Source organism: Protopterus annectens, chromosome 7.part1 (assembly GCF_019279795.1).
Source record: "Protopterus annectens isolate FY-2018-M chromosome 7.part1, PAN1.0, whole genome shotgun sequence".
Classification (NCBI taxonomy): Eukaryota; Metazoa; Chordata; order Ceratodontiformes; family Protopteridae; genus Protopterus; species Protopterus annectens.
The window spans coordinates 97,752,092-97,824,180 of NC_056740.1; positions in this window are offsets into that span (position 1 = coordinate 97,752,092).

The following is a 72,089-nucleotide window of genomic DNA, read 5'->3' on the forward strand; positions in this document are numbered from 1 at the left end:
TCCCTTCCTTCAGAATGCTATCCCTCCAAACCCTACCTCCACTACTGCCACCCAGAGTGGTCATGGCCACTCTGGACCTGAAGGAGGTCTACCTCCATATCCCCATACATCTCACTGACAGAAAAAATGTTTTACTGGGCCCTGTTCTTACTTTCAATTTACTGCCTTGCCCTTTGGTTTATCCACTGCACCCAGGGTCTTCACCAAATGCCTAGCTTCAACCATAGCCTACTGCAAGACCAAGGGCATTAAAATCTACCCCTACCTGGATGATATTCTTATTCTTGCAGAAAAGGAAAACACCCTTCTGAGATCTGTGCATGCAGGCATCACATTTAAGATCCCTGGTTTATGGCCCTAGATGTGACATCCCATGCACCAACAGCAACCAGGCTTCAGCTTTATTTATTTATTTATTTATTTATTTATTGCAGTTGGTTTACCAGGATAGTCCATTGGGCCTTAAATAACCCGTTTTCAATGGAGTCCTGGGGAGAAAAGCTCCAGAAAAAAAACAAAAATACATATAATATTCGACAGAGACAGTCTAGGGACAGAATGTTATTATTACAATGTAGTCAGAATAATGTGAAACTATTCAGATATATAATAGCAGTCATAACAATTAATACATTGAGAGAAAAAATATGTTAGCAATAGAACAATGCAAAAAAAAATTAATACAAATTAGAGAACAAGTATAGTAGCTAAAAGAAGGATGTGATATTAAAGTACATTTTTATAGGAGCCAAAGTTCAGGTTGTCACTAAGAATACTGCGACTTGGAAGAGAAGGACATCTATGGTTATGGTAAGATTTTACAAAAATATTCTGTCTGAAATGATGAGCTGTTTAACTTTGTGTCTGAGTTCATAGTACATTAGATTGTTTAGTTTTATTTTTAACCACTCTTTCCATGCTTTATTTATTAAGGGCATTTGTTGCTTGGTGGCGCCTGACATCCACGGGGAAAAATTAATTTTGATTCAGTTTGTCCTAGTGGGAGCTAGACTATTTAGAATGTTTAAAAATGTAGTATTAAAATAATTTATGGCTTCATCAAGAGGAAACATTTTTAGGATAGTCCAGTTAGTAGATTTTAGCACGTGTAGAAAGGACTCTGGATTAAATGTTGTTAGGTTTGTGATTGTTTAATAAAAATGCTTTTAACTCATTCCCTCCAGTACAAGTCTTTTGAGTGTGTACCTTTAACTCCTAGTAGGTGTGCCCTGAGCCTTTAAAAATTAAGTCATCACCTTGCAATTCTAATAGATACTCATTGACAGAGGTCAAATATCAGTACAATTGTGTTTGCCATCATGTATGCTTCAAGATAAAATATCCTGATACCTTATATGTAGCATGGTTTGAAATTATTAATGCAAGTATGAACAAGTAATATTTGATGCCTAGAGGAGCAGTAGGAGGTAAGTGCAGAAACACCTGGAGACGTCACTCGGATGTAATGAGTTAAGGAGAATGTTTAGATATTCTGATGGCGAACGAGAATAGGTGGTCAGTTAATATGTTGGGGAGGGTGCCCGTTTTTGTGAACTTATTAGGGTTAGAAACTAGGATGCAATCCAGTATGGAACTTTGTTATAGTTATCATACCTTGTAGGAGATAAATTGAAGAGGTTTATAGAGGCAGAGGGGAGAGACTGATGTATGAGTTAGCCAATTTATATTACCATCATCAAGAATAATGGTTTCATAAGAAATGTTATCTGTGATCAAGCATAGGGATGTTCTGTTATGGGGGAATGTAAATGACAACTTGTACGTAAGATTTTAATGTTCATTTTTACGAAGGTAATGAGTAGTTCAGCATAATCAAATTCAGGGATGGGACCTGAGTAGTTTGTAACTGTGAAGTAGCTGTTGTAAAATAATGCAATTCCACCAATTCTTTTGTGTGGTCCATCTAGTCATTATATCCTGCAGGGATTACTTTGATATCTTTTATGTTAGGTTTTAGCTATGTTTCTGTGGCAGCTATGAAATCTAGAGAATGCATTGCCACCCAGGCATGAAAGTTTGAGATTTAGTTACAGATGCTGTGAAAGTTGAGGGTAATAAATTTCAGAGTTTTACTTTGGAATGAGTTCTCTGGTGTGTGGGAAGGACTAGAGGTAGACAATGGATGTGGATTAGGGTGAACATCACCAGAGACGGAAATAAGTAAAAAATAGATGACAAGATGTTTGAGTGAAGGACAATTTTTTCACATAGTATTGAGACTTAGGGAGTTTGGAGCTTTCTTTTAAATGTTTGAGGTTAGGAGAGGCAAATATATGTATCTGAAAGAGAGCTGGTGATATATATTAGAGAATCTGTTTTGTCAGGGATGTCTATATTTGATGTTACAGAAGTGATTTGGGCATTGATATTAGATGTATGGTAGGATGTATGTTGAAGAAGGAGAAGGAAAAGTAGAGAAAGGGAGGTAATGAGTGTTGGTGCTAGAGGGGTCATAGTGTTTGCATATATGTTATATAGTCACAAATTGAGTCAGATATGATATAGAGTTTAATGTAATTATCAAGAAAATGTAATTTGATATAAGATGTGGTGGATATGTGAGGAAGGTAGGTGATGATATGCATTTGTAGAATAGGTGTGATAGGTTAACATGCAAGTAGGAGGAGTATGGGAGGTATAAAGCTAGGAGCAGTGGTGGTGGGTGGGAATTAGGGATAGGGTAGTGGAGCATAGTGAGGGTGAATATAGCAGGAAGAACCCAGCTGGAATCCTGAAATAAGAAACATTGGATTTATATCTATGTCACAATGAGGGTGAATGTAGCAGGAAGAACCCAGCTAGAATCCTGAAATAAGAAGCATTGGACTATATGTCCCAGGGTACCAAGAATACAGTTTTTACTATGTGCCTGAAACTATGTGAAGTTAGCCTTAGTTTTACAGACCTGAAATCCTCTGTGGGATAATTTTAATTGCAGTAGGTGAGCAATTCCTACAGAAAGAAAGAGTAAAATATGATTTACATAGTAACATTAGAAATAAGAAAGTAAGTAATGCTTTAGATAAACAGTTCAGTGTTTTTTCCTGATCAGGTGTTTAAATTTGTAGTTATAGAGAGGGTGCCGATTGATTTGCTCTGTGGCCCTTGGCAGATACCTTTGGAGCAACATGAGTTGCACTGACAATTGCAATTAAATGCTGGTAGCTGGCCAAGGCTTAATGGTTTTATTTCTATTTCATGTTATTAAAACTGAAGGCTTTGGAGATGTAGTTTGTTTCAATTTGACATTTTTACCTTTATTTTTTAATCTTTTAAAAAAAGTGGTTTTATCACTTTAAATTTGTTGCCTCGGAGCTCAGCAATTATGTGATCATGTGATCTAGTACTTTCTGTTATTTAAATGGAGTTTAAACACTGTGTTTTATCTGATGAAGTTTATACTTAATAAATAAAAGCACTAATCCATTATTTTTTGAATCATTTGGTGTATATTGCTTGTTTACTGGTCGTACTATCTTTCGGAGTCTCTGCAGCCTGTGGATTATCTGTGTTGAAAAACAGAAACTCAAAAAAAAAAATACAAATATATATTATCTGCCTGTAGATAAGCACCAATTTGCAACCTTGACTGTCCACTTTCCTACTTACTGGTTAATGTGAAAATCCAATTAAACAGTGGATTATTTATTTTCCCTACTCTATAACAGTTGTCTCCTGGTTAATGCATGCATGAATGCATGCATAGTGGAATTCTATTACTGTTTTTAATTGAAGTACTTCAGGACATCTCTTAATTCATCCTCCACCCTTTCTGCAAAATAATAATTTTTTTGATGCTACAACTGAGCTTTCCACCATTTTTTTAACAAGATAGCAGCTGCTGTTGGACTCAAGACATTTTTACTGTTTAAATGTTTCTATCATGTCTCTTTTGGCATTTCTTTAGGATATTTATGTTAAGCTACTGTGTATAGTGACATTATCTGTTTATGTCGGTTCTGATATACCAAGCATAACAGCTTTAACCTCCTGTAAGCTGTATTTTTTTTAATGAAGAACCATGTTAGAAAAACAAAATGTTCTGCATGGGGTCTTAAAAACTTCTTTATACAAGGGAACAATCATTTGTATTTCCCTGTTAGTCATTTTTTTGTTGTGTGCACCTGGAGTTTTCATTGTCATCCATTAATATTCTATACACTTACACTGCTTGCTTACTTTTATGATTTGTGAAATGATTATTATTCCCAGCTACCTTCCTATACTCCTTTATTATAATTATTTTCTTCATCTGTTTGGCTTCTTCTTGTGCATGCCCTTCCCAGATGCTTTCATAGGATAGATTCATTTATTTATTTTGACATTTCTTTACTGGGAAACTCCAGCTGAGCAGTGCCATTTTTTAGCAGAGGCTCAGGGAGAAAAACAGGCATCATTTGCATTGTTTCGTCATTTATGGTCACTTTCATTCATGAGCAACCGTTCTATAATTCAGACATCCTTGAAATCAGTGACATCGTTTATAAACAGTTTTGATTAAAATAAAAGTAATGTGGGCTGTATATGAATATTTTTTTTTTTAATACAGGGAGATATATGCAGTACAGTGTCATCAGCATGCATCGATTGTCAGGTTTTGAGTAACCTTTTTTCAAAATCTAGTATATAGGAAGAAAGAAATAGTGTTAGAGGATCCCAGAGAAAGAAAAGATGGGTGGAGGCACAAGGGAGATAAAGGAGATGAGATGATAGAAGAAGGTCTAGTTGTAGTAATAGTGCATTAAGTTTTGTGTAGCAGACAGTTACGGCATAAGCTCATAAAGCTTAATTACTACCAGTTTAACCAGGCATGGTGCAGGTGCAGAGCCATTTGTCTATCACGTGTTGTTTCAGTTGGTATTTAAAATCTTACAGGTTGCAGAGTGTCTTAAGTGGAGTGGGATGGTATTCCAGCTGTTAGCAATGTAGTGTCAATAAATGGGGTATCCTGCATTGTTGGGTTTACTTATGGGGATTAATGATTTGTCACTGCAGCACAAAGGTCTCTTAGTGGTGTAAGGTTGAATGATGGAGTGAAGTGATCGGACATTTTCAGGGTTGTGCCATAGTCTGAAGATTGTAATCAGTTGTGAGCACAAAAGAAAATTATTTAGTTAGATCCAATATTCATGCAGTTTTTTTTCTTCTTATCCATTCTATGTCTTCTTATGTATCAGTCTTGTTCCGTAACTTTTTATCATCAGCAGGAAGGTAAACTTATTCTATTTCTTCTGCAGTGTTGCAAATGCCATTTCACCCGTGTCCTTGTTTTTTGGCTAAAAAATTCTAAAAGTGTTAGTTCAGTTACCCATTTAAGCTGAAAAGTGTCTAAAATGTCAACTCTATCACCTAGTGGGAAAATAAAAAGATGATCCTTTAATATATTCTTAGTATCTTTTATAGTTTTAAGTTTAAACATGGTTATAAAGAATGGAAACGGGTGCCATATTTCAATTAATCAAAAAATATTTGAAGTCATTATGTTGTCTGGATTATAAGGAGCTAACAGATCATCTCAAGTATTCACATTTTTTTCTTGTATAGGAATGAAAAGTCATCTATAGAGAAATATAAAAGTAAGATTAACCCAAGGCATAATCCCTTGCTTCAGTAAAATATCATGTCTCCGTCTGTGATCTGCTTACAGTAGTAATCTCATACTCTCATATCTTAATTATGCATGTTCTGGAAAAAGTTTTAAAAAGTAATGTCAATAGTTATCAAGTATATCATTCATTATGTGAGGAGAAGTGCAAGTAGGTTCAGTCTACATTGCCATCTTTCAGATCAGGAAGGACAACACTTGTTATGATGCAATAGAGTTAAATTATACAAAAAATTTAAAACATGCTACATTATACTGTCTGTTTAGAAAATATGGATGCATAGTCACTCAAAAAATAAATAAGCAAATAAAACAACTAGAAGTCAACAGCAACAGTTTTACTTTGGCTTTTAAAAACAAAACAAAAAACTAATTAGTGGTAGGTGATTTCCATGATGCTGAGGGATAATGTCTTGACTTTCAACCAGAAGACCTGTGGGTTAGCAGATGGGAGAGCAGAAGGAGCCAATGAAAGTAGGTAACAGTGAGCATTTTTTGATGGAAGAGGTGGTCAAATCCATGCTATGATGGCATTTACTCAAAAAAAAAAAGTGTACAGCATACACTATATAGACTGGGACATGGACTTTATATGGCTTTATATGGCTTGGACATGGGCTTGGCTCTGCAACCCTCTACACACATCTGCTGGAAAAAATGTGTACAGCATGCAATATATGGACTGAGGCATGGAATTTATATGGCTTGGGACATAGGTTCATCGGTAGGTACTAGGCTATTTGCCTGAAGGCATTTATAAGCTTAGCCAGAAAGTGTTGGCTTTCACCCCCCCCCCCTTAGATTAGTTCCCTGTGCCTCTGTCCAGAAGAGCCAGTGAAGTGATCCCCAGGGTAAACTTTGTTTCCCATCCATTCATCAGGGTTTTTCTTGAAGAGTGTTAGTGAGGAGCTCTGCCTAATGTAGATTGGAATCTTGTCCCAAAGCATGGGAAGTCTCTGGGACAGGAATCTATCCCTCCAGCACATCCTATTTATTGTTGTGGTGAGGTTTAGATGCCTAGAGCATGTGGCTTGAGGGGATATGGTTTTCTTTAGGTGGAGCATGTCCATCAATTCTGGGTTGAACATGGCCTTGTATGTCAGGCAGAGGTCACCTCTGAGTAGGCGGTATGCAACCGAGTACAACTGGAGTTTCTTCAGTCAAGCTGCAATGGGCATCTGTTTGAGGCCAGTGATCCTCTTGGTGAGGTACTTCTGTGGTCTTTCCAGCTGTTGCTGGTGTCTTGTAAGGTACATCCCAAATGGGGCGTTGTACTCTATGATGGGTCTGATGAGTGATGAGTAGAGGGGCACAATGACCTTTTTTGATCTGGATGCGAACCCTTTTGTAATTAGGTGGGCCACATAGAAGGATTTTCTAACCACTTTAGCAGTGTGATTATCAAAGGAGAGATTACGATCTACTTGGGTCCCCAGATCCCTTATTACATCTTCCATATTTAGGGGACTACCACCTATGTGGTAGTTTGTGGGTACTTTGTTTTTTCCAAAGGGGATGACTATGCACTTTTTGGCATTTAGCTTGAGGCCATGATTTTGACACCAGGTATCCATCTCAGTGAGATCCTTTTGGAGGATGTCTGTGTCAGCTGGAGAGTCAATTATAGCCCCTAGTTATCAGTCTTCTGTAAACTTTTCAGCCATAGTCCTCCTGTGCTTGCCTGTACCTCTGAGAAGTATATGCCGAACAGGAGGGGTCCTAGGACTGAGCCCTGGGGGATGACACTTGTAACCAGTTTAGAGTTGGACCTAGCTCCTGCAACTCTCACCATGTGGGTTCTGTCCATGAGCCAGTTGGCAACCCATCTTGTGACATAGGGGTTTATGTTCAGGCTGGTGAGCTTGTCTATAATACCAGAATGGGGAATGGTGTTAAAGGCCTTTGCGAGGTCTAGTTAGGCTGTGTGTACCACCTTTCCCTCGTCTATAGTCTTGGTAACTGTCTCAAAGAAGTCCACCAGGTTTAGAAGGCATGATCTGCCTTTAACAAAGCCGAACTGGGTAGGGTCCAGTGTTTGGAGGTTCCCAATATCTCTGTTAACATGTTCCATGTTGATGTGCGCCATAGCCTTGCAGACCAAGCTAGTCAGGCTTATAGGGCAATAGTTCCTGGGGTCTGTTGTGGCTCCACCTTTGTGGAGCAGAATAACCATTGCTGTGTGCCACTCTATGGGTATGTAGCCTGTGTTTGAACAGTGTGTTTAGGTGAGGGGTTAGTTTGACTTTGAGCTGCTGTAGGATGCAGCCTGGGACACCGTCTGGTCCCATTGATGCTGTGTTTTTGGCTTTGGAGTCGGCTGTTTTAACCTGAGTGTCTGTGCTTTCAGGGGCTCTACAGTCTTCTGGTATGGTTATGGGCCCTTTTGGGGGTGAGAGGGGGGTGAAGTTTGCACTGAACCCATCGGCCAGGATGTTGACGATATCTGTCGGTTCAGTGTATTTTGTGCCATTCTGCACTAACTCTGAGCAGATCTGAGCATTGCCACTTACATTCTTGACATAGCTAAAGAATGCCTTGTGGTTATCTTTGGAGTCCTTGGCAATTTTTCTTTGAAAGCTAGCTTTGGATGATTTTGAGCGATCATAGTTTCTTGCTGATTCTGATCCCTTCTTGGGATTTTGCTCTTTTCTGTACTAGTTTCCTCCTTCTGTTGTATAGCTCGTTTATGGCAGGGGTCCACCAGACTGGTTTCCTTTTCTTGGAGGAGTGAGTCTTGGTTTTGCTTGGGATAGCATGATTCATGCATTCTTGTAAGTGCCCGTAGAATGCATTAGTAAAGGATTTTGCAGCTTGGACAGTGTTAATCTTTAGCATGGGGGCTTTGAAACATTCCACTTCAGTCTTAAGTTATGTGAAATTTGCTTTTGAAACGTTTTTCACTGTGGTTTCCTTGACCGGGGGTGGGGGTGGTATGTGGATATCCAGAGTGATTTGTTTATGGTTAGATCTAACCAGCAAGGGGTTGACCTCTGGTGTGGAACACCAGTCGCCCATGTTGGTGATGACCAGGTCCAATATGTTGGACCAGTTGATCCAGGGTGTTTGAGTTTATAAATTCTAGGAAATGTTGGGCAAGGGAGTTAGTACTTGAGTAGTTCTCCCAGTTAATGTTTGGGTAATTGAAATCACCCAATATTAGGGTGTTTGGTAGGACCTTTGTTTCCAGAAATGTGGAATGGGGGTCCTTGGGACATGGTGGGTGATTTGTAGCAAGCTACAATTTGAATTGCAGTTTTGCCCATTGTTAGTTGCATGTGGATGATCTCTGAAGCATTGTGCTGTGCCACTAACCTGGAGGTCTGGGTATCCTTGATGAATATGGATACGCCCCTGCCTTTTGTATTTCGGTCTGGGTTCTGTGGCAGAAATGTATAGTATGAGTTGTAGCCTGGTAGTGCTGGGGTGCTCTTTAGAGCCATAAACCAGGTTTCTGTTACTGCACATATATCAATTTTCTCCATACTGAGGAGTGCCTCGAGTGTGTTTTGAGGTTTGGACTTCTGGCGTTGAGTAGCATTACCCTCAGTTTTTTGTTACTTGTGCTATTTACAGCGGTGGGTTTGTCATTTGAGCCTTGCCTAAAAAAGGCACTATGGGGGTGGTGGCAAGAACCTTGGTCAGTATTCGAAAGCCTGGGCTTGGCTCTACAACCCCCTACTCACATGGTAGCATTCACAAAGCATATGCTGAAACTTGCTCATTTTCAAAGGAAGGATTAGCAGGCCTCATTTCTGCAAGCATGTACATCAGTTCCTGTGTGAGATAAGGGCTTTGAAAACAGAAAATAATCCTAATGGCTGCTGGAATTAAGGTCTCCCATGATTGATTCCTATTCTTTATGGGCATGAGATGATTTGAGAGTCTAAGGGCATTCAAAGTCATATTGCTATTATGATTATCAGATATGAAATCCTTAGAGAGGTAAATTTTCCCTTTCAATATGAGCACTCAGTTTCTTTTCATTGAACATCAAGGAACATGTATGCCATTCTGAATGTTAAACCATACTTGTTTTTCATATAATGTTTAATGAATACGTGCAGATATATGCTTCCATGGACATTGTCAAAGGAAAAACAACTTCAAAAAGATTAACACACGGCGGGTTCAGGTTAAGGCACTTTAATCTTGCAGCAAGGAGACAAAAACGTGCTAATACAGAGTTTGTCTAACGAGAATCAGGAAGTGAAGCTATTCTTATACATTTCTTACAAGACATTGCCTACTAAGCTAGAAAATAGTATTGTTCTATTCATTATTTTCCTGACCTAGCAGATAATCACCTGCTTCTCAGTAAATTTCCAAAAGGCATAAACGTGCATTTTGCTGTGCTAGCAAATACTAGGTCAGAGAGCATCTTTCAGTTTCAGAAAACATCTGTAGTTTCATATAAAACTAAGCTATGCATAAAATAGAATGAAATGTGTTAACCCTTTTAGCTTCTAATAAGCACTAAACATATACATTAATACATATTTTTCTAACATTTCCCCCCTGTTAATACTTTTTATTCTATTTTCAAAAGCATAAACAGTTTGCTTCTTCTCCTAACCTCTTTCTGTTCAGAATTTGCAGTTGAGAGTCATTCAGTTTAAACTTATGAAAGTGTTTCATTTTTCAACAGTTCTTCAATTTCAGTACTTTGATACAAAGTTTCAGAAAGTGACATGTCTATAAAATCTTTAATCAATCTTTTCATGCAGGGAATACCACAACAAACACACATTCCTAACAGGAGTAATCCCACACAAATGGCAATCAGGATGTTCATTAGGATGCTACCCCACCCCCCAAACAAATTCTGGAAAAAATCCGTCAGTGGGTTTGGGCCTGGTTTGGTCATGGCCGACACTTGCTGAATCACCTCAAGATGGTCGTTTATCTCATGCTGGTTGTCAGGAATATATGAACAGCACTCCTCTTTTATTAAAGCGCACGTACCACCTTTCGCCGCTAGGGTGAAGTCGAGAGCCATGAGGTTTTGAAGTACCACAGTTCTCATAGCGTTCAGTTCATCAGTTACTAATTCAAGAGCAGAAAAAGTTGCATTGCTCATTACTTCAAGAAGTTTGGATAGTTTTCTCAGCTCCCAAATCAGTTTCACAGCACCATATGCAGGGGCTATACCTGCCCACGATATAATAGTGTCACTCAAGTCCATGTGTGTCAGTTTATCTTTGTTTTTTACGGAGTTATGTTTTCTCCAGCCTGCTTCAATTCGTCCCATTGGATTCTCAGGTCTCTTGATTGGATTTCCAGACTTCTTGGTGACCTCTCTGACATTTTGAATTCTTCCCTGAGGCAGAACTGCAGTGTGTCATATGGCCGGAACCAGGTAAGCCAAAAAACAACTGCCGGACCAATTCTCAGGTAACCATTTGTATGCCTTTTTCCCACACACAAAATAACAATTCTCTACTTTAGTATTAATATATACTTGCCCTGCATGAAACATTTTCTTATCAATGATAGATAGTTGTTTAAAAAGAACAGGATTACATTGTACTTCATCAACCGTTTTGTGCATTAATTCAAAATATGAGTCATAGTTTGTATCACAAATATAACCTACATTATTAGCTTTGATATAACATTTGTAAGGAACAGTCCCATTACAATTGCTCCAACCCACCTGAACAGTATCATTTTTGTAAAAACATACAATTCCCCTTTGTGTAACAGGCAGGTACAATGCTATTTTGTCTTGTGATTTCACAGTTGTAATATCAAAAATAAAATTTTCCCAGGTCTCATTGACGCCTAGGGGGACAGCAGTCATTAACAATCCCCCTTATGCTGTTGGTATAGCTGTGCAAATCCAGCAATTCAAAACATTAAAAGTTTCAGCATACACATATTTAATTGCTTGGTAAGTGTTAAAGTTCGGATGCCAGTCTATGAGTAATGCATCTCGTTTATTCAGTTCAGCTAGTGTGGCTGTAAAAAGGAAAGGCCACAGTAAAAAGATTAATGTTATCAGTATAGTTAACAGAATGATCATGCAATACTTTTGAGGTTGTTCTGTATTTCTATTTGCTCCGTATCTGGTAATTTTGTTCATGTGTAACAGTAACAAGTTTTTTTGTCCAGTTCAAAGTTTTTAACCAATTTACAGTGTGTCAGATGAGAATCCAGGATGCTCGCTCTGCGATCTTGACTGCAGTGGGAGTTGACAGTAGCACTTGGTATGGCCCTTCCCACTTCGGTGATGTCCAATTCTTTCTCTTGATGACTTTCACCCAGACCCACGTGCCTGGAACTACTGCTGCTTCCGATGGTCTGGTTTGTTCTTTATCTGAAACAGAATTTAACTGCAAAAGTTGTTTATTACTTAAAAGTCGTCTCATGTATTCTGCAAGTGAACTGTCGGCTTCCTGGTCTGCAGGCATAAGAGGTTTCCATTGAGGTATATAATACGCCCTCCCAAATAATTTTTCAAAAGGAGTTAACCCCTTTGCATTCAGAACAGTTCTCATGCTCAACACTGCCAGAAGCAGGCAGTGCACCCAGTTCTTTTGTGTCTCACTAATTAATTTCCTAAGTTTGTTTTTCAAAACCTCATTATGCCTCTCTACTAGTCCTGCAGATTGTGGATGGTATGCGCAATGGTTCTTTAAGGAAATTCCGAAATATCGGCTCAACTGTTGTATAGTTTGATTTACAAAATGTGTGCCATTGTCACTATAGATCTTTTCCGGTATGCTAAATCTAGGAATAATTTCTTTAACAAGGACTTTTGCAGCAGTAGCTGCATCTGGATTTTTGGTTGGAAAAGCTTCCACCCATTTGGAAAACATATCTATAATGACAAGACAATACTTCTTATTTTCGCATTTGTTCAGTTCTATGAAATCCATACAGATAGTATGGAATGGGTACGGTGGTGTTGGGAAACTCCCTTGCTTAGGCTTCAATGCCCCTTGTGCATGATGCTTGTTACAAACATGGCATGCTGCACAAAATTTTTTTGTGTAGCTTGTAAATCCATATGCTGTGAACACTCGGTTCACTAACTGTACCATCCCCCCTGTTGAGACATGGCACTGCCCATGGTTCAACAAAGCTGCATATCTAAACAAATTAGACGGCAAAATCGGTTTTCCTTCTTTGGAGATGTACAGCCCTTTCTCAAGAATTGCTCCTCGTTTTATCCATTTCTGTTTTTCTACTTTTGTAGTAAGTGTCTGCATTGTTTTCAACATTTCTAAATCTAAAATCTCAGAAGGTTGTAACTCCTCACTCAAAAGAAATATTGCTGAAGCTGCCTGCTTTGCAGCTGTATCAGCTCTCACATTACCTTTTGAAATCCTATCCTGTTGCTTGGTATGAGCTACACATTTACAAATAGCTACTTTCTGAGGTAATGGAATAGATTCTAACAAATCTAAAATAAACTGCGCATGATTAATCGGTTTACCAGTAGATGTTATCATTCCTCTATTCTTCCACTGTTGCGCAAAAACATGTACAGTAGAAAAAGCATACTGGCTGTCAGTAAAAATGTTCCCACATTTACCCTTTGCCAAGGTACATGTCCTTGTCAAGGCAATCAATTCTGCTGCTTGTGCAGATAAGTTGTGTGGTATAGACTTTGCTTCTAAAATCTCAGTATGAGAAACTACTGCATACCCCACTAGATTCTGCCCTGTAGGACCCCTTCTGCATGAGCCGTTCACGTAATATGTCACCTTGGCATCATCCAAGGGAACATCCGTTAGATCTTTTCTAGGCAGTGTCTTTTGCTCAATCTCCTGCAGGCAGCTGTGTGGTGTGCCATCCACAGGGTTCGGGAGCAAGGTAGACAGATTCAAAGTTGTACATCATTCTATTGTCATATGAGGTTGGCTCAAGAGTATAGTCATACAGGAGAGATGTCTAGCAGGAGAAAGATATGCTACTTTTTCTTGCAGTAAAATTATCGTGACTGCATGAGGCACTCTGTGTGAGAGGGTGGAACAACATTACTGATGCCGAAGCCTGTACTGCCATTGCAGCTGTGACTACTGCTTGTACACAGTGAGGCAAGGATCGCGCCACTGGGTCCAGCTGTGATGAATAGTAAGCTATGGGGCGTTGCTTATCCCCATGTTGCTGTGTTAACACTGATATCATATAACCTTGCTTGCAATCTACAGTTTGGAAAAAAGCATTTATGATAGTTTGGTAATCCAAAACTAATGAGGATGCTGTCAATTGTTTCAGTTTGCAGAAAGCTGATTCTGCTTCTGGTGTCCATTGTAATAAATCTTGTGCTGCCATAGGCTTCTTGTATATCAAGTTGGTGAGTGGAGCAGACTCCAAGGCATAGTTTGGAATCCAACTCCGACAGAAATTAGTCGTACCCAGGAAGGACATCATTTCCTTCTTGATAGTCGGTTTGGGTGCTTGTAAAATTGTTATTTACCTATCTTCATCTAATGTTCTGCCTTCTTTGGATATTACATATCCCAGGTATTTAACCTGCTTTCTCCATAGCTGTAACTTGTTTTTGTTTACTTTATGTCCTTGAGTGGCTAGAAATTATAGTAATGCTATGGTATCTTCTCTGCATTCTTGCTGGGTGGGGGCTGCCAGCAGGATGCCGTCTACATAAAGTAAAATCTGACTGCCTCTTGGTGGGCTAAATCCCGCCAAGTTGCTTGCCATCTCTTGTGCGAATATTGTTGGGCTTTCACAATACCCCTATGGTAGTCGCGTGTATGTATACCTTTTCCCCTGAAATGTGAATGCAAACCAATGTTGGCTGTCAGGGTGTATCGGTATCGAAAAGAACGCATTGCTAATATCTACCACAGAAAAATACTTCTGTTGAGGCTTCAAATCATTCAATAGGGTGTGTGGATCTGGCACCGTAGGTGCTCTAGGTATTACTGTGTCATTTATAGCTTGTAAATCTTGGACCATACGCCATTCTCCGTTTGCTTTCCTGACAAGAAATAAGGGTGTGTTACATGATGAATCGGGAGATTCTACCAGTACTCCTTCCTTAAGTAAAGTTGCTATTATAGGTTTGATTCCTACTTCTGCATCTTTCCTTAAGGGATACTGTCTCTTTTGTGGTCTAAATGCTGATTTTGGCGTGATAGTAACTGGTCCTGCTGTACGAATTAGTCCTACATCTGATTTCCCTGTTGACCAGAGAGTTTCTGGTATGCTCCGTAAGGCATTTTCTTCCTCTTCTAGTAAGAGTGCTAATCAGCTGTCCTCGCTAGACTGCAAGTGTACAGCTGGGTGTGTCTGTGTTATCCAATTTAACTTCTGCTTCTGTACTCCCTGTTCTGACAATTCTAAGTCCGTTTGTTTTTCCCACTTTGTGACTCTTTCTCCTAGGTCTGCCCATTTCACATTCTTGTCCTTAGTTAAACTAACATGCGGTAATCGATTAGATTTATAGAGTGCAAAGAATTCCTGGGGCAATGAACAGCTAACTACACTGTTCCCTTCTGTGTCCCAGTACAGATTACGTAATACTAATCTGCTTGCATGGTTTTTAAACAGTTCTTGCTCATATTCCTTATCAGGTCCCGATGTGCTACAATAATACAGAGTACAGTGCAACAAATGCTGTTTATCAGTGTCAAGGGAGGGAGACTTACTGATGGCTACATTCATCAGTTCTTTGGTTACTGCCCCTGGACCAGTCGTGACCAAGTCCTGGCTGTACCAATAAAATGTTTTGCCCTCCGGTCGCACCACAAAAGTATCCATTTGTCGCTGTGCTTCCATACCCTGCATAGTCGGAACTACTGCTATGCCAAATATCTGCATAAGATCTCTGCCCAAAAAGTTTACTGGGCATTTTGCAGAAACAACAATTTTGCTTTTCTGGGTCATCCCCAAAACAGGGTCAGTTATTGCTATGTTATGGGAGAGTGGCTCCCGATACAGCTGTCCATTAGCTGCTTTCAATAATATGTAATCAAATGATTCTGAATTTTCTGGTAGTTTGGAAGGATATATCAGGGTTCGTGATGCCCCTGAGTCACACAAGAATTTTACTTCCCTCCCCTCTACCAGAAGTGTAACTTCTGGTTTTGTGTCTGCTAAATAGAGCTCTAGGCTCAATAATGCTAAGTCTAAAATTTCACTTACTTCATCTGTGATTTCTTGCACTTCTTCTATTTCTTCTATCACATCCTCTACTCCCTTCATCACATTTGCATTTGTCTTTTCTCAGTTACTCCCTTCTAGTGATTCTTGACTATCATATAGTCAGTCCTCACCCTCCTTATCTTCCATGGCTACCTTCTTGTTTTGCTTGCAATCCCTTGCTAAATGTCCCTTTTTTCCGCACTTAAAACATTCACCCCTTTTCTTTCTCTCTTCAAACTCCTCTGATTGCTTATCAGATTGTTTGTTTCCCTGGGCATTTTTCTTGCCCTTTTCCCCGGACTGTACTACATAAACTTCTGCTCCATCTTCTACAGAAAATACTTGGGCTTTCTTTTTCTTTTTACTGTTAAAATGCCTTTCGGCATGTCTAGCATATTCAAGTAGTGACTGTAATCTACTTGTACGATAGTCTATCATGTGTTTTGTTATAAAGCTGCTTATAGGCAAAATACTGCCTTTCAAAAATGCATTCTTTAGCTGCTGCTCATACGGGGAATCATGTGTTTGGTCTTCAGGTACCTGCATTCCACAATGGTTATTAAAACACTCTAATAATCTAGCATAATATCTGTCAACAGTTTCACCTTCTTGTTGGATGCATTGATTAATGCAAGTCCAGTCTGCCCTAGGCTTCCATTTCTCAGAGATTTGGTCTGGTAGACCTTTCACTCTGTTATCCAGTTCCGCGTTGCTATGTGGGAGTGGCTTGTGTTCTGCGTCACGGGGATTCCAGTTGCCACTGATCATGTGCCAATCTGGACCTGCGATTTGTCTAACTACTTTTTCTACTTCTTCTCCATTTAAATGATAACGTAACCTCATGCCCTGTAAGTCTTCTAAGAATTTTCTAAAATTAACTTTTGGATGGGGAATTCCCTCTGTGGCTTTCCGGATGTCTTCCGGTGTCCACGGTCTATATACTAGGAGAGTCGGGTCCTGCCCTGCCTGTCCTGCCTGAGGATTTGGTACTTCTATGAGCGGACATATCTCTTCTTCACTCATAGCTCGTGAATTTTTGTTCATTTGATATAACTCAGTATCCCCTCTTAAGTTACATGTTCGAGACCTAGTCTCGATGGGATCTCTGACATATGGTCTTGGCTTTGCGGTGACAGCTGGGTATAGCGGAGGTGGACCAGCTTGTCCACTCGCTTCATATTCTGGTGCGGGAAGCAGAGGATGCAGCAGGGCTGATGCTATTACCAAATGATTGTCTTCTTTATCTAAAAACATAGCTTTTGAATTATTACTTTTTTGTTCTCTACGGTTTGCTTCCTCAATCCACCTGTGTGCCTGAGGAATGCCTAATTGACGTTGCTTTTTTACCTGACCTTTTGCGTCAGTTTTAAGCTGTTTGACAAGTTTAATAAGCGATGATTTTTCTAATTTGCCATCAAATTCATATTTATTAACCCATTTTGTATAGTACCTAACATTATCGGCACGTTGTAATTGCATATATTTTGCATCTTCAGTTAACGGTGGATCTTGGGAACTTTTTGTGCACATATTACCCATATTGTTCTGACTATTAAAAATGTTACGTAACCCTTCTTATTTTCATGTGGTACCACAATTTTTCTTTTTTCACAGTTTATCTAGAATAACTGCCTTACCTATTCTGTTTCCCTGATCTATGACAAGACTGCAATCTTTCTGTCTCTGACTTGTATAAAACAAATCTCCTGATAGATGATACAAATCAAGTCCCTGATCTAAAACAGAAAAAAGGTAAATCTCACCTTCCTGAGCCTTCGTGCTTGATCACCAGGTTCGATGGAAAACCGTTAACTCGTCCTCCAGTCACAGATCAGAAAAGTGGCTGGCCTCTTTCGAACGACAATTCAGTCGGAGGTCTTTCAGAGCAGAATAACCGATGTGGTCTCTTCTCCGTATGGTTTCATGCCACCTGGCCCATCTGACCTGTGAGAGTTTCCGGTCCGAAGGACCAATCTGTCAAAGGAAAAACAACTTCAAAAAGATCAACACACGGTAGGTTCAGGTTAAGGCACTTTAATCTTGCAGCAAGGAGACAAAAATGTGCTAATACAGAGTTTGTCTAACTAGAATCAGGAAGTGAAGCTATTCATATACATTTCTTACAAGACATTGCCTACTAAGCTGACGTAATAAATCACAAGTTCTTTCAATATTATTTCATAGCAGCTGTTTGTCCATGATTTTCTGCTGGCATATCAAGTTTACAAAAAAAACTTCCTAAGAAAAACAGCATGGCCTTGATGACCACCGGTCAGATACAACTTCTCACTATGCAATGTTACCATTCAAGGTACTATGGCTAATTCGAGCACAAAGCAAGTACAGATTATAGTTCATTTCTTCAAGCAGTCTTTGTATCTATCTTTTCTGCAGCTGTGCATGTTCTCATAACACGAACAGAGCTGATTGTTCAAGTTCAGTAACATTATAGAAAACAGTATTGTTCTATTCATTATTTTCCTGACCTAGCAGATAATCACCTGCTTCTCAGTAAATTTCCAAAAGGCATAAACATGAATTTTGCTGTGCTAGCAAATACTAGGTCAGAGAGCATCTTGCAGTTTCAGAAAGCATCTGTAGTTTCATGCAAAACTAAGCTATGCATAAAATAGAATGAAATGTGTTAACCCTTTTAGCTTCTAATAAGCACTAAACATATACATTAATACATATTTTTCTAACAGACATAATAAATGAACTGTTCATTCTTCTCTTTGAAAAACTTGAGTAACTGATGCACAGTAGAGCACATACCTTTCAATGTAGCAAATCAGTGCAAAAGGATAAACCTTATGTTATGCTGGAAAATCTCAAACATTGATCTTCAAAACACTAAACATCATTTGTGAAATGCAGAACTATTCAACAATAAGAAATGCTGACACACAAAATAATAAAACCTGCATATAATTCAGTATTACCATCAACATAACCAAATCCCATTATATAAACAAAAGTGAGCATTTTTTGCAGGAGCTAAAACTAGCTGCATCTTACATGTTGTATTATTTTTCTTATTACTGCATAAAAAAATGGTTTATTGATGGAGCTTACTTCCCAGCCCTCTGTTGTTAAGGGAATTTGCACTGTCAGATTCACCTGCTGTGTATCTCTAACAAATATATAAATACATTCCAACACACCATCATATTTATCTTATAAAACAAACGTGGTACTGAGAATATTCTCCTTACTACAGGAACAATGTGGTTATGAAGATTAACATATTACACATGAAATGTTTGATGCGTACAAACTTTCCGTGATGTACCTTATTAAATACATTTTGATACATGTCTAGGTATCATATTCTGAATCTTCTATCAGCTTCAGATAGCATATTGTCAAAAAATGTATTTTGTAAGAAGATACAACAATCTTTGAATAAATGTCAAAGGGCCACACAGATCTCATTCAATTGACAGGGCATGTATATGACAGAAGATAAGGCTGAGTAGAAAACAGCAGAATTACAGAACAAATATTCCTCTGCATTGGGGATACTGTCTCAAACTAATCATTGAATAGTATAGCTTGATCATTTAATTTCTTTCTTCTCATCAGCAGTCTCTCTTCTCATTTTCCTACTTCTTCAACAAAATTAAGATGAACTTTTCTAATGATTCAAGACAATTGTCGTTTTAGCCTAATTTTACTTATTACAATATTGCATCCAAGGCTAAATTGGAAATCTCTCCATTATCAAATTAAAGTATAATGTAGCCTTATCTTTTCATTTCTGTTTCAAGCTTTCATTTTGTCATGATTCACATTATATTAACCAGAATGATTCTCTCATTTTCTGTTCTCATTATATCCTAACAGTATTTTTTACAACTGAAAGAACTCGTGCTGTTCTCAGCAAAAGAGTTCATTGGACTCCTTTCTTGAAGGACACAGAACTTTTGCTTGCTCATATATTTATACAGTTGCAGCTATCTATATTATTCATTCAGATCTATACATGCAGTGTTAAGTTTCTACAGATAAAATAGTATAATATGCAGTAATATCATTATTTGAGATATTCGTGTGTACATTTAGAGATGCTAAATGCAATGCAGTAAATTCAGTGCGGATGTTATATTATTTATCATGCGATACGGTGAACTGTACTTCATCAGCAGTTTTGTAGGAAGTAGCTGAATGGTCTGTTTCCTGGAAGACAGACTTTTCTCATCAACTACCATAATTTCTACAATTTTTCCTTTTCTACAATGTGTAATTACCTGAAATATGACTTATTTTGTTATATTGCACACTCACCCCCCCCCGACAACAATCTGTTTATCAATTATCATTCCCTTTGAGAAAATGTTGCAATTGGTGAATAAGTATCACTGAACCATGATTAGATGAATCACAATTCACCAATGTTTAGTAAAATCAGTGTAAATTGTGTTAGAAATTAAATGCCTTTAACTGTACCTAAAATGTTATTCAAATTATCATATTCACTGTGCTACATGTCTGTTTAGTGATGTTTAGTTCCTGTGTTCCAGAATCCTCTAGGATGTACTCTTCTTTTCAAAAACTGTTGCTGTTGTCGTTGTGTCTTTCAGCTTTTCCCGGTTAGGGGTTGCCACAGCGGAACTCCGGTCTGCTAATGGTTGGCAGTAGATTTTTACGTGCCGAGTTGCCAGCTCTGACGCACAACCTTCAATGAAGGTACGCCCATTCATGCATGTCTCCACACAGAAGACGCTCTAGCTGAGAATCGAACAGGACAACGTCGTACTGTGAGGTGACAACGCTACCACAGCACCACCACTGCAAATTCCTGAGACATAAAAAAAATATATATATTTGTTTTTAGTGAATGTTTAAATACCATCTGATAAACAACACATTGCACATCAATGCAAGACAACTTATGCAACAAGGAGCAAAACTGAATCTATGTTCTTAAGCAGTAAATCAGCAAATATATAGGTATTAGCTATTCTAATAAAGTTTTAAATTTCCAGTTTTACAGTGTGGGAAACTTACTCACAAGTGAGGAGAGTGTGTTGAGTAGATGGAAAGAGTACTTTGAAGGGCTGATGAATGAAGAGAATGAGAGAGAGAGAAGGTTGGATGATGTGGGGATAGTGAATCAGGAAGTGAAGCAGATTAGCAAGGAGGAAGTAAGGACAGCTATGAAGAGGATGAAGAATGGAAAGGCTGTTGGCCCAGATGACATACCAGTGGAAGCATGGAGGTGCTTAGGAGAAATGGCAGTGGAATTTTTAACCAGATTGTTTAATGAAATTTTGGAAAGTCAGAGGATGTCTGAGGAGTGGAGAAAAACTGTTTTGGTACCTATCTTTAAGAATAAGGGTGATATGCAGAGCTGCAGTAACTACAGAGGGATAAAACTGATCAGTCACAGCTTGAAGTTATGGGAAAGAGTAGTGGAAGCTAGGTTAAGAAGGGAGGTGATGATTAGTGATCAGCAGTATGGTTTCATGCCAGGAAAGAGCACTACAGATGCAATATTTACTCTGAGAGTGTTGTTGGAGAAATACAGAGAAGGTCAGAAGGAGTTGCATTGTGTCTTTGTGGACTTAGAGAAAGCATATGACAGGGTGCCTAGAGAGGAGTTGTGGTATTGTATGAGGAAGTCGGGAGTGGCAGAGAAGTATGTAAGAGTGGTACAGGATATGTACAAGGGTAGTGTGACATTGGTGAGGATTGCGGTGGGAGTGACAGATACGTTTAAGGTGGAGATAGGTTTACATCAAGGATCAGCTCTGAGCCCTTTCTTATTTGCAGTGGCGATGGACAGGTTGACAGATGAGATTATACAGGAGGCCCCGTGGACTATGATGTTTGCAGATGACATTGTGATATGTAGTGAGAGTAGGGAACAGGTTGAGGAGACCCTGGAGAGGTGGAGATATGCTTTAGAGAAGAGAGGAATGAAGGTCAGCAGGGCTAAAACAGAATATATGTGTGTAAATGAGAGGGAGGGTAGAGGAATGGTGAGGATGTAGGGAGTAGAGTTGGTAAAGGTGGAGGAGTTTAAGTACTTGGGATCAACAGTTCAGAGTAATGGTGAGTGTGGAAGAGAAGTGAAGAAGAGAGTACAGGCAGGGTGGAATGAGTGGAGAAGAGTGTCAGAAGTGATTTGTGACAGACGGGTACCAAAAAGAGTGAAAGGGAAGGTCTACAAGAGGGTAGTGAGACCAGCTATGTTATATGGGCTGAAGACTGTAGCATTGTCGAAAAGGCAGGAGTCAGAGCTGGATGTGGCAGAGATTTGCACCGGGTGTGACTAGGATGACAGGATTAGGAATCAGTATATTAGAGGGTCAGCTCAGGTTGGACAGTTTGGAGACAAAGCAAGAGAGGTGAGATTGCATTGCTTTGGACATGTGCTGAGGAGGGATGCTGGGTATATTGTGAAAAGGATGCTAAGGATGGAGCTGCCAGGTAAGAGGAAAAGAGGAAGGCCTAAGATGAGGTTTATGGATGTGGTGAGAGAGGACAATGCAGGTGGTTGGTGTGAAAGAGCATGATGCAGAGGACAGGAAGAAATGGAAATGGATGATCCGCTGTGGCGACCCCTAATGGGAACAGCCGAAAGAAGATGATGAATGGCATTTTGTGGCTTTATTGTTTTCTGTTGATTTATTTTATAAGGAGCTTCCTTATCTTCAGGGCTGGTGTTAACATTTTGGGGACCCCCAGCTTAACTGTTGTGGTTTCCTGAATAAAAGTTTTTGAGTACAGGGACTGTCAGTGTTTATTTGGATTTCTGTCAAGTTTTCTGTTGGTTCTTGGTTTCATGTTTGGCCCCCAACAGATGTCAAGTTGGGCGCCCCCTGGGTGCTTACATTCTACGCATGACCCTGTCACTGCCACCCTTCCTAAGCAACCATTTAGTTCATGCTGCAAACTTTTAGTAGTAGTAAGCACAGACTGACCTGTAGCTATGGTGATTTTATAGCACAACAGGCCTTTGTACCACACTGTGCTAGCCCATCTCACAAAGGGACTACAGTTACTGTTATTTAGTTGTAACAATGATACATTGCAGCAACTGTATGTACAGGTGAAGTGGCCCCCTACACTACTATTTTAGCCACTCCCAAACACTCACACACACACACACACACTCCAGTCTTCCCGTTTAGCCCCCATCTTGGCTCCCTATTCTCACATTATGTCCTACTTTTCACCTTATTTCTTTTTACACAGACTTTTCATCCAATGATGGCTTAAACAAAAATTATTATTAAGGAAAGAAATTATGTTGCTGCTTTCCTTGCATCCATTCAACACACATTTCCTGACCAAGTAAGCACAATAATAAGCATTTAAGAAATAACTCCAATAAGCCAGGGCCCAAGAAGCCATAGAGTTATAGGTTTTCTGGGATGCATTTTAGAACATTTTCCAGTCTTTTAATCCAGTGGTGACCTAAATAAAAAACATGAGTAAGGAAAAAAAATTCAGTCTTATTTTTTTTCTTTCAAGGAAGACATAAGTTGTACCCAAGGCTTTATGTTCTAAGATGATACAATAGTCTCACAATAAACTAATAAGCCAGTTGTTGTCTGAACAAACAGGTGCTACCTGGGAACTTCCTGCCTTCCTAACCCCGCAAAATTCCTGTCTTTCCTTAAAACTCATTCAAAAGCATTATTCTGCATGTATTGATTCCTACAATTCCCATTTGTTTTCTGTGTAATTTGCTCCTGCCTTTAATAAAGATTCCACTTTCAGTGGTTCTTTTTCTGTTACTATATTTACTACTTCTCGTACAGTTGGTTTAGATTTTGATTTCCATTTTCTAGTAATTGCTTTTTTTGTCAGCCACCAGAATTAAACTCATTAAGGCTGTACTATGTCCAGGCAATTCTGATTCTGTATGATAGCACCAAATAATTTCATTAGTTGCACCTATTTGCTCACCCAGTATTTCGGTTAGAGTAGTCTGCAGGGGAATATTTAAGTCTGCCAAATCACTATACTCCCAACAAATATGTTCCCAGTTGCCTTATTCTTCCTTCTCACACCTACAGCATTTGCAATCTACCTGAGGAAAAATTATTTGGAGTCTGCTTGGGGTATAAAATACCTGTGCAAACACTTCCAAGCAAATATCCCAAATCCTCTACACTCCACCATGCTCTTAGGAGCCAGATACACATATTCCCTGACTTTTTCCTCATGAATTGTTTATCAAATCTCTCCTTCCAATCCCCTACAACCTCCCCTGATCGATTCTCACAAACATCATGCAATATTTCATATATCCTACCAACCATCCCTTTTTCAACAGCAACCTTTGTTGTACATTCCATCAAAAATGCTACCAGTGAAGTATGCAGGGGCATGGCTAAGATAATGACAGGCCAAAAGCTTAGTTTCTCAGCCTTATTTAATTTGTATTTCTGAAAGAATGTTTAAGTTTTTGACATTATAGATATGTATATTCTTATTTGTTTTAATTCTTGTCAACATTCAAATAGAAAGGTTTTACATATTCCTCAGAATGAGTTACTGCAAAATTACCTCACAGGACATGTCATTAAAGAAAGAATTACAATCAGTTCTTACTAGCATACAGGACCTTTCGATAAAACTAGATGAAATGGAGAATAAACTAGATAAATTCAAAGATAAATGCAGAAATCAAATGGAACAGCTGCGTGAAATAATAATGCAACAAAAGACTCAGATCTTCAGTATGGAACAAGCACTAAATGATATAGAAGAAATAATTTCCGAAGAAGAACTTGGTGTTGAATTTTTATTAAAGCAAAATACTTCTTCACTAAATAAAATAGATGATCTTGAAAATAGATCTAGGAGCAACAGTATATACATTTATGAATTACCTGAAAAAATAGAAGGAGAAAATATGATTAATTTTCTCATTTTTTGGCTCCCTATGACTTTAAATTTGCCAGAGTCTCTATCATGTGGCATTGAAAGAGCTCACAGGTCTGTTGTGGTCTGTTTGTCATAAAAAATATAAATAAATACAAATCAATGATTCATAATTGTGAGATTTTTTTTCCTGCCAAGACAAGGAACTAGTTTTAAATACTACTTGCTTGGTCAAATTCACCAATTAAATTAAATGAGAATACAATAAGGTTTGACATTGACTACTCTTCATTAGTGATTTTGAAGAGAAAATAGTATCTTCCTTTGATAAAAGAACTGAAGGAAAGGCTGATTAATGTGCAATTATTATTCCCAGCTAGACTTAAAGATTATATCCTTCTTAGAATCAAACATTTTGGAACAAAAAGATGAAATAAAATGGAGCAACAGTTTGTTGAAAAGATAGGGAGAAAAGAACAGGTGGACAACTACAGACGAAGAAAAAAATTAAAGGACAAATATCTATAATTTTTGTTTTTCTCTTTAGTCTAATTGGCTTATAAACACATATCCTTGGCAACACTTGATATTTTACAACAAAAAGCTGTATCTAATACAGGCAAGAAAAAATACGTATGCTTAAGCACAAAAGTAAGGTAGATAATTTATCGCTTTTTATATTTTTCTATAACATTATAAACAGTAATTAATATTTACTTAGATATTATTTGAAAACATTCTATTATTGATAAGCAAATTTTAAATAACTATTTTTTCTATCCTTCTGAATGGGTTTTATGACTGTTTTTCTTTACTATGTTTTACAAGATGTACTTTTCATTTAGTATTATGTTAGTGGTATAGAGTATTTTTTGGCTGTATAAATTTCTAGCTCTTTGGTTATGTCTGACTGTGTGTTAAATGCTTATGGTATATGTGCGCTGCTTGAGTGGAGGTGCGGGTGACATGAATTTTTTTTGTTTTATTTCTTCAATTTTGCTCTGATTTAAAGTTATGAAGTTTTTATGGAGGTAATGGCTTCCAAGGTGTTTCTTCTCTGTGAGAGTTGTGCCTTGAAAAACCATCTTGTATGGATTTGTTTCCCTTGCCTAGATCCTGTGAGGGAGCTGTTTTTCTCTTTAGAAACTAAAGCTGTGCTTGATATTTATTTGGAGCTGTTTGGATTGTGTACTTATTTAGATTGTCTCTTTGTGGTTGTGAGCTAGAAGGGTTTTTTTTCTTTTCTTCTCCATGCCTTCTTTGGCATGTAGACTCTCTTCTAATTGTGCAGACTGTTGAGAAAGAAACAGGACATCAGAGCAATGATGTCAAGTTCAGGGTAAAAAGTTATACAAGAGCCGATCCTGTTATAATACTATTTACCTTTTTTTAATAACCTATGAAGCAAAAAAATGTCTCGATGAAGCTGCAAATGTTGGAGGAATGGGTGCTCAAAGGTAGAGACATATTTTTTTTTCTATACATCAAATTTAATACACATGTATTTTGAATGTGCACGAGTTAGAAAACTAGGAAAAGCAATGCACACATTGTACATTGAGCGGACATTGCTCAGTTTTCACTCCATTTCCCAGAATATTCAGAAGAAAATGTAAGAATTGGCATTGATGACTAATTTGCTTTGTGTTATAACTACTTTGCTGAAATTGAAAAGAATGAATAAATCCTTAAGTGTGCAAGATTTACAACAAGCAACAGATTAATGGGACAGGTCAGTATCCTCAAGACTTCCAACTCACACTGATAACCTGTGATGTAAGTCAGTAAAATACAAATAGTTGGAATTAGGCTATTAATGCACTCTATAAGGCCTTAACTGATTATTAATGGATCATTTTTTTACAGTTTGTTTAAAAAGAGAACCTGCAGATTAAACTACAATTCCCTCAATAATTCTTCTGTTAATGTTTTTCAAAAAAATAACAGCAGTGTAGAATAATTAGAATTTTGTGCTTAAATGTGAATTTAAGCCTAGGCTATTCTTAAAAGACTTTATCATAGTCATATACTGTCACCCAGTGTGGGATTTCATTTGTACATGACAGATTTGTATTTTTTTATAATGTGCATTACTTTTTTCCTAACCTGTCCATAGCTTATTAAATTCCTACAATGTTAAATTCTTTGTGGAGGTGGGGCATTTATTCACCAGAATTTCTTTAACATAAAGTTTAATTATCAATGGTTAAACCTCTCAGATAAATACTGAAACTGGATTATGACTCAAGTCTGAAATGACACATACTTCCAAATTAAGACATTTTCAATAATTGCTTTAGGTCATGCAGCTGTTTGATCAGTTAATCTGCATTCTGTTTCATAATATATGCAAAAACAATATTTTCAAACTGAAAGATATTAATGGAAATTGTACTGCTTGGTTTCAAGATTCTAGTTTTTTAGGCTTACTTAAGATACCATCTTTTTTACTTTACTGGTTCATTTGCTGGGTTTATATTACGATGTCGAAAGAAAAGTTCACTGAACATGTCTTAATCGACATGTACATATTGACTTTTTCAAATGCTAAATGGCCATGTCAGCAAATTTTTTTCCCAGGGGAAAAAAATTGCTCGGCCATACAGAAACAAACCAAATTTTCATACCCTACATAGTAGGGGGCTTCATCCCCCACACCCCCATTAACTAAGTATACAAACTCTGAGATCGCAGTACAGTGGGGAAAAGGGCAAATCCCGATGACGGCCTAGTCATGTTTTTCCCCTGGGAAAAAATTCACTAAAGTGGCTCATCGGCATTTCAAAAGGTCGATATTTACGTGTCGATAAAGACGTGCTTGGTGAACTCATCTTTCAGCATCACAATATAGACCCCATTTGCCATATATTGCAATGATGTTTAAGGTTGTTAGTAACATGGTTTTGGATTATTAAATGTAATTTATGTTATACACATTTATTACATTATTACACTAGCTTTATTCTTTTTTTGCATTTAACTCATCTTATGCGCATACACACACATGCGCGCGCACGCACACACACAAATACAAACCCATACCATTTCAAATAGTAATATGTAAGATTATAAGCACATATTTTAAGATATTTCTATAGCTGTGTTATATAGGATTTAAACATGGTTACAACACTTTATTTAAGAAGTATTGATTGTCTGAAACTAATTGGAGTAAACACGTCCACATTGTGTATAATTATTTTCAGTAACAAATACTAAATAAGAAAAAATAAGACATATGTATAACTCAATAATTAATACATGTTTAACAAGTAGTTTCCTGCATAGAATTAATTCTCAAATAGTTACAGAGGAGGTTTAGCTTGCGAAGAGACTTTAGAGGGAATGCTTGAATAGAGATGCTATTCAAATGTGGGGTCTTAAACCTCAGAGACTGTATGGTTTACTTTTTATTTATATGATTAATATTTCAATGCTTAACTACTTATAGTTTGGTGTCTACAACTATTAATAACATCATCTTGATGGATAAACATATACGGTCTCATTTTCAGTCATTTGTTTTCTCCATATTGTTAAGAACATATGACTAACTGTACTTCTACTGATACATTATATATGAAGTGTATTTCTATCAATGCAAGTTGTCTGAATAACAGTTGTAAAAGGGGAAGTTTAAGCACATATCTAAAATGTTTAATGCTCAAGTTGTATTTTTACAAGAGACACATTTATTATAAGAAGACATTAATAGACTTAATACTAATAACAATTCAGTACTTGTTAGCTCACATTATAAGAAAAAGTCTGTGTTAATGCCTAAAATCATAAATTTATACAATGACAAATCTGGGATATTTTGTGTAGTATCTTTGAGAATAAAAAGGAAAGTATACATCTTGATTACTCTTTATTGGATTCCTGGGTTAGGAGTTAAAGTGGTCAAGCAACAATTTGAGGAGATTATACAACATTCTAAAGGGAGTATAATTGTACTTGGTGACTTTAATTGTATATTGAATGACTGCTATACTAACACAAAAAATAAGTGCAGGAAACAAGCATCATCTAAGGCATTAATATATTTCATAGATCCTTTTAATATTAAGGACATAAATTAATTTGCAGAGGCAAATTCATTATTTTTTGCACATTATTCACATGTGGTGTGCACAGACTTCCCCTCGTCCATGGCTTTGTTGACTGTCTCAAAGATGTCAACCAAATTTAGCAGGCATGTCCTCCCCTTGACTATACCAAACTGTGTGGGATCAAGTCTTTGGAGGTTGCCAATGTCCTTGTTAATGAGATCAATGATAATCTGCTCCATGGCCTTGCAGATCAGACTAGTTAGACTAATGGTTCTATAATTTCCTGGATCGGTGGATGCTCCACCTTTGTGCAAAGGGATGACGGTGGCTGTCCTCCACTTGGCTAGGATGAAGCTAGTACTCAGGCTTTAGTTAAATAGGGTGTCTAATGGTGCTGCAGGCTGCTGTCTGAGTTCATGTAGGATGCAGCCTGGGATATTATCTGGTCCCACGGAAGCTGCATTTTTTGTCTTTGAGAGGTCAATGATGAATTGCTCCCTAGAGATAAAGGGGGGGGGGCAGCTGCTGGCGATGTTCTGATTTACTGATGGGTGGGAAAGAGGGGTGAAGTTTTCACTGAAACTGGCTGCCAGCAGGTTGGCTATATCTACAGCGTTTGTGTATGTGGGGTCCTTGACCACCACCAGTTCTAAGCAGATCTGGGTGCTTCCCTTGAGTTTGCAGCCATATGCAAAAAAAAGCCTTGTGATTGTCTTTAGTAGAGGTGGCCAATTTGGACTCAGTTTGCTTTGGAGGATTTTACTAGTGCTCTTATTTGCTTGTTCAGGCTAAGGAGAGATTGCTTCCAGTTAGGCACCTGCTCTTTCCTGGTCCTGAACAGCAGTTTTTTTTTCCTTTTATTATAGAGCTTATTCATTGCAGATGTCCACCAGACAGGTTTACTCTTCCTTGAGGAGGAGAATTTTGCCTTGTCTGGTATTCCTGATTCCATGCCACTATATAAGTGCTTGTATAGTACTTTGGTGTAGGCTTGGGCATATGTGCCAGTTCCTCTTGAGGAGGAGGGAGTTGAAAGTGAGGACACTGAATATCATTCAAGGTTAAGAAGCTAAAGGGGTGGGCCTTCACAAATGATCTCATTGTACTCAGTAGAATAAGTTGATGTAATGGGACTGGGGGAGGGTCCAATATGAAATTTATAGTACAGGCAGCAAATCAAAAGCCACCAAGCTTTAATACCAGCAGTTGGGCAGGTGGGTGGCATACAAGATCAGAACACAGGTAAGGATTGAATTCACTAGCCCTAAAAAACAGTAGCACAGTTTTAACAGATATGCCACACATATTGTTTTATCTGAAGTACAGAAACAATTGAAAAATAAGCAGCTTATAACTATGTTATTTAAATGTCTCAGATATGTGCATTTTAGTATGCACGGTGAACTATTTGTAGTGAAACTCAGGCACTCAGAGCAAAACATTGCAGTCACTGCTTTATCCATGCAAATATGGACGTCTTCACCTCTTCTCATATTGGCTTCCCTATAGTTACTTGAGGTGAAATTGCTCAAGCATCACTAGCATGTAGAAAAAAAAAAGATGAGAGGCATAGTTCTGGCAGTCATGTATTGATGGCTATGCATTCAGCCAGAATATGGGATTGGTAGATTCAGAACAGCAGAAGCCACAAAGAAGTGCATTGTAGTAAGTAAGCTTTGAACTTCAAACCTACCTATTCACAGCAGCTCTTTAAGCTGTGGCAAGATTTCATACTATGGAAGAATGAGCTGTTTAAGTTGTGGCAGAGAGTCTCCCTAATGTTTGTGGCCCTCCTCATGGTGGAAAAGAGGGAGCATGTAAGGGGTTATTCTGCACTCTATGCAGGAAGCAAGTCAGCTCAAATTGGATGTTAAATCCTAATTGGATCCTGATGTTGGTGGTGATAAGAAAGGACACTGGGCTGACAAGGAGATGGACTGGGAATTTGCAAGCTGTAAATGACAGTGTTCATTTTCTCCAACTAAATCACTTGCTACTTCTAAACATCAGAAACATTCAGAGTCTGCTGCACTGGCGAGATCTGAGGTTTCTTCATCACACTCGACAATTTTGAGAGCACTAAGCTGAAGCAGGTACGATCTGTCACATCATAGCACACCTCCTCCTCCTCCTCTACACCAAATTTACTGAAGCACAATGACGAAGACACTTTTTTCAATGGGCTAAACAAGGGCCCAGGAGTTGAAAGACATCTCTAGGGTTCGCTAACACCCCTGACAAATCCAGCTAATCCACCAGTAAGGCCTAGTCAGATATTTTTTAGGGATTGTCAGATTCTAAAGATGACTGTTGCTGAAGTGCTTGTGGGCTGGAGAGACTGGAAAAAATGCCATGGGTGATTGAGTGGCATCTAGGAACTGTGATTCATAAGTTAGAACACTTGGCTTATGTCTAATGATGATTCTGCAAGCCAACATGTGAGATAATAAACATGACTTCATATTTTTTTCTCTTTTTAACTGGCTATCTTTTAAGCTAATACTGAAGGAAGAATGCTTCAAGCTGGTTAGACTTCAGCAGTTATATTTTATTAATGATTAATTGTATTGCTAAAATTACATAGAATTAGTCTTGCTATTCAGTGCCTGGACAGTCATTTCTTAATTTTCTCTCCTTTCTACATGAACATGATCAAACTGTCAGTGATAGCTTTGGTGAGCAATTGTGTTCTCTCTTTGGTGTTGGATGGTAGGTCTTATTAGATAATGCAAAAGTTATATGTTGTGATTTTTATATATATATATGTATATAATTAGTTTTTGTAAATATTTATCAGTATGGATTTACAATGGAGAAAGGACTTACAGGAAGGGTAGGTGCAATTTGTTTCACATTTGCTGAATATTTCTTATAGTTGTGTACCTCCTTGTGCTATTGTAACTCGGCTCCATGTAAATGAGAATGAAGCTGTCTACCTATAGTATATTCTTTGTTAATTGACCTGGAGGGTAGATGTCTGTTACATGCCATTTGTCAATTGGTAGCTGGTAACTGGTATTAGCTATTGTGATTTCTTTGCATATGGGTGAAGTTCTGTCCTTATTGTCTATAGAGGATATTAGGTATAGGACTGGGAAAGCAAAGAGTCAGTTTTTCACATAGTTTCACTCTTTAAGTGCTTATGTTCTGTTGCATTTTAATGGTGCCTCTAAGTACAGAGAGAGGTTAGATCTTTAAGTGTTTTAGCCCAGAATGAACTGGGGAAATTATCTCAATTAGGCCTTCTTCAAATAGCTTATAGAGGAATATGTTTTCCAGTAATAGGTACCCGTTTGTCAAGCCCATAGGATGTGTAAAGACCTTTTTGGGTAGGGCCCAACAGTTCCACAAAGTTCAAGGTGAAGTATGTGGGGATATCTAAAGATTATCCCACCAGATATAAAGCTTCTTTCATGGAATGTGAGGGGTAGTTCTCACCTTATACGTCAAGCATGGATATTACAGCATCGGGTCTATATTAGAACATCGAAGTTTCAAAACTTCAAATGTTCTAATATCGACCCTTATTCAGCGAAAGCTGAAAATATCGAAGCAACAGAAAACTGAATTTTTTCCTAGGGAAAGAATTCAGTTGTCCATTTCTGTTGCTTCGGTAAGAACAGCCTGGACACTTATTATTGGAACAAGTCTTTTGGTATATTGACATGCTAGATGGGCATTAATGCCCATGCTTGAAATATTTGTATGTATGTATGTACTAAGACAGTACTTGCCACTACTTGCCTCCTCCCTCACTACATTATGGTGCTCCCATCCTTACTAACCTCCAGGCATTGCAAAAAGCAAAACTGTAATAATGCTATAATAAAGTGACTAAATGTACAACAAATACACCTTTCAGAAAACACCAGTGTATAGCACTAAAAAGCCTAAATTGGTTAGATTTATCCCCATCAACTAACATATACTGAGTTTCTCACCTCCTCTAAAATTATATGGCATCCATCTGCTTGTCCAGAACTAAATACCATTCTACACAATAATGTTCCCACTCAGTCATTATGATCCAATGACCAAATATGCCTCTCTGTCCACAAACCTATCAAATCTGCTGGGTATGGTCTGTACTTGTAATATGTTGCCATAGCCTGGTACTGCTTACCTATATCTATCAGGTCAATACCCACCCTCCAGTCCTTTAAAACCATGCTGGAAGACTTTCTAACCAAAATCTGGCTCTTTTCTTGCTCGTCCCCAGGCTAAACTGTATCCCTAAATATGAACAAGTACCTGTTCATGCCTGACATCCCCTTACTCCCCCTTCTTCACTTGCTTCCTTACTTCAGTCAATTTCTCACCCTGTTTCTCTGTCTTAATATGCCTTTTCCCACTTCATACTGTAATTCATATTTGAACTATACTAACTTACCTTTAATTTTTCTGTACTGGCTAAAATTTCTCTAAATATCAAATCATTGTCATGTAAGCTGCATTCATTTTTATCCAATGTTTTCACATTGTGTATAGTTTTGTATAATTGTTTAAATTGTAGACTTTTTGTTGTTTTTTTATTGTGTTATTTTGGAAGATTGTAAAAATAATGTTCTTAAAATGTTTTTGTAGTACTTTGGAGCTTTTATCCCAATGCCTCAGTTGAAAATGGGTGCCTATTCAGCTGGACTTTCCCAGTATTCAAATGCCAGTAAATAAATAATTAGAATGCAGATTTGGAAGAGAGCATTACTGCCAACCATTAAGCCACACAGCTTCCATTTCAAAGTCGTATATGACTGCTATTTATTATCAGTTAGTACACTGCCTTAAAATGTAAGGCAACTGATCGACATTAATCCCAGATGAAAAATCATATTCCATCATAATTCAAACATTTATTTTTTTTTTTGTCAAGGAACTTTTTTTAAAATAGTGTTTTATTGACTTCATCAAAACAGGTAGGGTCTTCCCTTTCTCAAGCAGAATTGACTTCTGCTTGTTTGGCTGACCAGAAGTGCATTAAGTTTTCTCAGTGGAAAGCATTAAGCATGACCTGCAAGGCCCTCATAGAATTGTCAAAAAATTTTACCAAAAAAAGTAGAAATATTTTGCAACAATTGTGAGAGAATTGTGGGCTTTGGTACCCAGCCAGACTACCATCTGATATTTTATTATATTACATAGTGCAGCTTGGTTTGATGATAGATATCTAAACAAATATGCCAACATATATAGATGCCTTCATTTTAAGCTTACATTAAAGCAAGACGAGTGCTAGCTAAGTTTTGCATAATACCACTTTAAGTACTGTAAATGTTACAAGCAGTGCAGCTCTCATTCAGCTGTTCTATCTACAAAATATTATAGCTGAAACCGAATTATCTGTGCCAGACTTATAGAAAAATGAAATTAAATATCAGTTAGTGAACTGCTGTCCCTGGTTATGTTACACAATCCTAGGAAGAAATTCCATGAGCATTAGTAGCTCACAAAACACAAGTCAAATGGCATAACACCAAACTTTCTATTGGAAATTGTTGCCAGTGTGATTTCTAATTGTGCACCAGCAATGCTTTACCTTTTAAAGAGAGTTCTCCTTTTTTTTTTTTTTTCATGTAAGTGCGACGATGGAGTTGGTACATAAAAATTAATTGGGGGAGGGTATGCACTCCTGCAAAAAACAAGAAAAAGGGAGTCTTTTGCATTTTTAAGCATTTTGTTTTTCATTCAGATTGCATGTCGACTTTCAGGAAGTCAGTGTTTCATAGTAGAACTGCTGTGCCTTCATCAAAACACATTTAGCAATAAAATTAAATTTTGAACTCTTTTAAATACAAAAAATATAAATTGCTAAAAACTATGATAAGGCCACAAGCTTGATGAAAATGACTACTAGTAAAGGTGTTGATGTGTGTTTATTTACATTTTATAAGCATTAAGTTACTTAAACTTACATAAAAGTTCTCAATTCATCTCACTTGAACATGACATTTTAGACAATCATGTTCATAGGATCATAGGAAGTTACTACGCAATTGGCCCTGAGGCCCTTACAAGCCTAGCCAAGAATTTAGCCCATGTTCTGACAAGTCAACACCCAATGCCCTTGTCCAGCAGGGACATAGGTGGAATCCCAGGAGTGTGTTTTATGTTCCCCATCCAGTTATCCAGGTTGCACTTAAAAAGGGTTAATAAGATACTCTGCTTGACATGGAGCGGGAGTCTATTCCACAGAAGAAGAGTCTCTGGGACACAAATCTGTCCCGCCAATGAGTCCTATTGATGTCACAGACCAGGTTGAGGTCGCGCATGTGAGTTACTCGAGTGGAGCTTGACTTGCAGATATGCAACAGTCCCATCAAGGCAGGGTTTGCGATTGCTTTGTATGCCAGACAGAGGTCACCTCTGCGGAGTCTGTAGGAGACTGAATAGAGGGACAGAGCTTTTAACCTATCTGTGCAGGGTAGATGCTTGAAGCCCTGGATTCGCCTGGTGAGGAAGCTCTGTGGTCTGTCCAGTTGCTGCATGTGCTTTGTGAGGTACATGCCAAAAGGGGCATTGTACTCAATAATGGGTCTTATAAGGGAAGAATACAGGGATGTTATGACCACCTTATCCCAGGATGAGATACCTTTACTAATGAGGTGGGACATGTAGAAAGCTTTCCGTACAATTGCTATCAATCTGGGTACCCAAATCCCTCACGACTGATTGCGTGCTTAGGACGTTGTTATTAATGTGATAATTTGTGGGGACATCACTTTCCCCAAAGGGGATCATGATGCATTTTTTTGTATTCAGCTTGACGCCATGTTTCTGGCACCAGTCATTTGTTTGGGTCAGACCCTCTTGCAGGATTTCCACTTCACTAGGGGAGTTGATTACAGTGCCCAGCTTGCAGTTGTCTGCAAACATGGTGAGCCATAGCCCACTGGTTTTGTCCTGCACCTCAGAAAAGTATACCACAAATAACAAAGGCCCCAAGACCAAACCCTACTTGCTTTAATGTAATTAGGTAGTCTGTTCTATGCATCGGCTACTCTGTCTGAGAACCAGTTAGCACACTTCTTATTCCTATAGAATCTTCTACATAGATTGTCTGATGATTCTCTAGTACTTTTTGATAACCCCAAACATTCCCAGAGGTAGAGGTCTCTAAATGCCCTATATATCTGAATAAGATCTCCTCTTGGGTATCTGTAAGAGACACTGTACAAGATCAGATATTTTAGTCTTTCATAATAACTTAAATTTTCACATCCATGGACACCCTTGGTATATTTCCATGGATACCCTTGGCATATTTCCTTTGTACTCTTTCCAGTTTAGTCAGGCTTGTTTTCTTATAGGGTTGCCATATTGTTATTCCATACTCAGGTTTGGGTCTAATGCAACTAACAAACAATGACTTCATTATTTCTGATTTCCTAGACTTTATAAATATTTTTATAAAGTTCAACAAGTTCTTTACTGATTTCATCCTAACTCTAAAAATCCTTCTACTACAATCAAGTCAACCAAAATTAATACCATTGTTCCAAAATTTTCACTTCAACCTGTCCCCATCTGTACTGTAAAAAAATGCTCAATAAACTAACACCCACAGCTTTCTCTGCAGATAGACTACCAGCTGAATTATTAGACTGCCACCAATGCAATTGCATATCCTGTAACAATTCTCATTAATCACTCCATAACTGAAAAGCTAGTCCCCCACCTCTGGGAAATTGCATACATCTCCCCACTCCACAAAAGAGGTAACTCTAGAGAACGAATCAATTATCGACCAATTGCTATACTCTCCCCTCGCTTCAAAATCCTTGAAAGGTGCATACACACACAAATCATGACATTCCTAACCTCTTATAACCTACTGACTAATACACAACATGGTTTCAGTCCATCCAACAGCACTACTACAGCCCTTATGTCTTTCACACAGACAGTCAACAAACACAGGAACAATGAGAAATATGTCTCACTGTATTCTTAGACCTTTCCAAGGCCTTTGACATGGTTAATCATGGCAAACTTATCAACACATTCTCTTAGAAATAAACCTAACCTCACCAACCATTTCTTGGTTTAGAAATTGCCTCACAGGCAGACAGCAGGCTGTCAAATGGCACCATGAACTCTTCCCACTTACTAGTCTCACTAGGAGTCCCACAGGGATCCATTCTTGGACTACTTCTCTATTTTTACTAATAATCTACATACTGCCGCACTTCATGCATCTGTCATTCAATATGCAGATGATTCCACATTAATCTGTGCTTCCGCCTCTCCTCAGGTATTGCTACAGCAAACACAATCCTTTTTTCTTGCCATAGAAAAATGGCTCTCTGAATCCCTTTTAATATTAAATCCCATCAAAATTCAGCTAATAATCTTTCCATGCACACAGCACTCTACTCTACTCTACTCCAGTAACAACACAGTTATTTCTCCTGCAACCACACCAAACTGCTAGGAGTTGTCATAGACAGCACCTTGAAATTTGACATACATATATCCAATGCCATAAAGAAAGTACATAAGAAACTTGTCGTGCTACACAGAAACCAGCAATTCCTAACCAACATCACCAGAGCCACTATTGCACACACCCATCTCATCTCCACTCTACTGAACGCCTCACCAATCTTCAATTGCAGAAAATCTGATCTCTCCAAGCTGCAAGTGCGTTACAATAAAATTGCCAAATTTGCAACCAATACCCCTCACAGAACACACCACTGCACTCCCCGCAAAACACTTAATTGGTTAGAACTTTCCCACCTCATTATTTACAATCAACTTATACTAACCCACAAACTACTTTACTACCCAGAAAAAAAAAACTGCTCTACAAAACATACTACAGCCTAGCACCGAAACTAGACTCCTAGAATCCAATCAAAAACTTCTATTAGAGTTGTCCAAAGCCAATAGTTCCACTGGTATAGCCATCTACAGTACCTCTATAGCCAAACATTGGAACAACCTTCCCACTAACATCTCAGCCATAACTTCTACTGCATCCTTCAAAAAGGCATTAAAATCCCACCTACAGCAATCATGGCTCTGCAACTGTGACAACCATGATTAAACCGTTATACTTCCTCCTGCTCTATTATCACTCCCCTCTTTCCCAGCACTGTACCTCTCCCACTAACATACCTCCTTCCTTATCTATCCTACTTTTATTAACCCCCCCATCCAACCTTCATACTCCTGATTGTTCTGCATCCTTAACCTGTAAATCCATCCCCTCCACCCTGGCTCTACATTTATATAAACCTCTTAATACTCTGTATATTACATACTGCACTCTAACAACTATCCTTCTCTCAGGCTATTACTTCCCCATTAATACACCCTCTCCCCTCTCTCTTCTACTTTCTTTTACCCCTCCCCCACCTTTTTACATTAACTTGTATTTCATGCTTTTTAAGTTCCTGTGAATCAACATACTAGACAATTAGAACATATACAAACTGCTAAAAATCATAAATTACTGTATGTAAATGTATCTAGTTTATATACTGCTTAAGACTATTTCACTACTGTATACTGATATTATTGTATGTCAAAATGTCTTATGTAAACAAATCTGTAAGAAAAATGTTATAAATACTGTATTAGGAGCGTCCGCTGAAAAAGGACCCGTGTCCAGTCGGACTTTCCTGGTAAATAGATGTAAAATAATAAGTAAAATTTTTATACAACCTATAGTTCAATAACTATCATTAACCAATTGGGTGACAAGATTGGAAAAACTCATAGGTGAAATCTAACCATATACTGAGGTCCTTAAATGAGTATATAGTTTCAGTCACCGTGTGCTGTATTAAATATTCACCTTTCAATTTATGTCCCCCAAATCTCATATGCTTAGTTTTTGATGACTTTATCAGCATATTATTCTCCTGTGTCCAAATGGTCAATTTAGTCAAGTTATTTTGCAGACATGCCTTATCAGTAGCACATGTAATCAGTTTACCCATGGCTGTTATTATATTGTTATAGAACATAATGTTATAGGTAGTAATAGATCTGTTTTCAACATATGCATGCTTATATATGGTTTCAAGTCTCATCCTATCCATTTCTGAAAATAACTTATCCAATTTTACCTTCTCAATTATTTTTCCACAACATGAAAGTAGACTTAAGGGTCTATATGACTCTGGGTTAGTTATAATACCCTTTCCCTTAAAGATAGGCTTAGTAAGCACACATCTCCAATCTTGAGGAATCTCCCCATATTTATATGACCTAGTGAATAATAGATATAATGGTACTGTAAGTTTTTGCTGAAGTGTTCTCAGGTCATTGTTAATAATTCCGTCTTCTCCCTGTGCTTTGTTTGAATCCAGTTTGTGCAGTTCTTTTTTCAATATAATCTAATTTGATTCCAGTATCTGGAGTTAACTGGATGTCACTCGGACAACATATCACCCCTTTTGTGGAGCCAAACTGTTTTGCATAAGATTTTCTAAATATATCTATAATCTGTTGTGTCTGAGAATAAATTTTAGAATCTGCACACATCTTATGTATCTATAAAAAGGTTTCCTATTTTGTTCAATATCTTTATATAAATTTTATTTAAAAATTTCTTGATCTTCTTTCTCACTGTGCTTAATCTGTTTGTCCAGCTTATTTTTTTTTCAGTTTTCAAAGTTGTAGTTTGACCTGTCTTCCATTTCTTATATATCTTTTTTTTGTCTCTCACCTTAATCAGATATCTTGTTCTTATGGAAATATATTCCCCCTGATGTTGTATGCCTAGATCCTGATGTTAAACATTTTTTTGATTTTTTGCACTCAAGCAGTTTCTCTTTCAGGACAATTTATCTTTCAAAACTTTTCACGTTCCATCTGTAGTTTTTCCACTGAACACCTCAGTCCAGTTAGTCTTACACAGTGACTGTTTTGCTTCCATATAATCTGTAATTAACCTTCTGTGCATATCTATATGTTCTCCACAGAAGGCTTATTTCTTTCATTTCTGTTATAAAACACCTTTGCTATTTAACTAAGCCATTTTCCCAGACTTCATTCCAAGAAAAGGCACTTCGTCCATTGAAAAATATACACTCTCAATTTTCATCACATCACCCAAACCATTACTTTAAATTTTAATTTTATTCAAGGTCATTTGCATTTCCTTTAAACATTGGTTTGGATAAACCATCACTTGCATGACCCATTTTTGTTCGTAGCAACGACAACTATATCATCTGTGTGTGACAAAACTACTGGTATTACCACTTCCTTTTGCATGACATATCTAGCATCTTTCATTATATAAGCTGCTTCACTTATTATCACATAATTAGCAATGCAAACAATATTGCACTCATGGGACATCCTTGTCTTATACTACACTTTATGTATACTTCATTACTCAGCCACTCATTCGCAAACACTCTCACTCTATTATTCTGATATGCTGACACACTCTCCGAATTCTGTTACCTACTCCTTATGTCTCTGTAACATCCCATCTAGCATCATGTCCTACAGTATCCAATGCCTTTTATTTTTAGCATCATCCACAATTACTCTCACAATCGGTACAATTCTTGTCGCACACAGACACTATAGTTGTACAATTCTTGACATCCCTTGCCTTTTCTACTATATATATATATATATATATATATATATATATATATATATATATATACTTCCTTCCATGTTATCCCTCATCTTTCCTTCCATTTTCCTCTATTATTCCCTTACAAATGTTACAATCTGTGCTATTTAATGTGATGGGTCTCCAGTTTTTATTTCATTCTTCTCATCTTCCTTCCATATACATTTTAACATCCCACTACATAACTCTTCATAAACAATTAATTCCTTCAACTAATCCTTCAGTACATTTACAAAGTACTCTGTCAGTCTATTAATTTCCTATACAGTCCATGCTCTATATCATCCATCTGGTCCTGATATTGAATCAGTATTTACTTTCCTAAGTACATCATCCAGTTCAATAATAGTAATTTATTTTTCAAATTCATCCTTAACTTCTTCTGGAAATATTTTTAGTTTCCATTCTCTCTTAGTTTCCATATGCTATGCTACAATAATTTGCTCTTGTGTTATTTTTACCTCTCCTTTTACATTTTTAATTTCTCTCATAATTTCTCTCATTATACTAATTTCCTCTTTTACTATTTTCCCAAATATTCAGATACCACCTCTCTTCTTCCTTGTAATATATTACTTTTTTCTTGATTTGTTATATATTGCTTTCTCCATATCATAATACCTTCTTGTATTATTTTCTAAATCATCTAAAATATTTCTGTAAAATTTCCTATACTTCACTTTATCTTCCTTTCTTAAATAATCCTGCCACTGAAAAAAAACACTTTTTTAAAATTGAATACAGTATTCAGACCAGTATTTCCAAAAGTCCTTCATAGCTATAAGATCCTTCCATAGAACCATGGCCGTAAGCTCAATGCCAAAAAATGTCATCATCCCCCTTGAGAAAACCCAGTTCCCATGAATTACCACATCAGTGATAGTTCACTGAACACAGAAGGCTATAAGAGATCTGGGAACACAGGTTGACCAGCAACCTCTCTTTTGACCACCGCATTGCCACTGTGGTCAGAAAGTCTTTCTGTGTGGCACATCTCATTATAAAGGGTTTTTGCATCCAGGAAGAAAGAGGTCATTGTCTCCCTCTACTCTTTCCTCATTAGGCCAATCATTGAGTACAATGTCCCATTTGGCATGTACCTCACTAGACACCTGCAACAACTGGAGGGGCTGCAAAAGTACCTCACAAAGAGGATCCCAGGCCTTAAACACTTGTCCTGTATGGACAGACTCAAAAAAACTCCAACTATTCTCTGTATCCTATCGTCTACTTAGAGGCGAGCTCTGCTTGACATACAAAGCCATGTTTGACCCAGTTCTATTGGAAATGCTACATCTAAAGAAATCCCAATCCCTCTGCACCACATGCTCCAGAGATGACCTCATCCTCATTACCACAATCAACAGAACATGGTGGATGGACAGGTTCATAACCCAGAGACTGTACGTGCTATGGAATAGACTTCCCATACATGCCAAACGGAGCACTTCACCATGCTGGATGGACAGGTTCATAACCCAGAGACTGCACATGCTATGGAATAGACTTCCCATACATGCCAAACAGAGCACCTCACTGGTCCTCTTCAAGAGAAATCTTGATGAGTGGATGGGAAATAGAAAATTCACCCCGGGGATCATTCCAGTGGCTCTACTTGACAGAGGCACTGGGAACTAAGGTTGGGTGGCACAATGCCAGGGTAATCCTATGGGCTAGGTTTGTAAAGGCTCCAGGGCCATTAGCGTAGTACACACCTATGAGCCTATGAATGTATGAAATGCAATATTCCCCACTCAACACTAGAGTAAATTTGTGGATACCCATCCTGTCATCCACTCTATGTTTAAGGTAAGATAGTCAGGGTCACTACTTAACATGCAAGGAATGTTCATTCCAGTGGTTTGGGAGGTGCTGTGTTATAAACCTGTTCCTCCACCATGTTTTATTTATCTGTTGGAGAAAATTTGGGTCCTTTGTTAGAGTATTGATGGAAATATTGGACTATCAAAGAAATAAGAGGTCCAGAGCAATATGGTGTTTAATATTATGGTAAGCAACTCAGAAATCACTCCTCAAAATTCTAGAACATACTGAATAAAGGGAAAGAGCATCCAGCCTCTCTTAGTAGCTCATGAACTTTGTCCTCTGACCTCTTTGGTTTGGAGTATTGAGGACTTTTAATTGTTTTATATCATTTAATGAGATATATTTCAAAAAGGGTATTGCACCTGATAATTGGACTGACCGATGCAGAATATAATGAACTGATTGAAAACCACAGTAGAACCAAATATCAGATTCAGCAACAGCAAATCACACATGACCAGGAATCCACCAAGCAGTTTTTTAAACAGTAGTATTTTAATAAGCTAAAATATATCTTAGTGCTTCTGCTAAAAAGCCTTTGAAGATTATAAAAAACACAAATAACACACAGCCTTTATATACAAAACAATTTCCCCTAATTATTCAATTTATTCAAAAAATAATTAAAGCAATTATATCAAACCAAAACATTTACCCAATTAATACCCTCCAATTACATTCTGTGTCAAGTCCTTTAGGGACTAAAGTTTCATACTTTAATATAAAAATAGATTATTTTGTAATAGTACAAGTTTCAAAAGAGAAGTATTGAACCTATCCACCTTAACCTGTTCTAATATACGGAGTCTGAAATCCTTCCATATTACTACTATGATATTCTTTAAATTGTGCAGCAACTGGGCTCCCCATCTTACAGTTCTTTATGACTCCAGTATGTTCTAAACTTCTAACTTTGAATGCACTTTTACATCCATCCAAATAACATTTATTACATGCACATCTAAGTATATAGACAACCCTCTCCATGCCACATCTAAAAATATTTTACATCTCATATTTTGTCCATTAATATTTGCAAACAGCCTAACCACAAAATTATAATAGGAACACCTTCCACAAGGGAAGGTCTTTTTAAGGCTACTTCCCTGTCCAATATAACCCCTAGGAGCTACAAATCGGGTCTATATTATAACAGTGAATGCTTAAAATAGCAAACGCTGTATAATCGACCCTTAAAAACTGAAAGGGCAAAATGCCGAACACACGGAACAGAGATTTTTTTTCCCAGGGAAAAAAATCGCTGCTCCGGAACCCCCCCCCACAAAATAAAGTGGGGCTTCGACACCCACATCCTCCCCTGATGTGGGGAGTGTGCCCCCCTACTTAAATATGCAAACTCCGAGATCGTGCCACAGTGGAGGAAATGGCAAAGTCCCGAAAATAGCCCAGTGATTTTTTTCCCCTGGGGAAAAAAATGACTGTTCTGTGTTTGAGATTTTGAGGTTTCAATTTAAAATGGTTGATAAAACTATTTAAGCATTCACTGATATAATAGGGAATAGGGAAACTACAAATCTACCTCTATCATATCTCCTATGGTCCTTCCATTCTTATATGATACACATTGTCCCCGCTAGGGACTTTTAATTATTTTATATCATTTAATGAGATACAATGCAGGGTATAAGGGACTGATTACCTTTTTAGATCTTCATGGTATTCAATCAGCAATTAGTTGTGCTAAAGAAAAGGATTTCTCATGACTATTGTTCAATGTTGATTAAAAGAGAGGGTGCTATTAATTCCTGTACTTAAGTCCCCAACTACATTTTCATTTTGTAAAGGTGTGTTGTCTCCACAGCATGATGTGGGAGGATTTGTCCAACAAAATTGATTATACTCCCCTTTTTAGCATTACATTTGCACCCATTTTTAATACTTTCTGTTGAGGCACCAGCAACTTACATTGTATGGGTCCTGTCTTTCAGCTAGTTGGTATCCATTTGACCTCATACGGGTTAATTCTTTAAAGCATTTAAAAAAATCATCATCACCACCACCAACAGCAACTCCCTTTGAAGACATTTTTTTCTATATGGAACTAGGGTATAAAGGCAACTGACACCACCACTCCCGAGTCAGTGATGCTCTCCTAACTTCTTTGACACTCATGTCTGACTGACACGGGTCTTCTTTCACACAATGCATCCATCTCTTTGTTTGAATCCTAATTTCCTCATAATGTCGTCCTGTTTCTAACAAATTGTTTTCACAAAATCATCCTCTGCTTTCCTGCATATTTGCCTGAAACACAGAAATTTGTTTTCGTTGACCTTCTCTGCAATTGGAGCTACTTTGGCTTCTGGTCAGTTGTCATCACTTCTATGACTGTTCCACAGTATGCATTCAGCCACCAGTCTCATTCACTTTATCTCCAATACCTTTAGTTTCCTTAACTGTTCTGCCTTCATTGCCCAGGTTTCTGTAAAGGTACTGCTCACACCTCTGTTTTGCACACCTTCTACTTTAGGTTCCTTGGTTTTCTTTGGCCAAACAGTACCCCTGGCACTCTGTGCCAGTTGGCTGCAGCACCTCTGATTCTAGCTTTACCATCCTCATTCAGATTTCTCTTCTATAATCACACCTGCCAGATACCTGAAGCTGTTAAACTTTTCAATTATTTTCCCTTCTATTTCAGTTTTCAGCTTATTCTGATTTCTCCCTCTGCTACCATGACAACTGGCTTGTCAGTTCCCAGTTTCATCACATGTGCCTTTAGATTTGCATTCCATTATCTTATCATTGCTGAAGTTTCTGTTAAGAGCCTGTTTATAGTGTCACACCACCTGTATATAACAACTTTATTGATAAGGCCCCTTAAACTAGTTTTCTATCCCAAACACAGTAACATACTAAGTGTATTAATTCCTGTGTCACATATCATTATCTTGGAGTAAAGAGAATATTAGATTGTATACTAAACCAAATATTTTCTTGACTATAATTAAAACCAATCTTGGCATTCAGGAGGGGTGCAGTGGGGTTTATCTCCTTAAAAACCAGTGTGCTATATCTTAAAATGATTTATACTTTGCCAAAGAAGTCTGTTGTTTTTTTTTTCATTATTAGCATGTCATCCTAGATGCTTGACTAAAAAATCATTTTATGTTCTATAGGTAGTGGTAATATATATAGTTGTAGTACATACAAAATGTTCTTCATAGGTACAAATATTTCTCCTGTTTAATTCTTTGAAATGTTATAATGCCTAAACATAGACTCTCTTAAATATAATGTTATTTTTACTGAGATCTTTGTTTAATTTAAAACGCATCACAGAATGAGGCACATTCTGTAATAATGTACTTAGTGCAGGCATGATACAAATTTGTGGTGGCAGATTTTCCAGGGTATAAACAAAGTATAGGTTACATAAAAGAATTAAATACTTAGAATATTAAATTGAGTTGGTATTCCTATCAAAATTGAAAGAATCTGTAACTATGACGTCAACAGTTCAGTTTCCATAGAAGTCTTATAGGTCCATCATCCAGAATGATACCACAGTACAAGGACAAAAATGATTGACCTTGGGATTCCTGATACTGGTTAAGGCTATTGCCACCCCTGTAATGCCTTTTTTAGGCAAGGTTCAAATGACAAATTCACACCGTAACAGGTACAAGCAAGCAAAATCTGAGGGTAATGCTACTCAGTGCTAGAAGTCTAAACCTCAAAATGCATTAACTCGAGGCACTCCTTAAAATGGAGAACATAGACATCTGTGCAGTGATGGAGACCTGGTTCAAGGCTCCAGAGAGCACTCCTGCATTACCAGGCTATAATTCATACCACATATTTCGACCACCTAACCTGGACCAAAACACTAAAGGTGGAGGTGTGTCCATGTTCATTAAGGATATCCACACCTCCAGACTAGTTTGCTCAGCATAATGCATCTGAGATTATCCAAGTGCAACTAACTCTGGACAAGACAGCAATCCAAATTGTAACTTGCTACAGATCCCCCACCATGCCCCAGGATTTCTACTCCTTATTTCTTGATACACTGGAAAATATTTGGGTACAACCCAACACCTGAATAATTGGCAATTTCAACTACCCCACCATTAACTGGGAAAACTACTCATGTACCAACTAATTTTCTCAAAGTTTTCTGGAATTCATAAATTCCAATACCTTGGATCAACTTATCCACACCCCCACCAGGGGCAGCAATATCCTAGACCTGGCCATTACCAACATGGGTGACCGGTGTTCCACACCAGAGGTCAATTCCTTGTTGGTCAGATCCGACCACAAGCTAATCAGCCTAGACATCCACATCCTGCCCCCACCCCCACCCCCACCCCCCATTACAGAAATCACCGTAAAAAATTTCTCCAAAGCCAACTTCATGCTTCTTAAGACAGAAGTGGCAAACTTCACGATACCCATGCAGATGGCCAACAGAGGTACGACTGCTGAATCCTACACAAATGCACTTTATGAGCACTTACACGAGTGCATGGATCGTGCTATCCCTAACAGAACCAAGATGCTATCCTCCAAAAAAGGAAGCTGATCTGGTGGTTCCCTGCCATAAACAAACTCTACAGCAGAAGAAAGAAACTGTTGCAAAAAAGAGTAAAATCCCATGACTGGAAGAACTCCATGGTCAGCCTCAGTAAGAATATGAGGTCCCTCATAAAATCTTCTAAAGCTAGTTATGAAAACAAAATTGCCACTGATTCTAAAGACAACCACAAAACATTCTATAGTTATGTCAAGAATCTCAATGGCAACACTCAGATCTGCTCTGAGTTACAGCACAATGGCACTAACTATAAAGAACCAACTGATATTGCCAACATCCTGGCAGGTTCAGTGCTAACTTTACCCCCCCTCACCCCTTAAAGGTCCATCTCTATACTGGAAGAATGCAAAGTTCCTGTAATCATGGCTGTGCAGGTAATAACCACACACTCCAAAGCCAAGAACACAGCATCCATGGGACCTGACAACATCCCAGGCTGCATTCTACATGAACTGGCACCCAACCTAAGCACCATGTTCAATCATAGCCTCGCCTCAGGCTTTTTACCCACTGAATGGTGCACAGTGATGGTTATCCCACTCCAGGAAAGGGTGAGCCACCACGGATCATGGGAACTACTGCCCTATTAGCCTAATGAGCCTGGTCTGCAAGGCCATGGAACATATCATCATGGAACTTATAAACAAAGGCATTGGTAATCTCCAAACTCTGGACCCCACCCAGTTTGGGTTTGTAAAAGGCACATCATGTCTCCTAAACCTGAGTGACTTCTTTGAAGCAGTCACCAAAGCTGTAGACGAGGGTAAGGTGGTTCACACTGCCTATCTTGACCTCGCCAAGGCTTTTGACACCATCCCCCACTCTGGAATTCTAGATAAACTCACTAAACTAGGTATAAATCCCTATGTCACAAGATGGGTTGCCAACTGGCTCACTGACAGAACTCACACTGTGAAAGTAGCAGACTTCAAATATGACTTCAGACCAGTGACAAGTGGAGTACCACAGGGTTCAGTCCTGTGTCCTCTCCTGTTTGGTATCTACGTTTCTGAAGTACAAGCTAACACAGAGTTCTCAGATGACTGCAAACTAGGAGCCATAATTGAAACTCCTAACAATGTGGACATCCTACAAAAGGGCATCACTGAGACAGATGCCTAGTATCAAAGCCATAGCCTCAAGCTCAATGCCAAAAAGTGCATTGTCATCCCCTTTTGTAAAAACTCTGTACCCATGAGCTACCACATAGGTGGTAGTCTACTTTAACACTGAAAGTGTCATAAGAGACCTTGGGCCACAGGTGGACAGTAGTCACTCCTTTAATAATCACATCGCTACAGTAGTCAGGAAATCCTTCTATGTGGCACACCTCATCACAAAAGGTTTCTCAGCCAGGAAAAAAAAAGGTCATTGTTCCTCTCTACTCATCACTCATTAGACCCATTATAGAGTACAATGCTTCTTTTGGTATGTACCTCACAAGACATCTACAACAACTTTAAAGGCCAGAGAAATACCTCACAAAGAGGATTACTGGCCTCAAACAGATGCCCTACTCAGACTGTCTCAAAAAACTCCAGCTTTACTCTGTCGCATATCGCCTACTCAGAGGCGATCACTGCCTAACAAACAAAGCTATGTCAAACCCAGAGCTGTTGGACATGCTCCACTTAAAGAAATCCCAATCCCTCTGAGCTACATGCTCTAGGGACCTAAACCCTGTCACCACAATAAACAGAACATGAGAGATTTCTGTCCCAGAGACTTCCCATACTGTGGAACAAACTACCTATCTATACTAAACAAAGCTCCTCATTAGCACTCTTCAATAAAAATCTTGATGATTGGATGGGAAATAGGAAATTAACCCCTGGGATCACCTCTGTGGCTCTACTTGACAGGGCACAAGAAAATAATTTTCTTGCATAGCAAAAGCCAGGGTGCCTTTTTGGCTAGGCTTGTATAGGCCCTAGGGCCAATAGCCTAATACCTACCTATGAACCTATAGGTATTTACTAGGCTTGCAGTTGAGGAGACTGCTGAGGGAGGTCACAGGAATGAAACCTTGTAGTCTATGGTTTGATTCTCTCTCTCTCCAATTGTTTCCTTTTTGACATTGTGCAAGTCACTTTCCCAGACCGTGCTCAGGACCACTTGGAAAATTAGACTAAGCTCTTCGATTTCAATGGGGTCCTGGATCAAGTGCCATGACCAATGAACTTATGGGCCTGCAGCTCTAATATACCTAAAACTGTTTTGATGCTGTTAATATTCATGTTGTGGAACAGTATGGCTACTGTTATATTATTTATTGGTACAGTGTGGATATTCAGTTATTGTATATCATTACAAACATCCTAAAGAAACTGCAGCTGCATTGACATTGTCTCTCATAAGTCCAATCAAAAGACATTGCAAACACTAAACAACAGCAAACAGTAGTTATAGTCAAAATAATTGTCTCTGAGAAAAAGTATTTTTGCAGTGGTGCAAATCCCTGCATTCCCAAATGTTGGGTGATATACCCCTATACTTTCACAGACATAGGGTGATATGCCCCTACTTTCCTAAGCATGGAATGATATACCCTTATGCTCTCACTACTTATATATTCCAACTACAAGGTTACTATACCTCAAGGAAAAGTGAAACCCCTAATATCTTTAATCTCAGTCTTTAAATGCAAATCCTGACATTCATACATTAGTGCTCATAACTAAGATCTCTAACAATTAGTGTAAACAAGAGTGATCTGGCTTTGATCATTACAACTGAGGGTGCCTCGAGGCATTTCTGCAGTTACCGCCTAATGTGCCTCTAGGCATCAAAGATTGCTTTTTCTTATTTGCATTAATAATTCCAAAATCATGCTACATACAAGGTATCAGAACATTTTATTTTGAAGCAAACATGGTAGGAAGTACAATCGTATTGATATTTGACCTCTGTCAATGAGTATTTGTTAGAAGTGTAAGGTGATAACTTCATTTTTAAAGGCTCAAGCCAGACCTACTTGGAGTTACACATCCACTAGGAGTTAAAGGTGCACACTCAAAAGAATGTACTGGACAGAATGAGTTGTTAATGCAGCAGAGCATTTCTCCCAGAGCCTCTACTTGTAAAAATCTTTAAATACAAAATATATTTGCATGTGGCTTTTTGAGGTCAGGACAATTCTTCTTCTTCTTCTTTTGGCTTTTCCCGGTTAGGGGTCACCACAGCGGATCATCTATCCGCTCATGATTGGCAGTGGAGTTCCACAGTGTCAAGTTGCCAGCCCGGCACCCAACCTTCCACAGAAGGCACACACACTCACAACCTAGGGCCAGTTTAGAGTGTCCAATCCACCTACTGCATGTCTTTGGGATGTGGGAGGAAACCAGAGCACCCGGAGGAAACCCATGCGACCACAGGGAGGACATTCAGACTCTGCACAGAAGGCACCCCAGCCGAGAATCGAACCGGTGAACCTCTTGCTGTGAGGTGGTAACGCTAACCACTGCACCACTGTGGCCACCCTTTTGAGGTCAGGACAATAATGACAGAAAAGTACTCTGGACAAGAAAAGTCTCGCTTTTCAGCTCCCTGCTTAACATTAAGAGGTCTGCTTTCTGCTTTTACTTTACATTTCTTTGCAACTGAGTTACATTTCTATATTGCTGTACCTACTTATAACTATAAATAAACATCTAGTAGTTCTTGAAGTAATAAGAACAGTCTTTAAAGTAGGTTTTGAGTTATTTGAATATGTTTGCTTACAAAGAAAACCCATAATGGAAAGAAACATAAAAGAGGCACAGTCCTTCATGCACTGATAGTTTATTTCCCAAAGTTTAGTTTCAGTATTTCTTTTTTTTCTCTCCATAGCATCTTAAATAACTATGTACACTGTTTACATTAGCCTTACACTATAACAGATCTTAATGTATACAGTTACTTTATAAGTATGTCCAATCCATTATCAGAGTGTCTGATCAATTATTGTATAGTGTCAATCAACGATAAGACTTTTCCCCAAGGGTTGTTGATGAATGGCTTTGGATAAATTCTTAGTTCTTTAATTTTAATTTCCAATAATGCTGTGGTTTTCACTAGGATGTAGAAGTCCTCCAAAGTTAGTATTGTGTTTGTATTCCATCTTTTTGTTATACATTTCCTTGAAATTGCAAGTATAGTCCATGCTATATACATGTTTGACCTATTCAAATTAGGACCTTCGTTCACATTTAATAATACAAGAGCTTTAGTTAAATAAAATGATTCATTAAATAACACTTGTAGAAAGTTATTAATACCATTCCAAAATGTCTTAATTTTAACACACTCAAAGAAAATGTGGTTCCAATCTGCATTGTGTACTTGCTCACATCTCCAACATATTTCTTTTATGGAAGAACTAATTTTACTGATTCTGTCTCCAGTTAAGAATGCTCTGTGCAAGCATTTCCAATTAAAAGCGTTCCAGTATTGTGTAAAGGATGTATATTTTATCGATAATAAGATGTTTGTTTTAATATCTTCAGTTAACTGTATTGAGTGTCCTTTTGTTATACATTTCCAAGATGAGGTTTTGGGTCTTGTTTTATAGTTTATCAATATTTTGTAAAATTTTGAAATACTGTTTTCCATGTCAAAGTCATTATATATGATTTCATATATGTATTTCGTAAATTTAGGTATTTCTTTAAATGAAGACTTGTTCATTATTCTACTTCTTGCAAATATGACAGAATACTCTGTAAAGTTAGCACATCCTGATGTGGAATTTTGTTTGTTGTTTTTATTACTTGCTTATCTAAAACATTTAGTTCTTTGCTACACTGGAGCCAACAAACAAATCCTTTCTATTCCTAGGAATTAATAATTCATCTGTATATTTTATGTGGAAAGTTCTTTGTGACTATAAATGGTGTTAAAAGATCAAACCAGATTTTTAAATTTGTATTTTCATTAATAATTTTCCTAAATGAGTTAATGTAATAATTAATCATATGAGTTGTGGGTTTAGTTATGTTGTATGCATATTAATACATAATATGTGCCATGGCAAATTGTGTTTATCTATTTGATTTTTTTTTGTAAATCAAATTCATTTATTGATATGACAGTTAGTAATTCTTTACAATTTGCAGAGTAATTTGGACTTTTCCAGTCTGAGATTGTTTTAGATATTGATGCTTTTAAATGTTTCTATATCAGGAAAGTTTAATCCTCCCTGTTTCCATGGTCTGATATGATGTATTAAAGCTATTCTGTTTATTTTGGGAACTCATAAAAATTTTATTAGGCATGAATGTATTTCTTTAAGTATATTCCTTTCTGGTAACAGTTGTATTGCCAAGGCTATATATAGGATCTTGGGGAGTAAAACCATTTTTATTAACTGTAGTCTATCTTCAAATGTTAATATTATTTTGGTCCATTTTTCCACAGAGATTTTAATTGTATTGATGATATTATTGTAGTTTTTTTAAACTAATTCAGTATTATCCTTGCATAACTCAATTCCTAGATATTTTAAGGTAGATTCTTGTTTCCCTATGATGTGATCCTCCTTAGTCTGCAGTTATTTTTTTATTTAAAAATACAATTTTTAATTTTGATTTATTTAAATGAAGTCATGTGAAATTTGTAAGTCAATATATCTAATTCTTATAATGTCTCTTTTGTATTAGATAATGTGTGAATGTCATCAGCAAATATCATTACTTTAGAATTGTATTGTTCATAAACATCTATTCCTTTGATTTTTATATTGTTACAAATTGAATCTGCCAATATTTCAATAGCCAGACAAATAGAATTGGTGACATGGGACATTTTTGTTTATTGCCTTTTATTGTATGTATAGATTCAGGGGTAAAAGCACCTAAATTGACATACATAAATTATTTGTATATATATTCTTTAGGAGATGAACAAAGGATGCAGGAAATTCAAATAGCATTAGGATTTTGAATAAATATTCCCAATTTAGGGAATCAAAGGCTTTCTCTATATCTAAGCCAATTATGAGTGTTTCTTTATTTTGTTTATTAACATAATCTATAACAGAAATTATCCTTTCAATATTGTCATGTGTGTCTATGATATATAAATCCAGTTTGATCATTATTTATTGTTTTAGATAGTAATATTTTCATTCTGTTAGTTAATATTGTCAAAAATATCTTATAGTCATTATTTAATAATATAGGGCTATATGAGGTACAGAGGTTTGGGGATTTGTCTTCCTTTAGGATTGGTGTGATTAAGGAATATCTCCAAGATAAAGATTGTGACTGAATTTCTAAAAGAGATTTATGGAAGAGGGATAGTATCTTTGAAGGAAAAAGTTTATATATTTCCATAATTATGCCATCTATACCAGGAGCTTTATTATTTTTATCCTCTTTTATTGTATCTGTAATTTCTTTGTAGGATATGGGTGCTTGCAGATCTAGTTTTAATTTTTCTTTTTTTTATATATTGGAACATTTTTCATCTAGATTTAATTGATCAATATGTATATTTTCTTTTTGGAAATGTTCCACATAGTGATTTCTATAGGCATCAAGAATATCACCTATATCCGAGACATTTTTCCCTTTCTTTTCATGGAAGATACTTTTAATGTTATTAGCTTTTGATTGTATTTTGATTCTTGTGGATAAATTATGTAGATTTCTGGGAGAAGTGGCCAAGGTATTAATTTTTAGCTTTTCTAAAGCTAAACTAGTTTTATGTGTTAGAATTTCATTGTATTTATTGTTTAATACTTCTACTTTATTATTCATCTGCAAATGATTTTGAGTTTTTTCAGCTTTTACTGACAAAAGTTTAGATTGTAGATCTAATAATTCAGAATCCCATTCTCGGATTCTTTTATACCAAGTTAGGGTTTTACCATATATATAAGCTTTTGATGAGTCCCATATTATTTTATTTAGCTCTGTGGTGTAATTAATATCTAAGAAGAACGGTAATTCAGATAATAACCAGGGTTTGAACTCTTTAATTTTAATTATATATGCTGGAATTCTTTAGTTAAAGATTAATGGTTTGTACCCATTTTAAACTTTTAGTATCAATGTAATGTGGTCTGAAAAGGGGCAGGGAGTGATTGAGAAATTAATGATTTTTAGAGTGTAAGTCATGGATAGCAAATATTTTATCTGTTCTAATTTGGGTACCAAATCTGTGATCTTGATGGGAAAACGACAACGATTTATCTTCTTTAAATTTGAAAGTATCTACAAGATGAAATGATTGTACCCACTTGTTTAAAGCTTTTGATGCAGCAGATGTATGCAGCAGTCTTTTATTTGTAGTTTCAGAAATATCAAATATACAGTTAAAATCTCCTCATAATATTAAGTTGCCTTTATAGTTATTGGAAATTAAATCCAAATGTTTAACAGTTCCTGTTCCAATGCTTGGAAACCAGTATAGATTGGCTAGGGTCCATATTCTGCTATTTTATTTAACTATTACTAATGCCATAAGGCCTTCTTTATCTTCATACTTGTACATTATTTCTGGGTTAATCAAATTTGTTTTCCATAAAAGTGTTACCCCTTTTGTCTTTGTCTTATAAGTGGATTGTGCCAATATCATATATTCTTTAGGATTCCATTTGTAATTGTCATTTGTTTTGAAATGAGTTTATTGAAGGAATACAATATGTGCTTTGTTCAGTTTTAAATATTTCAGTAGATTTGATCTCTTGCTAGGAATGTTTAAGCCATTGGTTTTTAAAGATAAAGTTAAATCCATCCTAGGTTATTTAGGCTATGTATTTTTTGTTTTATTGTGACTATTAAACATGTTCCTCTGATAACTAAAAAGTATATGTTTGGGCTTTTAAAAGAAATTATCAGTTTTATACTTTGAGTGTTTACCAGTAAGGTAATGTTTTTGTCAGGCATACTAAAAATGTTTTTGTGAAATAAATTTAAATTAATAAATGTTAACAAAACTAAGATCAGCACTAGCCATGGAATGAAAATCATTCCTAATCTGATGGATAAACCAAAGTCCATCAGATCATCACTCATACCTTGACAATCCAGAACATCTGAGCTCCATAAATTGAATTATCATATGGAGAATATTTGTAATAAGAATAAGCAATATTTATATTATTTTGAACAGATATAGTACTATTGTAGATTAGACAGAATTGTAATACAATATAAATGTCTACTTATTGCATAAGCAATTAATATTTACATGAAAGATAGATGACAAGCAAGTCAGTCATAGTAAAGTAGGATGTATCATATATAAAACCTCAGTAAAAGATTATAGCACACAGTTATTTGGCATATTCACCCTTATTGATGAAGTCTTACAAAACTTATTACTTAATATAAACAGATGGTAATAATATTTATACCGAATGTTTATAATACAATGTATTTTACTGGATATATCAGAAGTTATATTTCATTGTTTGGCAGTATTTAAGTAATCACTTTGTTTGTTGCTAACTTACTTAAAGCATCATGTTTGTTTTATGTGAACATTGATGAAAGTTAGTGCATCCCTCTTCCCCCCATTTCCTACACATAAGGATTTTCATATCTGTCATTTCTTATAAAATGAGTGAAATCATAGGTTAAAAACAACAAATTCACTTATTGTGATTAATGATTACAAGTTCCCTTTCCATATCCATAAATTGTCATTTTATGTCATATACTGAAAGTTTTTAGATTTAAATGGCAACGTTCTATTTTGTATAATCGGCAAAGGTTAAACTGAGTGATTGTCAATTTAATACTATTTGTTCAGAATGTGATTGTTACATTCTCTGACATTCCTAGTTCAGGCTTCTATTGTTTCCCTTGAACAACTTTATCAGTTTGATGTCATGTGTAAAACATTAGTTACCTTGGTAACAGCTTAAGTATTATGCATGGTCAAGATGGGTTACAATACCACAATTCAAGTTAAAGCAATTCTATGACTTGTTATGCACATTTACTTGTATGAGAAAATCATCATGCTTCCCCTTGATGTTCAATATAGTGTATGTCATTTAGGATGAATTAAAACAGTAGTGTTATTATGCATAAGCCCATGTCATTAAATTGAATGTCTATTGTCAATGTAATACTATTTGTTCAGAATATTATTGTTACATTCTGTGACATTTCAAGTTCAGGCTTCTATTTTTTCTCTTGAACAACTTTGTCAGTCTGATGTCCTGTGTAAAACATTAGTTACCTTGGTAAATGCTCAAGTATTATATATGGTCAAGACTGGTTACAAAAGCTGCTAATCTAGTTAGCTATTACATGACTTGTTATGCATATAGGTTCATAGGTTGGTACTAGGCTATCAGCCCTAGGGCCTATACAAGCCTAGCCATAACAATTCCCTGGCTATTTCTTCCCACATTATTTACTTTCCTAGACCCCTGTCTAGCAGGGCGACTGACTTGATCCCTGGGGTGAATTTCCTTTCTCCCATCCAATCGTCAAGGTTCCTCTTGAAGAGGTCCAAAGAGGCACTCTGGTTAACATGTATGGGCAATCTATTCCAGAGTCTGGGGAGTCTCTGGGTCAGGAACCTATCCCTCCAACATGTTTTGTTTATTGTGATGACAAGGTTTAGATCCCTGGAGCGTGTAGCTCTGAGGGATTGGGATTTCTTTAAGTGTAGCATGTCCAACAGCTCTGGGTTTGACATGGCCTTGTATGTTAAGCAGAGATCGCCTCTGAGTAGACGATATGCGACAGAGTATAGCTGGAGTTTTTTAAGGTGGTCAGCATAGGGCATCTGCTTTAGGCCTGTGATTCTTTTAGTGAGGTATTTCGGAGGCCTTTCCAGTTGTTGCAGATGTCTTGAGAGGTACATACCAAATGGGGCGTTGTATTCTATAATGGGTCTAATGAGGGATGAGTACAGTGGGACAATGACCTCCTTTTTTCTGGATGAAAAGCTCTTCGTGATGAGGTGTGCCACATAGAAGGATTTCCTGACTGTTGTGGCGATGTGGTTATCGAAGGTGAGACCACTGTCCACCTGTGTCCCTAAGTCTTTTATCACACTTTTTGTGTTTAGTGTACTGCCACCTATATGGTAATTCATGGATACATGTTTTTTCCTAAAGGGGATAACAATACATTTCTTGGCATTGAGCTTGAGCCCATGGCTCTGGCACCAAGCATCTGTTTCTGTAAGGCCCTTTTGTAGAGTATCCACATCATTTGGAGATTCAATAATGGCTCCCAGTTTGCAGTCATCTGCAAACTTTGTTAGCCAGAGTCCCTTAGTGTTGACCTGTACTTCAAAGAAGTAGATGCCAAACAAGAGCGGCCCCAGGACTGAACCCTGAGGTACTCCACTTGTCACTTGTCTGGAGCTGGATTTGGAGTCGGCTACTTTTACAGTGTGGGTTCTATCAGTAAGCCATTTAGCAACCCATTGGGTAACATAGGGATTAATGCCCAACTTAGTAAGTTTATCTATGATTCCAGAGTGGGGGATGGTGTCAAAGGCCTTGGCAAGGTCTAGATAGGCTGTGTGGACCACCTTACCCTTGTCCATGGCTCTGGAGACTGATTCAAAGAAGTCAATCAGGTTCAGGAGACAAGATCGGCCCTTCACAAACCCAAACTGGGTGGGGTCCAGTGTTTGAAGGTTGCCAATGTCTTTGTTTATAAGTTCCATGATAATACGCTCCATGGCCTTGCAGATAAGGCTTGTCAGACTGATGGGACGGTAGTTTCCGGGATCCAAGGTGGATCCCCCCTTGTGGATTGGGATAACTGTAGCTCTGCGCCACTCAGTGGGCACGAAACCTGAGGTGAGGCTATGATTAAACATGACACTTAGGTGAGGTGCCAGTTCATATTGTAGTTCATGTAGTACACAGCCTAGGATGTCATCTGGTCCCATGGATGCTGTATTCTTGGCTTTAGAGAGTGCGTTTTGTACCTGTGTGGCCATTATTACTGGAATTTGGCAATCTTCCGGTATTGAGATGGGCCATTTAGGGGGTGAGAGTGGGGTGAAGTTGGCACTGAATCGATCTGCCAGGATATTGGCAATATCCTTCGGATCAGTATATTTAATGCCATTCTGTTTTAGCTCAGAACAGATCTGAGCATTGCCATATTTACTTATATAAGAAAATAATCATACTTCCCCTTGATGATCAATGTAGTGTATGTCATTTATGACAAGTTAAGACTGTAGTCTTATTATACATAATCCCAGGTTATTAAATCCTGTCTTTAATATCTAAATTCAGCAGATGCTTCATCTTATATGACGATTATATATTTTATGTCTAGATTTACTAAAATCATACATTACATAACTATTGTGTGGGCGGCCGTGATGGTGCAGCAGTTAGCATTGCCGCCTCAGAGTATGAGGTTCTCGGGTTCGATACTCAGCTGGGGTGCCTTCTGTGCGGAGTCTGCATGACCTCCTTGTGGTCACATGGGTTTCCTCCGGTTTCCCCCCGCATCCCAAAGACATGCTGTAGGTGGATTGGACACTCTAAATTGGCCTAGGTGTGAGTGTGTGCATGTGTATGCCTTCTGTGGAAGATTCGGCGCCGGGCTGGCAACTTGACACTGTAAAACTCAACTGCCAGTCATGAGTGGACAGGTGATCCACTGTGGTGACCCCTAACTGGGAAAAGCTGAAAGAAGAAGAAGAGCATAACTATTGTGTGTTCTTTTTTTTTTTTTTTTTTTTGGCTGTTTAGTTATTTGGGAGACCACAAGCTGTAATGTTTATTCGTATTATTAGCTCGTTCCAAGCATTTTTATACAGTCCATAGACTTATAACAAATAAGAGACCGGAAGGGTCTCATAATTTAAAGTATATTTCCATCTTGACATACACACATATCAGTACTTCAAGCATGGGCAACAATCCCCATCAAGTTTGCCAGAATACCAATCACTAGTTTATGTGATGTGTTTCCAGGCTGTTCTTAAAATATCCAAACCGATATTTGTACTGTTCCATTTTACCAGCCTGTTCCATGCAGTGGCCATTCTGCCAGTGAAGCACTCAACACACCTTGCATTCCTACAGATATTTCCATGAAGGAAATCTGATGACACTCTAGCACTTCCCAGCAACCCCAAACACCCCTAGAATCGGCTATCCCCATATGCCCAACACGTCCAAGCAAGATCACCTCCCAGACCATTGCAAAGGGTACTGCACAAGACCAAGTGCTCTTAGTCTTTCATAATAACTCAGACTTCCACTCTTATGTAAGTCCTTAATGTGTTTGGACCAAAATACATTTTAAATATAAAATTGCGCTTATTATTATTGTTTATTTATTTTAATCAAGAATCAACTTAATGAGCTAAATGAAGTGTTGGGAGACCATTGATATGTGTACATGTGGTTAAAACAGCCCTTTTATTATATAATTTTTTAAAACCAAAAATCTCATTGCCGAGAATCATCTCAGCAGCTCCTCAGAGCCGTTAAGCATTATCATTACTCTGTGTCCATTACCATAGCAACTTGGGAGCATCTGTTTCTGTTAGTGTGTCTGTGTACTGCATACCAAAGGCTCGCGATGCATCACAAAGTGAGACAGCAGTCAGAAAAAGAACAGAGAGCAAACAGATTAAAAAAAAAAAAAAAAAAAAACTCCCAACAAGCCACCACAACAAGAGATAACAGATTCATCCAGCTTTCCCACCTCTCACTCAGCAGATGTATAAACACACTATTTTCTGCCAAAATATCACAAATCTGTTTTATCCACCCCCTTCCCTTGGATCCAGGCTAAAACACCAAATGTTTCTTCCTAATACACAAGCATCAGTAAACCTCTATCACAAGCCGCAACCCACAGCTTCCCAGAGATGAAAATGGCAACATACAACAGCTGCCAGACACAGCTGTATCCACACACACCATGTCAGGCTTAATCAAACAGCACTTACAGCTATGATACCTGCCATAACTGATACTAACTATGTTTAGACAGAATAATAATGACATTTGTGCTAGCTGGCAGACACAGCTGCATCCACGCACACCATATCAGGATTGATCATACAGCACTCGTAGCTGTGATGCCTGGCATACTTGACATTAACTATATTTAGACAGAATAATGATGACATTTGTGGTAAGAGCTTGCTACTATTATTTAACCGGGACATACATAACATTTTTAAATTGACCCGCGGTGGTGGTGCTGCGGTAGCATTGTTGCCTCACAGTAAGACGCTGTCTGGTTTGATTCTCAGCTTGAGCGTCTTCTGCATGGTGACATGCGGGAATGGGCGTACCTTCGTTGAAGGTTGTGCATCAGGGCTGGTAACTCGGCACATAAAAATCAACTATCAATCATTAGCGGACCGGAGTTCCGCTGTGGCGACCCCTAACCGGGAAAAGCCAAAAGACACAGCAACTTTAACTGAAGAAGACATTAATCTCCATGACAGCATTTTTTTTCAAAACACACTACTGTTACTGCTATTATGTATGATATTAATTTGTTACATTTGAATCTGAACTCTGATGAATGGTACCTTGTTGAATTAGTTAATTAATTACTTAAATTATTATAAGTAAAATCAATGAAAAATGAACAAGATAAGTATTCACCGAGTTCAAGTAGGGGAATAGAAACTTGTATGTTTGTATTATATGTTGCTTTGTTTGGCTTATATATATAATGAATATTGTAACCCATCTTGACCTACCTTTGTTTGTGAAGAATTATTGGACTCTCTGAACATTCTGAATAAATCATTACTGTTTCTCAATTGTTTAAGAAACCCTCCTTTTTTAAATGAAAACAGATGACAAGTGATGCACCATATCAGTTGATACTTTGAGAGATGTGATGGTAAGATTTATTTTTTGGGACAGCTATCTTGGAATCAGTTTTTGTTTCTTCTTTCTAGCATCAGTCCAATGATTTGTTTCTTTTATTCTTTTAAGAGTAGGGGCCATCTATTCCATTTCTTCTGGGATAGACACTATGTTATTGTTTTTGATGAATATAGTAGCTTCTTATAAGTCATTAAAGGTTCTCATCTCATTGGCAAAAAATATTTTTATCTTGGCTGTGCTTTAATGTTGTTTTGTTTCAACAGTTTTGTTATTGGCCAGACTTTTTTCCTTTGTTCTAGTATTCTGGAAGAATAATCATTGTCAAACCTTATTAAGCTTTCATTGTATTTTAAGGGTGATTTTCTCCAAGCAGATTTTAATATTTGTTCCTTGTCCAGAAATGAAAGACATTTTATAACTATGGATCTAGGTGGAATATTTGTTCAGTTAGAAGCAGGTTTCATCAGTGCTCTATGCACCCTTTCAATTCTAAATGAAAGTCCCTATTTCAAGTCTAAAAATTCAGGAATCCAGGTTAAGACTGAAATAATGTCTTCTCCTTCAGTGTTTTCAGGCAGACCAAAGATCCTTATATTGTTTCTCCTTTCCCTGTTTTCTAAGTCATCTGTTTTGTTAAGCAGCCATCTATTCTGTTTAAGCACAAATTCTTTTTGGAATTCTTCCTCTTCAATGTCATTTAGATAAGTCTCTATATTTGTATGGTGTTGCTGTAATAGTTCCTTAAGAGTATCAGTCTGTTTTTGAGAATTTAATTTGAGGTTTTCTACGTCATTTTTAAAGCCATCCATCTTCAAAGATGGTTCCTGTAATGTAGATGTCCTCAATTGCAGTTCTTTTTCAGAGCAGCATCTGGATGAGAATTCCTTGAGTTGTTCTTATTCAGTGACTCAATATATCTCCAAGTTACTTGACAGGAAAATTTTTGTATGTCTCCACCAAAATTGATATTTATGTAGTTTAGTAGTTTATCTATAGATTTCTGATGTTTTATACTTGAAAATAATAAACATTTCCTATATTATTATACTAGTTTATGGAGCTCTCAAAATTCACTGCTGTCAGTAGACCATTTAGGCTCCGCCCCCAGTTCCAGAATTTCTGTATGCAGTGTTTCCTCACATCTGTTCAACAGACAAAGGAGTACAAGACATCACTTTTTCCTTTGACACTTTATTTACCTTACAAGCAGGATTAAGCCCATCAGCTGCTCTCCACAAAACACAGGTTTCTAGTGCATTCCAATTTTCAGGAACACCTTTCAGTCTCATTTTGTAGCTCTCAGAAGACTATTCTTTGGATCCCCTTTCTCAACCTAGAGGTGAGGAATCCATTTCCTCCACAAACAGTGACTTTGATATACCAGGAAGCACTTGCTTTCAACCAGTTGTCATAGTACACCCCTCTCTGGCCTACCTTTCTACTCTGTATCTAACGCTTATGAAATACCCTTTAGTAAAGACAACTATACCTAGCGTAAACAGACAAAACATCAGCAGCAGCAGCAGCAGCAGTGTGTCTTTACATCTCAGAAATCACTATGACATATGACCACCCTCCCCCAGTGTAGAACCACTAGTTTTAACACCACTAGATGGGGCATAAGCCCAAGACAGTTCATCCACATTTACCTGAATGTGGACTAGGGGATGAAGAATTTTGAAATCCGAAGGCTGGAGAGCTCCTGCTCCCCAACACACAACTCCTACTCCTACTCCTGATTCATCTCCTTGGTGCCATACGTCCATTTCCATCACTCTGCCTACTTATTGCTTTCCTATCACTTTATCCTGCCTTTCTCACCCTTTGCCCTTCTATCTCCCACTATACTTACAGTACACTTATCACAGCTATGTACCTACAGATATATTATACTCGTGTCACTTGAATACTCACTCTGAACTTGAGATATTTTTCGCTAATGTGTCACTGGAATATATCCCATTTATTACTTCTATATGTCCATGATTGTAATATTTTCACTGTTTGTTTCATTTATCAGTTCTATTCAATGTAATAATACTGTATGATTTTTTTTCTCTGTAATGTCATCAGTATTTCTGTTTTTATGTAACTTTGTGGAGCTTTTCTCCCTGAGCCTTCACTGAAAATGGTCTCATTCCAGGCCCAAAGGACTTTCCCAGTTAACAAATGCAATAAATAAAATAAATAAATAAAAAAACATCTAGACAAATTTGGGTTATAATCTTTCCATTAATAGAGCCACTGGAAAGTAGAATCTTCTGTAATCTATACTAATTCTCAATCTGACAAACAGAATTTAAAGGTGATGTTCGCCCATTTTATGGTAAGGCATTTCTTCTTTATTGTTGAATCATCTCTCAACACTTCTGAATTTTCTAGTTATATAACTGATGCTTATCCCCATGCATACCTCTCAACCTGTTAGAGCAAGAAATCTGGACAAAGGCACAAATAATGGAGGGACAAAGGCCTAAAAATAGGGACACCTTTTAAATATTGCTGTTACAAACTTAGAAAGTAGATAGAATATTCTGAAGGGTGTGAAGTCTGAAACTCAAATGTGTGTCATTATTTTCTGACTTCAGTCCTCAATGATTTGCCAGTTATTTTGCCAGAAAACCACAATTTTATGAGAAACGGACCAAAAATATGAGTCAGAAATCTGGATATTCTGAGAAACTCTGTACAGTTGAGTGGGATGTCCCCATGTAATGTCTGAGACAACTGCAACCAAGCCAACCTCAGAGGAATATGTATATATTAAAACATGCTTAGAAATGCCTGAAGATATATAATACAAAACATAGCATATCTTTGTTGTTGCCTAAAATCTATTTTTTCTTCTTCATCTCACCACTTAACTTTCAGTGGAGCTTTAATCTTGGTTAAGTCAGTCACAGGGTAAGCAACAATAGCAAAATTGGGGAAAAAAATCAGATATAGCAAGTCAAGCCTAGAAATAGCTTAACATTTTATGTTGAGGTTGATGTGGGCCAGTTTTTTACTACTTCAGTTTTCTCAGCCTGTGGTTTCACTTTCTGTCAGCCTTTTATATAGCTCAAATATTGGGATTGTGTAGCCTGCTAAGAAAGTGAATTTGAAGCCAGAATAAATACCACAATTCCAATGCCAAGCAGTTAAACAAGAGGTACAGCATGTGCTCAAACTTGGGACAGTAAGGAATCCCAGAGTATACAGAGTAGTGTCTTTGTAGTGCCAATAAACTTGAAGGGTTTGTAAGATTTTGCAATGACTTCAGGAATTTAAATAGCATATCTAAGTTTGATTCATAGCCCAAACCCTAAATGGACAAACTGATTAAAAGTTGGGTAAGGCTAGTCTTATACCCACTATGGACCTCAACAAAGGCTATTAGCAATTCCTCTTTCCCCAGATACTATGAACTCTTCTACTGCTGAATCCTTCTTTTTGTCCCCATAGAAAACCTGCAATATTCCAGTAGGTGATGGAAAAAATTCATAGATCCCATACCAGAAATGCAGCAGCCTACTTGGATGATTTAGTTGCTGTGTCTTTCGGCTTTTCCCGGTTAGGGGTCACCACAGCAGAACTCCGGCCCGCTAATGATTGGCAGTAGAGTTTTATGTGCTGGCTTACCGGGTCTAACACACAACCTTCAACGAAGGAATGCCCGTTCACGCATGTCGCCACACAGAAGACGCTCTAACTGAGAATCGAACGGGCAACGTCTAACTGTGAGGTGACAACGCTACCACAGCACCACCACCACAGCAGTATACTTTGATATTGTTAAAAGCTTGAGAAAGCTATCTCCCTAATGTTCAGGTCATTTTAAATTTCCTACATCAAGGTGGGTTGATGACTAATGCAGTTAAGTGCAACGTAGGTGCAACTTCTGTGAGTTCCTTGATTTCATTGGCTATATTGTAACTAAAAGTGGGAATCAATACCGTCTGATGAAGCAGATGTTGAATTTACCGTGAAAGCGCTTATTCCAGTATATTGCATTAAAGAGTTGTTTTTATTTTCTTCTGCCTACTGTGTGTTCCTGATACTCTTGAATTTACATATTGGATCCCCCTTTTTTGTGAGTGTAAAAGTATATGTTAACTAAGGAACAACAAGATAGCAGTAAAGTGAAAGAGGTAACGTAAGACAACAAAACTGAAAGAAGTAAAATGTATTTGGGAGGTTAATAGTGCCCATGCCCCCTTGCTTAACTATAATTATTAAAACAGCAACATCATTCTTCAAGGATTTTCTGGGGTAATAAAACTTGTCTCCCAGTTGTTCCAGAGGTTGCAGATGTTAAGGCTGCAAGCCGGAGGGCTTGTGGTACAGAGTTTAACTCCCTCAGCCCTTGTTTACCTACTGTGTGACCCTGAACTGATCAAGTAACCAAACATCATTACTGCATCACCCCTGAAAAGACACTGTATGTCCAGTCAGCCTACTGGGTTATCAAACAGGAATTATCAATAAAGTCATCTTGGGTGATAGTGGATCTAATTTTATGTGGTGTTTTGTTCTACAATTTAGGTGCTATCTTGAAAAATGATTGGTTCATAGGTGTATACTAGGCCAACGGCCCTGGAGCCTTTACAAGCCTAGCCCATAGAAGTGTCCTGGCATCATGCCACTGTTAGTTCCTGGTGTCTCTATCCAGTGTACCTACTGGAGTGATCCCAGGGGTGAACTTTTTATTTCCCATCCACTCATCAAGATTTCTCTTGAAAAGGGCCAGTGAGGTGCTCTGCTTGACATGTATGGGAAGTCCAGAGAATGGGCAGTCTCTGGGTTATGAACCTGTCTCTCCAGCATGTTCTGTTGATTGTGGTAATGAGGTTGAGGTCTCTGGAGCGTGTGGTGTGGAAGGATTGGGATTTTTTAAGGTGTAACATTTCTAACAGGGCTGGGTCAGACATGGCTTTGTAAGTCCAGCAGAGATCACATCTTAATAGATGATATGAGACAGAGAAAAGCTGGAGTTTTTTGTGTCTGTCCATGTAGGCATTTGTTTAAGGCCTATGGTCCTCTTCATGAGGTACTTTTGTGGCCTTTCCAGCTGTTGCAGGTGTTTAGTGAAGTACATGCCAAATTGGGGATTATACTCAATGATTGGTCTATGAAGGAAGAGTAGCGAGAGATGATGACCTCTTTCTTCCTGGATGCAAAACCCTTGGTAATGAGATGCGCCACATAGAAGGACTTTCTGACCACAGTGGCAATGTGGTGGTCGAAGGATGAAGGAGAAGTTGTTGTCAACCTGTGTCCACAGATCTCTTAAAATGCCTTCAGTGTTCAGTGGGCTAACCAGCAATGTGGTAATTAGTGGGAACTGAGTTTTTCCCAAAGGGAATGATGACACATTTTTTGGCATTAAGCTTAAGGCCATGGTTTTGACACCAGTTGTTGGTCTCAGTGATGCCTTTCTGTAAGATGTCTACATCACTTGGGGGGTTAATAATGGCTCCCAGCTTGCAATTGTTGGTGAACTTAGTCAACCAGAGTCCCTCCGTGTTGGCCTGGACTTCTAAGAAGTAGATGCCAAACAGGAGAGGACCCAGGACCGATCCTTGTGTGACTCCACTTGTGACTGGTTGGCAGTCTGACTTGGAGCCTGCTACTTTCACACTGTGGGTTCTATCTGTGAGCCAATTTGCAACCCACCTAGTGTATAGGGGTTGATGCCTAGCTTGGTGAGTCTGGCAATAATTCCTGAGTGGGGAATGGTATCAAAGGGTTTGACCAGGTCGAGATAGGCTGTATGAACTGCCTTGCTCTCATCTACAGCTTCCATGACTGACTCAAAGAAGTCAACCAGGTTGAGCAGGCATGATCTGCCCTTCACAAAACCAAACTGCGTGGGATCCAGAGTTTGGAGATTCCCTATATCCTTGTTAATTAGGTCCATGATGATGCGCTCCATAGCCTTACATATCAGACTCGTCAGGCTAATGGGGCGATAATTCCCAGGGTCTGTAGTCAATCCCCCTTTATGGAGAGGGATGATTGTAGCACTGCACCATTCTGTAGGGACAAAGCCTGAGGTGAGGCTGTGATTGAACAGGGCACACAGATGTGGTGCCAGCTCACTTTGTAGTTCATGTAGAATACAGCCAGGGATATTGTTGGGTTCCATGAAAGCTGTATTCTTGGCCTTGGACAATGCAGATTTAACCTGTGCTGCAGTAATGCTGGGTGCCTGGCATTCTTCCAGTATTGCAATTGGTCCTTTGGGGGGGGGGGGGGTAAAGTTGGCACTGAATTTGTTGGCCAGTATGTTGGCAATATCTGTTGGCTCAGTATAGGAGGTACCATTGTGCAGTAACTCGGAGCAAATCTGGGTATTTCCGTGGAGATTCTTGATATAACTGTAGAAAATTTTGTGGTTATTTTTAGTGTCTGCCGCAATTCTGCCTTTATAGCTAGCTTTAGAGGTTTTGATGAGAGATCTCAACTTTTTTTGAGACTAATAAGGGAGTTTTTTCAGTCTTGGGACTTCACCTTTTCTGCAACAGTTTCTTTCTTCTGTTGTAGAGTTTGTTAATGGCAGGGGATCAGCAGATTGGCTTCCTTTTTTTTGTAGGAGAGCATCTTCGTTCTGTTGGGTATGGCTAGTTCCATGCATTTATGCATGTGTTCGTACAGTGCATCGGTGTATGATTCAGCAGTCATGCACCTATTTTCCATTTGCATGGGTGCCGTGAAGTTAGCCATGTCTGTTTTTAGGGGCCCAAAGTCAGCTTTGGAGAAGTTTTTCATGGTGGTTACCTTTGTTGGTGGTGTGGATGAGATGTGGATTTCCATGGTAATTAGTTTCTGGTTGGATCTAACCAGGGAGGAATTGACTATTGGTGTTGAGCAACAGTTGCCCATGTTAGTAATAACCAGGTCAAGGATGCTGCTTCCTCTAGTTGGGGTAAGAATGAGCTGGTCCAGTGCACTGGAATTAATGAATTCCAGGAAGCGTTGGGCCAGTGTATTGGTGCATGAGTAGTTTTCCCAGTTGGAGGGGTAGTTGAAGTCACCCAGTATGAGGCTGTTGGGTTGGACCCTAATAGTTTCCAGGGTGCTTAGGAACATGGAATGAGAGTCTTGGGACATGGTTGGGGACCTATAGCAAGCTACAACCAGAATCACTGTCTTATCCACTGTTAGTTGTACCTGAAGTATTTCCGATGTGTTATGCTGGGCTATTAGTCTGGAGGTGTGCATATCCTTTATGAATATGGAGACACCACTGCCTTTGGAGCTTTGGTACATTTTCTGGTGCTGAAAGGTGTGGAATGAGTTATAGCCTGGTAGCGCAGGGGTGTTTCTGCTGCTTTAAACCAGGTCTCTGTTACAGCACAAATGTTGATGTTCTCCATTTTGAGGAGTGCTTTGAGCAAGTGCATCTTGAGATTTAGACTTCTAGCGTTGAACAGCATGACCCTTAGACTGCATTTATTTATAGCTGTTACGGTGGTAATTTGATCTTTTATAATCATAATTTATTACAATTCATATAACCCTATAGGCTTACATTTCTTTAATTCACATCCTGTTTTACAACAATTCTTCTAACAAAAATACATTACTTAGTTAATAAGTAACCTGCACATATAATTTATAGTAGATCTATAGACAACCTGGATGGTAGTATAATGACTTCATAGGGAAAAAAGCAAATCCATGCTTTTTATGAACAATGTAGCAAGGTTTAGGATTTATTATCAAGTTAATTACACAGAGCACAGTTGTATGGGAATTGACCATGCAGAGACCGGTATAAGTGATTCATATTCCTCTGTTATGCTACAGTGCAAGGAGCAGAAGTGCACTGCAGAGGATATATGTAAATGACCAATTAATTACATGCAAATTAGAATTACTTAGAAAATGAGACCATGGTGATATACAAAAGAGTTCAAGGAGAACATAGCAATGTTTCATAAATGTATGTGGGAGAAATTATACCTGAAAATAAAAGGGCAAAGCACTGTGAAACCATGACACTTGCAGGCAGTGAGAGTGCTAGGGGCAGCAGCATTGGTTATGCAGCTACATGCATTAGTGATTAGTACCTCCACTTCACACTTCATGTATGAGGTAGTCCCTGACACCAAATTAACATTACAGTCAGCAGAGGACATGTCGCAGGTACATCAAAAAAGATACAACTGATCACTTCAAAGTATCTCTAACATTGTACAGGTCTTGGCTGACATCTGTCCCTCACAAATAGAATCTGTGGAAATGAACAGCCTACCCAAGCCCATAAAGAGTAAAGTATGCATTGTTCTTTCGATTCCAGCTACAAGGACCTTTCAAGGACAAATGGGAGGATTTTGATATCTTAGGCCTCACATGCACATGCTTATGAATATATGTATAAGCATGTTCTTGTATTTACATACACATCGATATCTATGTATGTATATATATATATATATATGTATATGTATGTATGTGTATATTTGCACATATATATTTGTTTTTTAATATGCTCATTAATTTGTGACTTGGAAAAGTATAGTATGAATTTTGATGCACATGTGCTTGTTGGTTATGTATTCATGCAGGTATGGATATATTTAAGTATGTATTTTCACTATCTCTTTGGAATTCGTACAACTCTTGGAATAAGGACATGTCTCTTTAAATGGAGTTTATTTAAATGAACAGGAAATTGCATGCCTTTGCACTGATGATGCTTATTTTGCAAAACTGGTCTGTGATGGTCGTGTTGGTTGGAGGCTGATTCCATTATTTTAGTTGTTTATTTATTGTTTTTTTTTTTTTTTTTTTTTTTTTTTTTTTTTTTAGATATTGAAGAAATTAAAGGAATTACATTGAAGCTTTGTTTTTGGAGTGCAGGAGGTTTTTGTCTTTGATATATAACAACTCTGCAGCACTGCAGTGGTTCATGCACTTGTTTTTGTCTATATATATATATATATATATATATATATATATATGTGTGTGTGTGTGTATGTTTGTATACATATGGTAAGTATAAATATGCGTATGCATAGATATATACATACATATATAGGCAGAGTGCTATATGTATATCTATATGTGTATATATATATATATATATATATATATATATATATATATTTTTTTTTTTTTTTTTGTTAGAGGCAAAAATGTTGTTGACCTGGTCCTTATGAATATAACCTCATCATGCACTATTCCCCTGGTACCCACTTCCCCAAACAAGTTGTACAGAAACTTGTGGCCTTCATCTTTAAAATCTTTAAACCTGTAGATGCTAATATCTCTGAATCAGAGATTTTGAATGTACAAAATTCACTCATAACACCATAAACTTAGATATGACCTCAGCAAGTAACTTCACAAAGAAGTTCTATACCCACTTAGATAATCGTATATAACAGACATCTCCAACCAGATATAAATACAATGGGAAATTTAAAACAAATCACTCTGGTGGTGCATTGACATAAATAACATTTACAATAAAAGAGAATCAAACTCCTTAAAATTTACAATAAAAGAGAATCAAACTCCTTCAAATTTACAGTAAAAGAGAATCAAACTCCTTAAAATTTACAGTAAAAGAGAATCAAACTCCTTCAAATTTACAGTAAAAGAGAATCAAACTCCTTAAAATTTACAGTAAGAGAATCAAACTCCTTCAAATTTACAGTAAAAGAGAATCAAACTCCTTAAAATTTACAGTAAGAGAATCAAACTCCTTCAAATTTACAGTAAGAGAATCAAACTCCTTAAAATTTACAGTAAAAGAGAACCAAATCAAACTCCTTAAAGTTTACAGTAAAAGAGAATCAAACTCCTTCAAATTTACAGTAAAAGAGAATCAAACTCCTTAAAGTTTACAGTAAAAGAGAATCAAACTCCTTAAAGTTTACAGTAAAAGAGAATCAAACTCCTTCAAATTTACAGTAGATTGTCAGATATACGAAAAGTGACTAAAAATGTGAAAACGGTGTTAGGGTTACTAGGGCAATTCAAAAACTCTGTTTAGCCTCGTAAGCTAAGGAGAACTCCAAATTATTTTTTGGGTATAGTAAGAAACCTAGAAACAACACCCACAATTTCTCTGAACGTATCCAACATACGCAAACCATGGAATCTTCACAAACTCTGTGCAATCCCCAACTCTCCCTGTCTTTATTTTTCTGTCTTGTGTTTGTCCATCGCATATTTCCCCATCTTGGTGTTTGCATATCCACTCCTGGTTACTTGCACTAAGTGTATGTCTGCCCCCGCACATGGCCTTACCCTTTTCTATCCTGTTTTTCCTTTCACTCTTCCCACTGTTTCCTTCTGTATTTACAAAGCAAATAAAATAAGTAAAATATAATGTGACTTTAGCTCCACCAAAGAAAAAAAAAAGTTGCCTTCCCTTTTCCCATTTACAACACACTCCTAGGTTTTATCTTTGTATCAGTACTTTAACATTTGTTTACCAGGAATGTCCGACTTGGAACAATGCCAATTTTCAGTGAAGGCCCGGGAAAAAATGCTCCAGACATGTCTTTGTAATGTGGGAGGAAACCCACACGAACGCAGGGAGGACGGGTCTATATTAGAACACCGAACATTTGAAATGTCGAGTGTTCTAATATCGACCCGTTTTCAGCGAATGCTGAAAATATCAAAGTAACAGGAAACCAAATTATTTCCTAGGGAAATAATTCAGTTGTCCGTTTCTGTTGCTTTGGTATTTTCAGTGCCGGGTCGGGTTCAGGTAAGTGTGCGATTGTGTGAACATGCGGGTTAGGTGAGTTGGGGTCAGGGCATGGGTCAGGTAAGTGTGCGATTGTGTGGACGTGTGGGTTAGGGCGGGTTAGGTGAGTTAGGGTTAGGGCGTGGGTGAGGTGACTGTGCGATAGTGATGGACCTTAGGGTTAGGGTTTGGGTTCAGTTAGTGGATAGTTAGTGGTGTATGTATAGTTTAGTGTAGGGTTATGTGCAAGAGTTTAGGTCTATGTGTGTGGATTGCTGTTTGTTTGGTGTGCTTGTGTTGTGTGTATGTGTTTTGGAGCCGCAATTTTTTTCCCTAGGAAAAAATTCACTGTTCCGAATGTTCAATGTTTTTTTTTTGATTGCTAGGGTTCGATATTAGAACACTCGATATTTTGAATGTTCAGTGTTCTAATATAGACCCGGGAGAACATGCAGACTCCACACAGAAGGCACACAGAAGGCACTCCAGCAGCAAATTGAACCTGAGAACTTCTTGATGTGAGGCGACAATGTTACCGCTGCACCACCGCACCATCACTTCTCTTTGCCTTTTCCTTCCGCCTTTTATTACATTCCTATACACCCCTTTCCTCCAATTTTTATACATATGGCAGGTGGACTTCACAGAACTGCAGTTACAAATACTGTATGACTATAGCTTTGTGCAGTGCTTTCTATCAACCAGCTGAACATAGCACAGAATAATCCTGATATGTGATGCTTTATTTCAGGATGCATGATATGCCTGGAACTTCGCATTTTCAGTCCTTGGGAGATGCATCCAATGTGGTGGAGGGCTGTGCTATGGACTGTGTCTTGTGCTTTTGTGGATTCGTCTGCTTGTGTACTTACTGAGCTGCTCATTTATGGACCCTGAGCAGAAGACCTTAATGTCCCATGTTGATATTAATTACTAAAGACATTACAGTGTGCTACCAAACTGTACAAGGCTGCTGTAGAAGTTTAGGGCATCTTTATGA